This window comes from Herpailurus yagouaroundi, unplaced genomic scaffold, assembly GCF_014898765.1.
Source record: "Herpailurus yagouaroundi ecotype Mexico unplaced genomic scaffold, PumYag 184, whole genome shotgun sequence".
NCBI lineage: Eukaryota > Metazoa > Chordata > Mammalia > Carnivora > Felidae > Herpailurus > Herpailurus yagouaroundi.
Window position 1 is genome coordinate 7,463,470 of NW_024412415.1, and position 70,678 is coordinate 7,534,147.

The window sequence follows — 70,678 nt, forward strand, 5'->3', positions numbered from 1 at the left end:
ATATTGCAAGAATAGTACAATGAATTCCTATATACCCTTCACTCGGATTTACAAAGTACTAACATTCTGCCATATTTGGTTTATTGTTCTCTCTCTTTCTCTACACACACGGGCACACACACACCAACAGAGAGAGAGAGAGAGAGAGAGAAGTCTCTATACCAATAAATGTATTACCTAAACCATTTGAAAGTAAGTTGTAGATATGGGCCCTCTTAACCCTGAAATACCACAGTACTATTATCAAAATCAGGAAATTTAGCATCTTTGATACAATACCATTATCTAATCTATGTACCTTCTTCGAATTTTGCCAGATGTCCCAATAATGTCCCCCCCCCACCCCGCTGTTACAGCCCTCTCCTCCCTCCCACCTCCTCCTCCTCCTCTCCCTCTCCTCCCCCTCTTCCTCCTCCTCCTGCTTCCCCTCCTCCTCCTTCTAATAGCTATTGTTTTCTCTGGTTCAGGATCCCATCCAGAATCTCATATTGCATTTAGCTGTCATGTCTCTTTAGTCTCCTTCAATCTGAGCAGTTCCTCAGCCTTTCTTTGTCTTTCATGATACTGGCTTTTTTTTTTTTTTTTTTTTTTTTTTTTTTTGTACAGGCCGGTTACTATGTAGAATGTCCCTTAGTTGGACTTTGATGTTTCCTCATGATTATATTCCGGTAATGCGTTTTTGCCAAGAATACCACAGAAGTGATGTGTCCTTTCTCAGTATATCACATCAAGAGGCACATGACATTGGTTTGTCATACTTTGAGAAATGTTAATTTTGATCACTTGGTTAGAATGATGGCAACTGTGTTTCCCCACTGTTAAATTGCTATTTTTCCCTTTGGAATTTGGTAAGTAATTTGTCAGGTGAATTGAATTAGCAAGTCTTGTAAATGAAATAAAATTAGCTTTTTGGAAAACTCATTCCATAGCCCTGTTTTCCTCATTTCCTCATGTCTGTTGAAAATATCTTCAAGGGGCGCCTGGGTGGCTCAGTCGGTTAAGCGTCCGACTTCAGCCAGGTCACGATCTCGCGGTCCGTGAGTTCGAGCCCCGCGTCGGGCTCTGGGCTGATGGCTCAGAGCCTGGAGCCTGTTTCCGATTCTGTGTCTCCCTCTCTCTCTGCCCCTCCCCCGTTCATGCTCTGTGTCTCTCTGTCCCAAAAATAAATAAACGTTGAAAAAAAAATTAAAAAAGAAAAAAAAAAAAAGGAGAGAAAATATCTTCAAGATCACCAGTGATCCATATAGTGCCTCTTAAAAATCACTGCACAAGGATGCAAGCAAATTATTCATTTATCTAACAAATACTTGAGTACTATATAAGCCATGTACCTCAGAGGGAAGAACAGCGCACAATCAGGACACCATATAATTAAGTATGGCACACCTCTTTTATAGAAGGCCTCTGGACCTAACTTCCAATTTGCAGAAAACACAGGGGACAGAGGAACAAGTTGAACAACTCAATGAGGAAACAACCACTAAATCCAGAATGTGAACCATTCTGTAAGAAAGCTGGCCTACAAAAGGACACTGTCTCGGAAAAAAGAAAGGAGTGACTAATCTGGATTAAATGTTGCAACAATTCATGAGCTTTGATCGAATCCGATTTTCTTCAAAACGATAATTGGGGACAATAGGGGAAATTTTCATGTAAATTAACATTAGATGACATATGGAATTATTGTTAGTTTTCTTAGGTATGATAATGGTTCTGTAATTATATAAGGGAATGCCCTTATTTTAGGAGATGCATGCTAATGTATTTAGTTGGGAGGGGGCATGATGTTTGCAATTTACTTTCAAAATGTTCAGCAAGGAGTGCCTGGCTGGCTCAGTGGGAAGGCCATGCAACTCTTGATCTCTGGGAGTTCAAGTCCCACTTTGGGTACAGAGATTACTTAAATAAATAAAGCTCTAGGGGTGCCTGGGTGGCTTAGTTGGTTGAGCATCTGACTAGATTTCGGCTCAGGCCATGACCCCAGAGTCGTGGGATCAAGCCCTATGTGGCGCTCCGGGCTGAATGTGGAGCCTGTTTAAGATTCTCTCTCTCGCTCTGCCCCTCTCCCTTGCTTGTGTGTGCTCTCTCTCTCTCTAAAATAAAATAAAATAATTTAGTGAATAAAACTTAAAGAAAGGTTCCATGAAAATTCATTCATACATCTAGAGCGCGAAAGAGCAAAGTGGTAAAATGTTAAAAATTGTTGATGCTTGATAGAAGGTTTAGGGATGCTCATGGTACTATTCTTTCAACTTTTTGGTGGTTTTGGATTTTTGAAAATTAAAAATATGAAGGAAAAATATATAGGTGTAATTGTGATTAATAAGACTAAAACTCCCTTTAAAATGTTGCTGAATTTGTAGTATTTTTATTATTCTAAGTTTTCTCTGCTAGTTTCTCTTCACTGTTATATGTGGAGAAGGTCCTCAATTTTTTTTTTTTTATATATTTAAAAAGGCTCCTAGGGGCACCTGGGTGGCTCATTAGGTTGAGCAGCCGACTCTTGGTTTCAGCTCAGGTCATGATCTCATAGTTTGTGAGTTCAAGCCCCATACTGGGCTCTGCGCTGACAGTGAGGAGCCTGCTTGGGATCCTCTCTCACCCTCTCTCTCTCTCCCCTTCCCTTGCTCTCTCTCTCCCTCTCGCAAAATAAATAAATAAACTTAAAAAACAAGGCTCCTAATTCAGCTTTTCTGGAAAGTGTCTGGATAATATATGAGAAATCTTACAAACTTCATAACAACTTTAACTTGGGTATTTACCCAAGAAAATAACTATGGGCTCCTGTAAAGATTCAGCAACAGGGTTGTTCATGCCAGTATAATAATACATCAGTGAAGAAACTGTATAATTTAAATGCTCACCTCTTTATTGTTGATTAGATAAACTATGGCCCAGTCACCTAAAGAAAGGAATGTAGCACAGGCATCCAAAATGTTGTGAGATCAACCATGTGTTGACAATATTTGAGGCTGGATGACTTGTATATAGGAGCCCATTCTTTTTCCTTAATTAGAAAAAAAAAAAACAACATTGCAGAACCATGTTTAACAAGTCGAAAGATATTGGTACAATATATTTAGCTTATGAAAAAATGGTATGGGGGTGCCTGGGTAGCTGGGTCAGGTAAGCTATCAACACTTGATTTCAGCTCAGGTCATGATCTCCCAGTTCCTGAGTTCCAGCCCCAAAACCGGACTCCGAGCTGACATTGCAGAGCCTGCTTGGGATTCTCTCTCTCTTCCTCTCTCTCTCTGCCCCTCCCCTGCTCACTTGCGCACTCTCTGTCTCTCTTTCAAAATAAACACATAAAGTTAAAAAAAAAAAAAGAAGGAAAAATGGTATGTACTGTCTAATCCTATTTTTTTTAAAAAAAAAAAAAAAAAAAGACTGGAAAAATATACATCCAAGTGCTCAACCTTGATTCTCTCTCCAGGTTGGATTTACAGGTAGTTTTTATTTTTTCTTGTTTCAACTTTCTGGAATTTGTAAAGCGAGCATGAATTGTCTTTATGTTAAGAAGACACAAATCATGTTTGAAGAGATGTTACTGAATTACCCAATGTTTTCTTCTACCTAGTATGAAGCATCCCCACTGGGGGTTCCTGGAGCCTCACCCAGAGGTGGGACCATCCTAGGCCACAAGGTGGCAGTGCTGCTCGCTGAGGGCGGCTCTTTAGCACCCTCTATCGCACCCCTGAGTGTCCTCTGCCTCCCTTACCCCAGTACTCAGCCTCTTAGCCTGAAAAACACAAGAGCACTCCCTGAAAAAAGAAAGGCAATCTGGCGAATACAGGGTCTCCTCCCCACTCTGTACCTGGGTTAGGAGTGTAACTAGTGCCCGCAGTGGCGATGGCAAGTCAGGAAATGTTCCTTTCCTTGGGGATACCGGGAAGCCTCCCCACAGACAGTTGCCTGGTTGTTTCTAGATGTGACAGGGCCGCCAGAGTGTGTGTGTGTGTGTGTGTGTGTGTGTGTGTGAGAGAGAGAGACAGAGAGAGAATGTGTTAAGAATGTATTCTGCATGTTTTACTGATTATGTCATTTTTCTTGGTGTGTGTTAATATTTAGAATATGTTCTTTTATTTCAAAACAACAATTATGGATAGAATGTTGAAGAAAGCATAATATTTACTTCATACCCAATTCTATGCATGCTTTCTTCTGCTTTTCAGTCCACACATTGTTCATCATGCTGGAAATCCTTGCTATACCTTCCTTTGAAGCAGGATCAATGCACTATACAGATATAATTTCAGCAAATGACCTAACCAGTATGAAGTGCATTGAATAACGGTATCATTTTGTGTTATGCTCTGTGGACTTTTTTTAAAAAGTGCTTTATCTACAAAACAATAATGTAACTGTATTTATAAAATTGTTTCCCAATTAAGAACATATTTAATAATTTATAAAAGTGGACATTTGCACAATTTTTTATAGTTCGCCTAATTGTTTAAAGTGCAAAAATTAATGTTTTAATATATTCACAGAGTTCTGCAACCATCACCCCCATCCATTTTCACGGTCATTATACTACTGTATCAATTAGCAGTCATTCCCCACTTGCCCCCACATTCCCTCCCCAGACCGCAGCAAGCCCTGCTCTGCTGTCTCCATACATTTTCCTGTTCCAGAAATTTCATACACAGTAAATGGAATCATACAACATATGCTCTTTAGTGGCTGACTTAGCATTATGTTTTGAAGATTCATCCATGTTGTCACATATAGCAGTAGTAAGTCCTTTTTATTGCTGAATAATATTCCATTGTGTGGACTTTTACTTATCCATTCATCAACTGATGGATATTTAGGTTCTTTCCACTTTGGGGTTATTATGAATAATGCTACCATGAGCACTCGTGTACAAGTTTTTGTGTGTGGGTGGATACATGGTTTCATTTTTCCCCCGGGGTATGTACCTAGGTAACTCGATGTTCAACGTTTTGAGGAACTACCAGGCTATTTTCCAGGGGCAATATATGTTGATTCCAATTTCTCCATGTCCCAAACACTTGTTACCTGTCTTTTTGGTCACAGTCCTCCTACTAAGTGTGAAGTGGTATCTCATTGTGGTTTGAGTTGTATTTCCCTGATGGCTCGGGACCATTTGCATATCTTCTTTGGTGAAATGTCTGTTCAGACCCTTTGTTCATTTTTTGGTTGGATTATTTGCCGTTTTATTGTTGGGTTGGACGAGCTCTTTATACACCCTAAATATAAGCTCCTTATCAGACATCTGATTTGCAAATATTCTGTCTTATTCTGTAGGTTGTCTTCTTACTTTCGTGATAGTGTTCTTTTGAGGCACAAAAGTTTTTAATCTTTTATTAATTTTGATGAATTTTAATTTGGGGGTTCATCAAATCTTAGAAGCCACCCACTCACAATGTCTGGCCCACCCAAGACCCAGGCCGCTGGGGGTTCATACTCTAGTGTCCCTGCTTAGGTATAAATAAAACAGCGTCCCGAATAATTGCATTTGCCCTTAGCTTTTTTCCCCCTGACCCTGTAGTTACCTTGAGTAGTGGTTGGGAGTAGGTTGGGCTTTCCTGTTCTTTCCCACTGAGAGAGCAGAACTAGTGAGCTGCCTGGTGTCTACGTGGGTTGCCCACTGTAACCCCACCTTAAGGGGTGTGGGCTCTGGAGACCAGAGCCAGGCAAAGTTAAAGCTGCTTGTACCCAGGGATAAACACAGCTGACTGTGGCCGCTGTCCTTCCGGAACTTTATTTAGGCACATGAAAATATATGGACTTGTTTACGAGTGTGGGTTGGGGTGGTCAGTTTTTTTCTTTTCAGCAGACTGGGATCATTTTCTTTCAATGCAACAAGTATTCGCTGATTACCTCCTATATGCTAGGCATTTTTAGATCGCTGAAAATCTGCAACTTGCAGTTTTTGCTTAAAAGCATAAAATCTTTGTGTCAATACATAATGATCTGTCTTTTTTTTATCACTGTAAAACATTAGCACACTTAGCATTTTGATATATTTAATGCTCTGATAAATATAAATTGATCGAAGTACCTCTAGCTATCTCTATCACCATTATTGGGTGGGATGCAATGAACAGATTTCCTAAGGTTAGGGAATTAGACATAAGCAGGGTTATGAGTTTAAGTCATAGACTCTTTCTCCCTAATGGGTTAAAACATATTTTTCAGTTTTGCTTTACACTGTGGATCTGTAGAAAGAATTAGATTGGTACAACTATTTTTTTAAATTTTTTAAAATGTCTATTTTATTTTTGAGAGAGAGTGAAAGAGAGAGAACAAGTGAGGGAGGGGCAGAGAGAGAGGGAGACAAGAATCTGAAGCAGGCTCTAGGCTCTGAGCTCTTAGCACAGAGCCTGACACAGGGCTAGAATCCACAAGCCATGAGATTGTGACCTGAGCCGAAGTTGGATGCTTGACAGACTGAGCCACCCAGGCGCCCCATGATGAGAACTTTTAAGATCTACTCTCTCACCAACTTTCAAAATATACAACACGCTATTGTTAACTATACCCACCATGCTGTACGTTACATCCCCAGAACTTACTTATTTTATAACTGGACATTTGTACCTTTTGACTCCCTTTCCCCATTTCCCCCACTCTCTTTCCCACTGGCTCTGGCAACCACCAATCCCTTCTCTACTTCTGTGAGTTTGTTTTTTTAGATTTCAAATATAAGTGAGATAATACAATATTTGTCTTTCTCTTTCTCTCTTATTTCACTAAGCTTAATGCCCTCAAGATCCATTCATGTTGTTGCAAATGCCAGGAATTCCTTCCTTCTTTGTGGCTGAATAATATTCCATTGTGTATATATATATATATATCACAGTTTTTTATCCATTCATCTGTTGATGGACATTTAGTTTCCTTGTCTTGGCTGTTGTAAATAACATTGCAATGGAAATGGGGGTGCAGATATCCTTTTGAGATAGCGATTTTGTTTCCTTTGGATATATACCCAGAAATGGAATTTCTGGATCATATGGTAGTTCTATTTTTTAATTTTTTCAGGAACCTCCGTACTGTTTTCCTGGTACTGGTACAGTGGCTGGACCAATTTACATTCCTGTCAACAGTGCACAAGGGTTCCCTTTCTACGTCCCTCCCACACTTGTTGTCTCTTGTCTTTTGAATGACAGCCAGTCTAACAGGTGTAAGGTATCTTATTGTGGTTTTGATTTGCATTTTTCTGATGATTAGTGATAGTGAGCACCTGTGGGGTGCTCACTTTTCACGTACCTGTTGGACATTTGTATGTCTTCTTTGGAAAAATATCTATTTAGTTCCTCTGCCCATCTTATGATGTTTGTTTGTTATTTGCTATTAAATTGTATTTCTTTATATATTTTGGATGTTAATCCCTTGTCAGTTACATGACTTGCAAATATTTTCTCTCATCACCTGGGTTGCCCTTTCATTTTGTGGATGGTTTCCTTTGCTGTGCAGAAGCCTTTTAGTGTGATTTAGCCCCACGTGTTTATTTTTGCTTTTGTTGCTTCTGCTTTTGCTGTCATATTCAAAAAATCATGACCAAGACTGATGTCAAGGAGCTTACTGCCTATGTTTTATTCCAGGAGTTTTATGGCTTCAGGTCTTACATTCAAGTCTTTAGTCCATTTTGAGTTGATTTTTGTGTATGGTGTAAGATAGTGGTCCAATTTCATTCTTTTGCATGTCGCTGTCCAGTTTTCCCAGAACCATTTATTGAAGAGACTATCCTTTCCCCATTGTATATTCTTGGCTCCTTTGTCATAAATTAATTAACTGCGTGTGCATGGGTTTATTTGTGGACTCTCTATCCTGTTCCACTGATCTATGTCTGTTTTTATGTCAATATCATACTGTTTTGATCACTATGACTTTGTAATATAGTTTAAAATCAGAAGTGTGATGCTTCCAGCTTTTTATTCTTCTTTCTCAAGACTTCTTTGGCTATTTGGGGTCTTTTACGGCTCTACACAGATTTTAGGATTATTTTTTCTATTTCTGTGAAAAATGCCATTGGAATTTTGATACGGATTGCCTTGAATCTGTGGGTTGCTTTGGGATCTGTCATTATTTTCAACAGCTGCATGGTGCCTGATAGCGTGGCAGCATTACAACTCCATGATTTCTTTAACTAGTTTCCTAATTGGGGGCATGCACATGGTCTCCGTATACTTTTCTTTTACAAATAATGCTACAATGAGTGCCTTTGTCATGTGACCTTGTGCATATTTGTGAATCTTTCTGGTAGACTCCTATGGGGAGAATTGCTTAATTAAAGAGAATGTGCTGAATATTTCTAATTGTTTCCAGGTAACAATATTGTGTCCATTTATTCTCCTACTACTAGTATATGAGAGGATTCTGCTCCCTGTGGTCTAGAAGTTAATATTATCAAGTTGATAGGTGAAAATGGGCAATAACCTTTTCGATAGTTATCAGCCTCAGCCGTTTATCCTGACCGAGCAGCTTGCAACCCTCAGCACAGGGCACTTCGGGGATACAAATTAAGAAAGGTCAAGTTCTAGCTGTTCTCATGGGTGAGCTTCAGCTATTACCAACGCTTGCTCAGATTCGTTGTGTACTTTTATATCCACGGTCTGTTTTCTCCCTTACCACCACACCCTCTAAGGTAAATGCCATTATCTCATTTACAGGTGAGGAAACACACCCAGTGAGGCCAATTTCTCAAAATCACAAAGTTAACAAGTAACAGAGCCAGGGAGGAAGGGGCCCCTGAGGGTGAAGGAAAGAACAGCAAGGGTAAGGCCACTGTTAACCCAGGAGTTTGAGTACTGACCTGGGTGTCAAGGCCAGAACCAGACGAGTTGTGTGGTCTGGAATGGTCCTAAATTCCTTCCCATGGGCTGCGGCGTGTGCGATCTGTTCTGCCTGCCCTTGTCCTGACTGGGCATGAGGTGGAGGCTACAGATATGGAGAGAGGAACCCCCCTGAGTCTAGTAACTCAAAGGGATCAGGGGAAGAGACGAAAGGACTGTTACCCTGGTGCTGGCAGAGGCGTTTATGAACGGATGATATGTGTGCAGACCTTGTCCACGAGCTCATGAGAAATCTCTTCCACCCTCCCAGCTGGCCGCTGCGCTAGTCACTGCCCAGGGCCCTCAGCATAGACTTCATTCCTCCCAACAAAGCATCCACTTAAACAGTCCTTGTATTACCGTGGCTCTACGCCTAGGAATTCCAAGGGCAGATTTGTTTAACCGTTTCTGGCTCCAGTACTTGTAGACTGGTCCTCAGAACTCAATGGTTTGGAGAAATATTTTCAGCAGACTCCAAGTGGGGAGCCGGCAGGCAGCTCAGAGAGTGCATTTGTTCCCCCAGGGAAGCTCAGCTCAGTGGACACACTTCTGGGGTCATAAAAACCCCTGTGGCCTTACACCATCAGGATTTTAGTCCCCAAACATGAGGCTCCTCAGGGTGGTACTATCTCAGCCCCTCCCCGACATGACCTGAGGGTTGGGGGTGGGGGGCACAATGCACACTTGGTTTGCCAGCCATGTGAAGGGGGCTCTGCCACTGGGTAGCTGGCTGGTGTTTTCAGATGTGAGAGGCCCGAAGACTACGGAGAAGAGTCTTGTATCCTGAGCCTAGTGAGAATGTGGCCCAGGATCTCAGGAAGGTACAGTCTCTCTGCCCTTTTGTTTGTAAAAACAGTAAGAAATCTATCCTGTGGTCATGTGAGAGAATGTCTTTATTCTTAGGTAACGCGTATACACATGCAGAGAGAGAGAGAGCGCACGTGCGAATGGTGCATCTGGATAAAAGGTATTTGGAAATTACTTATACCATGCAACTTTTCTGTAAGTTTGAAACCGTATCAAAATTAAATGGTGACAAAAAAGTAGAATTATAAAACTCAAAGAAGCATACTTAGGTACATTAATTCTCATTCACACCTGACTAGCCCAAGAATGGACTTCATTTTTGTGTAAATTTTGAATTATTTGTACCCAGTTGTAATCACGGACAATTTTGTAGTCTGTTTTTTGTTTGTGTGTTTGTTTTTACTTGTCATCGGTCGCAAACTGTTGTCTCTGCTGTTACACGGTCCTGGTAACTATCATCTAAATGACTTACAAAATACCATTACAGGTCATAATTTATGCTTTCCCATTGGTGGACACTCCAGAGGAAGCAGGGGATTGATCTGAGTTCATCATGAACTTTGTATCAGGGGCCATCCACCACAGGCCTTATCTTATTTGCCCCTCACAATCATACTAAGATAAATATTTTTACCCCCAGCTTGTGGGTACGGAGCTTATAACAAGCCAACCCCACTCACGCAGGGCAGATTCAGCATTCAAATCCAGTCTCTCTGACTCCTCTGCTCATGCCTTCCCTTGGCTCTTCCACCACTGAAGCCTTCTCTTCTTCCTCCTCTAACTGCATGGCTCTTTTTCTGTACTGCAGTTTCTATCTTGGACTGTAGTTATTAATTCCGTGTCCCCAACACTGAGGCTAGCCTATGGGCCCTTTGAGGGTAGGGCTCACAGCAGTTTACCCTTGGAGGCCTCAACGTGTTTAGGCCCTGTGGAGGTCATTCATGGCAGGAGTTCATGTCATTTATTATTTCAACACATACTGTATTTATGGAAGGCCTACTATGCTCCAGGCACCGTTCTAGATTCTTGGGACACATTAGCAATTCAACAGACAAAATGGAGCTTATATCCTAGGGGAAGAAGATGTACGATAAAAAACAAAAACATACGTAGTAAATAAGAAAAGCATATGTTATGTTAGTCGGTGCTAAGTACTATGGGAAAAGAGAGCACAGTAAGGAGAATAAGGGATTACAGGAGGAGAGGGTGTTTTAATTTTCAATGGAGTAATTAGGGCAGGCCACATTGAGGGAGTAACATTTGAGCAAAGATTCGGAGAAGAGAGTGAATACCACATGAATGAACACATGAGGGAATAAAGTTACCTTTAGGATACATTCTAACTATACAATTAGAAAGTGGTCATTAGAAGAGCTAGGACCCAGGGGCGCCTGGGTGGCGCAGTCGGTTAAGCGTCCGACTTCAGCCAGGTCACGATCTCGCGGTCCGTGGGTTCGAGCCCCGCGTCGGGCTCTGGGCTGATGGCTCAGAGCCTGGAGCCTGTTTCCGATTCTGTGTCTCCCTCTCTCTCTGCACCTCCCCCGTTCATGCTCTGTGTCTCTCTGTCCCAAAAATAAATAAACGTTGAAAAAAAAAATTAAAAAAAAAAAGAAGAGCTAGGACCCATGGGGTGCCTGGGTGGCTCAGTCGGTTAAGCATCTGACTTTAGCTCAGGTCATGATCTCATACTCCATGAATTCGAGCCCCGCATCGGGCCCTGTGCTGACAGCTCAGAGCCTGGAACCTGCTTTGGGTTCTGTGTTTCCCTCTCTCTCTGCCCCTCCCCTGCTCATGGTCTGTCTCTCTCACTCTCCAAAATGAATAAGTGTTTAAAACATTTTTTTTTAAATAAAGAAAATTTTTTAAAAAAGAAAAGCTGGGACCCTAAGTCTGAAAAAGTCAATGCTAAGGAGACATAAGATCAAAGTTTAAAAGATCATACCAAGCACAGACAGGGTGGACAATGGCTCATTCCACAACAGTGCCAGTTTGGCTCCTCAAAGTAATGTCAGAGCGAACAAGAAAAGCTGCTTTACACACAGGTGGTAAACACCTGAGACTTAAACCCCTAAAGCTGGCATGGGCTGAAAACACAGGACAGTTTTCAGTAAATCCATAGACACCAGCCCTGTGGTTGGTGATTGGAAGAAGTTGGGGATATTGGTAGGGCATGCCCCAACCATCTGACGTGATCCAGGACAAAAGTCCAGTCTTGTGCCATGTTAGGACGGAGGACCTGGGTGAGCTGGATGCCACCGAGAGGTCCTGTTGATCCTGGACTGCACATCTCACATCAGCTAACACTGAAAGCCTTTTCTTTTACATGTCATACTGTTGATGTTTGTCAAACAAATTGCAAACTGGACAGGTGGAATTATTACACTTAGAATTATTGCATTTGTGAATTTTTTTAATACAAGACTTACGTAGAATCAACTTTTCAAACATATAATCGCACTTTCTGATGGGGCAGGAGATATCATTTTGACCAAAGTATAATCTTTAACAATTTATTTGCTTAGTAAATAATTTCCAAGTTAAATGGCCTTTGTTTTTCATAGACTGTGTCTGGGTAAATACATAAACATATTATCGATGAAATGAATCATAACTGAAATATGTGAGGTTGGCCTAACAGAGGATTTCTATGCAAATAGAAGCTTCTTTTGTGAAGTAAATACTTCCTGAAATTTTGCCTTACATATGTAGATTTTTGTTTATTGGGTTTTCTTAGAGTAGAGCACACTCACTTGACATTCCATTTTTAAAAATGTATTTAAACTTTCTATCTACTGATATGGAATGTTCTCAAAACAGTAAAACACAGATCAGCACATATTGTATGCTGTATCATATGTTATCATTTCTATTAAGAATATACACATACAGGCTCATATATGCATAGAATGTCCCTAAAGGATACACGAGGAGTTGGAAACAGCATCTATCCCCAGGGGAAGAAATGTGATGATTAGAAGGCAGGAGAAGAGGGAGATGTTGTTTTCACTCCATATCTTTTTATATCTTTTGACTTTTGTACCATGTGTATACATTACCTAGTCAGAAAATAAAGTAGTCTTTTTTTTTTTTAATGTTTATTTATTTTTGAGAGAGACAGGGAGAGACAAGTGTGTGAGTGGGGGGAGGGGCAGAGAGAGGGAGACAGAATCTGAAGCAGGATCCAGGCTCTGAGCTGTCAGCACAGAGCCCCACACGGGGCTCAAACCCTTGAATGGTGAGATCATGACCTGATCCAAAGTCAGGTGCTCAACCAACTGAGCCACCCAGGTGCCCCAGAAAATAAAGTACTCTTTAATACACCATAAAAAAATAAAGCATCGCTGTTTCAGGACAAATATGTAGTCACCAAAATGACTCGGACATTAAGTAGTGAATGTTGGTGTTAGGACACACTGGTAGGGTCAGGAAAAGTATTGACTGAGTCCAGGAAATGCCTTCTCCAAAATGTTCCCTTTAATTGCAGACTGTATTTTAAATCATTTGACCTCAATTTTGTTTTACAGACTTATTCAATGTACAGTTTATTTACCTGCCTTTATAGTTAGGGATCTCGGCTTTGTTGTCACAGAGTCCACCATATCTGCTCTTAAAGACTGCCTTTTCTTCTTCTTCTTCTTCTTCTTCTTCTTCTTCTTCTTCTTCTTAATTCTTTCCCCACCCCCACCCCCACCCCCACCCCCAGTTGCATTTTGGAAACACAAAGACTTTAATAATTATATGAGCCACAGATATGAACACACACTCTGCATAAGGTAAAGTACAAATAGGAAACAGAATCATTGGAAAATATTCTACCTCAATAGTCAAAGAAACTCAAACTAAAACAAAGAAATACCTTATTTAATATGCAAGTCATTCAAAGGTTACCCCCAGTGGCAAGTAGGGTCTGGTAAAAGCTGTATATGTTTATCATTGGCTAAAATATAAATCAGCTCAACCCTTTGGCCAGGCATATGTCAATTCATGCAGCCATAAAAATATTGATGTCTTTTTTTAAAGTATTGTTATCTCTAACATGTTTTTTATTTTTTTTATTTTTTTTTAATGTTTATTTATTTTTGAGACAGAGAGGGGCAGAGCATGAACAGGGGAGGGGCAGAGAGAGAGGGAGACACAGAATCCGAAACAGACACAGAATCCGACACAGAATCCGAGCTGTCAGCACATAGCCCGACACGGGGCTCGAACTCACGGACCGTGAGATCATGACCTGGGCTCGGAAGCTTAACCGACCGAGCCACCCAGGTGCCCCTATTTTATTTATTTTTTTAATGGTTATTTATTTTTGAGAGAGAGGGAGAAACAGAGAGAGAGGGAGACACAGAATCTGAAGCAGGCTCCAGGCTCTGAGCTGTCAGCACAGAGCCCCATGTGGGACTGGAACCCACGGACTCTGAGATCACGACCTGAGCTGAAGTCGGATGTTTAGCTGACTGAGCCATCCAGGAGCCCCAAAATATTAATGTCTTTTGACTTAGTAATCCCAACTCCTGGGAATTTGTCCTGAGGAAATTGTTTCCAAAGAAGAGAAAAAGCTATGTGTGGGAAGATCTTCATTCATCTGTATCCATCAAAGGGAAAAGGTGAGGGGCTAGAAAGAGCGATGGTTTGCAGTCAAGTGTCTGGGGTTTGATGGCTTGATCTTGGGATCTGCCGCTTAGTGTCTGTGTGGTGTTGGATAAGTGACTTGATCTCCCTAAGTCTGTATCTGCCAGGATGGAAGGAGGGAAATCAGGCTGGGAGAGTCGTGTGGGACCAGAGTCTGGAGGATCTTGACTGCTAAGACAAGGTCCCCAGGCTCTATGAAGTGGGCAAGAGGAGCATTGCAAGTATTTGACCTGAGCTCCACCTCAGGAAAGTTAAGCTGGTGGTGGCATGTAAGATATATGCAACTAGTGAGAAGGTGGAGGTAGGGAGGCCCTTTAGAAGGCTTCCGCAGTAGTGTATATGAGAGGCAATGACTAATTAAATGATGCAGCCTAAATTGTGCGAGTACTTTGTGGGTGATGAGTCATTATCATAAATCTCCAGCCTCCCCGAAGCATCTATTTTATAGCCTGCACTGAGCAGAAATATCACCTAATAATGCCTTATATTTCTAAAGCCTTTTACGGTTCAAAAAGTGCTTTCATGCGTATTATCTCATACGATCTTCTAGGGTGCTTACAAGTTGGTATTGTGAGGGACTTGTCCCAGATATTGTAGCAGGCCTATTCATTTATAATTTCCAGGGTCCACCCCTCCTCTCCTTCCCTCAGTTCCCTTTTGTTCAGTATTCAGCACTTTCCAGTTCTTTTTTCCATTTCACTGCAGAAAAAGAAGAAAAAGAAAAGAAAAGAAAAACAGAGTGGCTGAACAATGCCCCCTGCTTAAGTCCCCCAGAAGGTGGGTAAGTCATCAATGTGCTGAATTTGAGCACATTTGGTTTATTTAATCATGTGTTCATTTTTCTCTGATTGCACTGGAGTTTCACACATTCCACCATATGTTGTCTCCATGATGCTGTGCACACACGAGCGAGAACCCACTCGGGGGGCCTAGCTTTCCCTCTCTTCTCTCCATCTCCAGCCCATTTCCCATCCCAGAGAGGGGTGTCTCCCTCTGGAGGCCCAAAAAGGGATCCCCAGTTACACAGACCCAATCCCTGAGAAATGGGACTTGTGATCACCCGGGAAATCTGAGGTCCTGGCCTCCACTGTGATCACAACGTCCTAACTCGGGGCTTCTCTGGCTTCCAGAGGCACTAATGAGCAGGGCTGAGCGGTAATTAAGACTGTGCTCAGCTCCCCATCACACAGCACAGCTGCAGCCAGCCAGGAGGAGGGAGAGGGAGGAGGACACGAAGGATGCCTCCAGCCTTCTCTTCCCACTCTGAGCCCACTCTCCAGGGCTCTGTTTAGTGCAGCAAGGGGGAGTCAGTAAAGCCAAATAATGAGGGAATAACTGTAGGATTCAGCTGCCCAAAGCTGGGGAGGAAGCATCCAGATGCCGGCCAGGTGTTGCTTCTCTAGCCAATGAGGCGCCAGTGGGCCAAAGCTGTGCTTTTGTCAGGGGTGAGAAGTATCCTGTTTTGCAACCAGCCTGGCACAACAGGACCTGCATCAGGATGGGACTGTGGCCTCTCAAGGTAGGGGCAGCATGACACGCGCCACCCACTATTCATTGCCATGCATCTGCCCATTGCTTCTGGGGAGGCTTCTGAGACCTTCTCTGGCTCATACCCTAGACCAAGGCTCCACTCTGGGTGAGGACCAACAGCAATAACAAATACTGAGTGAGCAACACTGAGCCAAGTTCTGGAGACCCACAGATCCATATGACCCAGTCTCTTCCAGACAGCATACCCTCCAGGGAGGGGGCAGGTGTGGAGACATGTGACTGCTATGATAGTGGTAAGAACAAATTCTAAGGGAAACAGAGTAGCCTGGGTAGATTGAGGATAGCTCTGCTTGTATAGTGGCAATCGAGTCATGTCTTGAAGCAGAACACAGATTCACCAGAAAAGAGCTTTTTGGCAAAGGGAACAGAGCCAGCGAAGGCATGGGCATGAAATAGCAGATGGCCTGTCCTAGCGCAGTGAGCATTCAGATCCAGACGGTGAGGCAGACCTGATGCATAGCTTGAGTGGAGAGAGGAGGGATGGATTCTAGGGGTCACTGGCCTGGTGGGAGCAATTGCCAGTCTGACCCACATTCCCCAGCTTACACCACTTTCAGGTGCACAGATGCTCCCACACTATCAGAATCCATGGGGAGCTGTCCCAGCCCCAGGTGCTGAGCAGGAGAGGGATCCGGGGTGAGTTGAGGGGCTGATGGAGAAAAGCCAGAGCTAGAGGGAAGGGGATTAGGCAGAAGGAAAAGGCCCCATGCTCACACAGGGACGCAACTGCAGCCAGGGGAGAGGGGTGACTGTTGCTAGGCTGGAGCCTGGGCCTCATGTGGGGCGGCGGTCACCCTTTTCCTTCCTGTCCTCTGCCAACTGCTCCAAGAGTCACAGGTACCTGAAGGTCCCCAAAACCTACTCTGTCCCCAGGTAAGGGATAGAAGTATTCAGTGATGATTCTGTAGGGGCAGAACTGAGAGGTTATGTCAACCACTTCCCAAACATGTAAACCTATGAGTCAGAGAAAGAAAGGTTAGCCTCAAAAATGCTGAATCTTCAGTAACATTGTGACCACTTTCAAATATATACAATCAGGACTCATTTCAAATAGCCTTTTGGAAGCATGCTAACTTTTTTTTAAGTAGGCTTCATGCCCAGCACAGAGCTCAATGAAGGGCTTGAACTCACAACTCTGAGATCAAGACCTGAGCTGAGATCAAGAGTCAGACGCTCAATCGACTGAGCCACTCAGGCACCCCAAAGCATGGTAGCTTATGACCACTGGGTTGTGGCCGTCCCCTCTCCTCCCAAGAATCAAAAGACTTCCCCTTTCCTTATCTGAGTGACATGATGAAGTTCTCCAAGGGTATTTTGGGCTGACTGGTGAATAAAAGGAGCCTGGAATGCTGCTGTGTTAAGTCAGCCACCTCTTGGCTGGTGAGTGCCCACTTCATGACTTTCCTGCATGTAGATTTTTCAGTTCACGACAAGCTTCGTTTTCATTCTGAGCTGGTGGTCTTGTTTTCCAAGGCAGTGTTTCCCAAAAGGCTTGAGATCTCTTGCATGGCCACGGCTCAAAAGTTTGGAAATGAGATCCACAGGTAAGCTGTGTTCTCTACGGAGCTAACCTGAGGCTGCCCTGTACCCCTTGCCTCTCCCTTAAGGGGTCGCAGGGTCAACAGGACACCTGTGGACACCTCTTCCCGGTGCCTGTATGTCTGCCCTGTAGGAGAAAGGTGTAAGGAGTGGAACGGGTATATCTGGACGGGGAGGAGGGCTGTGAGTCCAAGCCTCCTTCACACATGGGAAACAAAATATCTGGCTTCCCTTCTTGTGCCCTTGTCAGAGAAGTGGATCTGGGACCCAGCCTCGTCTCTCCCCCCTGACTTGACAGGCATGGGAAGCGACGGTGGAGGGAACTTCAGAGCTGGGGGAAGTAGAGGGAGGATTGCCTTTTATTTTGAGTATCTTTCTTTGGACTTTTGCATTTATAATATTTCTATTTTTGAAAGAATCATTTGGTTCCTTTTTCTTTTAGCATATTTTCTTTAGAGCAACAGAGGCTTTTGCAATATGGAAAAAGTGACATTTGATCTGAAGGAGTGTGGAGGGGAGCTCTGAGTGTGGGGGACTGACCTTTACTAACCACCTACCCAGAGCGGAGGCTGGAGAAGCGCGAGCTGAGCCTGCAGCAGTGATGTCTGGTGCCCTCCACAGGTCAGTTCACAATGGGAGTCTCGGTGACGACCCGGAGCTGTGTGTGCGTGCCTGTGCTCGCCCCGCTCTCCAGCGGATTCTCTGGATGGCTCTGGCTAACGCGTCTGTCCACGCGCTCTGTTGCCAGCTGTCCCCGTTCTCTCTTCCTCTCTCCCTCTCTCCTTTCAGCCCAGCCTGGAAGCCCCAGGGCTGGGCCAGAGGGAAGCAGTTGTTGCTGCTTTTCCCCAGCTCCCGCTCAAACGTGACACCACAGAAAGGTCAAGCCCACGTGGTTCTGCACGTCCCCTGCCTGGCCCGCCCTGGCTGTTACCATGACGACTCCTGGGCTGGAAATGTCCTTAGCCACCTCTGCTCAGCATGTTGGGTGGCTGTCCCAGGCTCCGTTCTCAGAAAAGCCACTCCAGCCAGCTGTTCTGGAGTTATAGGTCTTCTGGAAATATGGACAGACAGATATAGAAAAACAGATCAAGTCACAGGCACACACACACCGACAGAGACAAAGAGAAATAAGGCACATTTAGGGACCCAGAGAATGTGAAGAGGCAAAAAAGTGAGATGGTGACAGGGTCTCAGTGATGCAGGACTGAGGGATGATGAACAAAGCACAGCAGAGTCTGAGACAGAAACAAGAAAAGAGACAAAGAGAGGCACAGGGGACTCATGACAACAAGGATGAGAGAAGCCCCCACTGAAGAGTAATGGAGATGGCCTGAGGGAGGCAGAGAGAGGAAAGGGGACAGTTGTGACAGGAGTTGGCCCACACTGTCTTGCTCCCATCCCAGTAAAGTGCCTTGTCCTGAGCCGGGCTCAGATCCAGTATTTGTCTCACCTCCCCAAGGTCTCAGGTGGGATCTCAGGTGATTTGCTGGCCGGGCTCTTTCTCTGGCTGGGTCACATTTGCCATCCATTTGCCTTGCCCTAAAGCTAACAATGGTGAAGTTGAACCCCACCCCAGCACACACCCACACCCAGCCCCTCCTTGCCTTAGGGAGGCCCTTGGTTCCATTTCACCCCAAACTCACCACAAATACCTACAGCTCAGCCTCCTTTCTCCCAGGTGGTGGAATGGGTATTAGAGCACTGAGTAGGATGGTAAGAAATGAGGCAAAATTAGGGAGTTTGAGTATGACCATCAGAGGTGACGTAGCCCCTGGGCGGGGGGCAGTTAACTAATATGAAGGAGGAGAGAAGGGGTGACCGGAAAGACTGAGTACCAGTCGGGAATGCAGGGGTAAGAGGGTGAGAGGAATAGGGGAGGGGAGTGTTTGGAGTGCTCACCCAGGAGGCCAGAGGAGCACTAACTAGAGTCACAGACCAACTAGGATTGGTCCTCCAGGGCTGGCCAGGAATTTTGCCTCCAACATTAGGTCATTAATTTCCTATCTTAGAAGTGTCTCTAAGGCTTTGAGTGAGGTCTCTCAGGGTCTGTGAATTCTCAGTCATTCTTAGCCTTTTCTTCTTAAGAAATAATAGCCCATAAGCAGAGGAAACTTGGAGCCCATCCAGCCTCCAACCAGTTCTGTCCTTGACCATTGTAGAATGAACAGTACAACCAGTATCCCTAATGTCACCATGTTCCAGGCTCACATGTGGGTGTAGAATAGAACAGGTGGCAGCCTAGAGAGCCTAGTGCCTTGGTAGCCTCAGAGCAGACAGCCCAGTGAGGAAACTTGGCCCAGAAGGGAGACTTCAGCTCAACATAGCTGTGGGTGGACATCAGATAAGGCTATGCTGAATTAGCCAACTTGGAGAACTCCTTGGGCCACAGAAGCTAGAATGTGAAAATCAAAGGTCCCATGCTGTCCCTGGAAGATAGGTCCCGGACTGAATGGGAAAGGGACTGTGGCAGATGTTGTTGATGCCCTACCCCACATCCCTTCAGCCCACCTCTATGTCCAACTGAGGCTGTGATGGACAGTTCCAGGACATGTTCACAGTTTCCCATTTATGATATAATGACTTGTAAGAAATGTATATTTAGTCATTCAGATGACCAAAGTATCTTTCTCAGATATATTTGGTCTTCATCCACAGTTCCTGAAAATACTTCACAGCCATAAAGGTGAAAAGGGTGTCTTGTAATTACTGAAGTTGACTTATAGACTCCACCCAAAGGCAGCGGCTGGTTTCCAGGAGGAACAACTTTGTGATTAGAGTGTTGGAACTTTCAGTCCTACTCCCACCTCCACCCCAACCTCTGGGGAGGGGAGACTCTAGACTGAATCAGCCAATGGCCAACGACTCAGTCAATCATGACTATGCAATGAAACCTCCATAATAACCCAAAAGGACTGAGTTGGGAGAGCTTTGGAATTGGTGAACACATGAAGATTATGGAGAATGGTGTGCTTGGAGAGGGCATGGAAGCTTTGTGCCCTTTCCTCATACCTCACCTTATGTATCTCTTCATCTGACTGTTGACTATCACATCCTTTAATAAACTGATAAATAAATGTTGTTTCCCTGAGTTCTGTGAGCCCCCCTAGTAAATTAATTGAACCTAAGGAAGAGGTAGTTGAAACCTCCAATCTGTAGCCAGTTGGTCAGAAGAACAAATAACAGCCTGAGGACTGGCATCTGAAATAGGGGGTGGGAGGCAATTTTGTGGGACTGAACCCTTAACTTGTGAATCTGATGCCATCTCCAGGAAGATAGTGTCCGAAATGAGTTGAATTCTTGGACACCCTGCTGATGTATGAGAATTGCTTGGTGCTGTGTGTGTGAGAACCCGACCCACCCCCATTGGAATTGGGTCCAGGAATCCTAATAGACCATCCTTCTCCTTCTCTGTGGGAGGCTTTTCTCAGCCTCTGCAGGGCAGCCTAGAAGTAGTAGGAGATTAACACTCCCAAAAGACAAACCTCAACCACTGAGGGATGGGGACTGATGGAATTATAGCCATATTTCCCCATCGCTCAGTGGGGGATATTCTGAGCCGTGATCTTTTATGCGCCTCAGAGTGATCCCAGAGGGACTGAGCCCTAACTACCCACAAGGAACCACTCACTAGACCCTTCACCATCTCATTCTCTTTGCTCCATTATTCTTGCCTACCCCCTAAAATAACCTGTCTACATCCAAGACCTTGTCTGATAGTATGTGTTCAGAAGACATAAAATAGCACAAGGGCTGTCTTTCTGTGATCTTCCCTGCCAAAACGTCTGTCCCACATGGCTGGGCTAAGATAAGAATTGTTGGAGAGCTCTGCCTCTGACTGATTGTTGGTAAGTGATCAGATGTTTGTTGGAAGAGGTCATTATCATCTAAGGAGGTCATTTCATCTAAAGAGCTCAACATCTCCTCCTCCAAGATTTTGCGGAGTCCAGGGCTGACTTATGAGCAGCAAGCACCTGTAGATCTCTGATGGACAACCATAGACTTTCATAACTGGAAAGGACCTTAGGGGTCACCTGATCCAACTTTCTATGAAATAAAGGAATCCCTTTACAATATCTCTGATGCCTGATTGAACATATATTATTGGACAGCTATTAGAAAGTTTACCTTACACTGAATTGTGATTGCTCTCCCTGAAACTTACCCCCAGTGGTCCTAGTTTGTCCTTTGTGTGTCAGTGTTTCATTTTTCTGCTCAAGACTCCTCCAAATATTTTAAGGCTAACCATGTTTATCATATCTTTTCTTTCCAGGCCAAATTTTATTGCCTTGACCTTTCTTCAAATGAGATGATCTTCTGGGCCTCCTTACTCTGGACCCCTACTCCAGGCAGCACTGTGAGTTTGTCAGTGTTCCTCTTTCATAGTGCCCAAATGATACTTCAGAGTCGTATGGCCGGTGCAGAATTTATTTTTATACTATTATAGCCCTAAGTACATTTCCACTATTGATTCCTAGAATTATAAACTTTGGCAGGTACACAACACTACTGACTCAACTGAACTGTAAAGACATTGAACATCTGTTGTTTTGGTTTCTCAGCATCCCTTTTGCTTTTCTTCAGGTAACAGCAACTCTCTCTCTTGCTTCCCATTTTCAAATGGTTCTGGTGGGATTGCCAACCACGGTACCCTGTGCCTCTAGCCATAGGTTTTGGCTCATGACCTAGGCTCAGCCAATGAAAGCCAGTCCTTTCCCTGCTCACAGCAATTGGTTTGATGATTAGCATGTGACTCAGGCCAGGCCAATCAGAATCCTTCCCTGGGATTTATTATATGGAGTTGGAAGGGCTGGATTTGCTAAGCTGGGATGATGTAAAGAACTCCCAGGTCTATATCTGCTATACCTACAAACAAAGAAATAGAGAAGTTAAGAGTGAAAGAAAGAAGAGATTGAAGATATTACTTGAGTATTTGGATCCAGATGACCTTGAGGCCAGCCCTACTTCTGTCCTTATTAATCAATGTCCCTTTATAGTTTAATCTAGATTGAGTCTGTCTTCTGTTACTAGAACAAACTAATACACAGTTCTTTTTGTGTCCTCTAATTGTGTAGTTACTTTTTAAGTCCTAAACGAAGGGCTTCATATTTATCCTTATTAGATTTCATGCTTTGTCCCATCATTTCAGTCTACAAAAATTTAGAGTCTGATTCTGTTGGTCAGTCAATTACCTATCCTCTCACTTTTGGTAAGGGTGTCTTCTATGCACTTATCCAAATCATTAATAAAAATGTTCAGCTCAGCAGAGTGAGGAGGAAGAAGAAGAAGGAGGAGGAGGAGGGGAGGAGGGGGAGGAGGAGGTAAGGGAGAAGGGGGAGAAGAAGAAGAAAAGGAAACAAACAAGATATGAGCATCATGTCAGTTTATTAGTCAATGAGTACAATTTTTAGATGGTTTTTCAAACAACTAAGAATTTACACTACTGTACTCTAATCCAACCTACACCTTCCATCCTGTCTCCCAGATCTCATGATTTAGTTGACCAGATGCTCTGCTGAAGGCTATGCTGCACCTTGGCATTCTGCAGAGATACCAGGGGCACCTGGGTAGCTCAGTTGGTTAAGTGGCCGACTTTGGCTCAGGTTGTGATCTCGCGGTTCATGAGTTCAAGCCCCACATCCAGCTCTGTGCTGACAGCTCAGAGCCTGGAGCCTGCTTTGGATTCTGTGTCTCCCTCTCTCTCTTCCCCTCTCCCACTCATTCTCTCTCTCTCTCTCTCTCTCTCTCTCTCTCTCTCTCTCTCTCTCAAAATAATAGATAATCTCATCCAAAAAGGACATAAGATAAAAAACCAAAAGTGGTCTTTATTTATTTATTTATTTATTTTAGAGAGAGAAAGGGCATGTGAGAGGGGGAGAGAGAGAGGAAGAGAATCGCAAGCAGGCTCTACGCTCAGTGTGGAGCCCAATGTGGGGCTTGATCCCACAACCCTGGGATCACAACCTGAGCCAAAATCAAGAGTCAGATGCTCAACTGATGGAGCCACCCAGGCTCCCTGGTTCTATTCTTTAAAATACTCAAAACTCAGGGTGCCTGTCTGGCTCAGTAGATAGAGCCTGCAACTCTTGATCTCAGGGTCATGAGTTCAAGCCTCATGTTGGGCATGGAGCCTATTTAAAAAATAATACTAATAAATACAATACAATAAAGGAAAAAATAAAATGATGATACACTCTCAGTAACCCATCTCCTTACCTGTGCACACATGCATGCCCACATAGGTACCATCCCTCTTACCTATCTCCGCCTCCTCCCTCCCTGCTTATCTGCAAAATAACTGATTTTTTTTAAAGTGGATCAGCATGAAGGGAGCAAAGAGTCTGTCTGTTTGGGAAGAGAAAAACTTTACTTCCGAACAATCTGTGACCTGTAGCACCTGGGAAAAGGAGGTGGGGAGAATGCCAGGAGATGAGTATATCTCAGCCACACATTGACTCACGGTGGGAAGTACCACCGCTTAAGATGGCCTCCAGCTGGAGGGTGGGGCCTCAAGGAGCAGAGACCCACCCACCTGTCGCTCCAGTGGAGCCTATAGGAGGCAGTGTGGTGCATCCAAGGAGCACAGGCTTCGGAGAGCTAAGCCAGGCTAGAAATTCCACACCCAGCAACACCACTTGCTAGCCACCCCACACTCCCTCGTGCCAAACCCAGGTGTCAGGCTCCACTCCTACTCTCTCACACTTCATTCCACTAGGATACTGAGTTCCAGTGGTTCTTCCCCTCCAAATGCTTCCTTTATCCACTTCTCTCTAGGCTCAGAGCCACATCCTCGTTTGCGTTACTATCATCTCGTCAAATATTTCTTCTGCACCATTTGCTCTTTCTGGGACTCAGATTACACGTATATCAGACTGATTGATATTTTCCCACAGATCTTAGAAGCTTGGTTTTCTTTTTTTACTCCCACTCCTTTTTGCCCCTCTTTGTGTTTCAGCTTGGATGGTTTCTACTGACCTCTCTCAAGTTCATTGGTTTGTTTGTTTGTTTGTTTGTTTGTTTTTCCTCAGCTGTACCTACTATGGAAAAACTTGTTGAAGGAATTCATCTCTGGTATCATGTTTTTTATTTCTAGCATTTTTTTTTAAGTAGGCTCCGTGCCCAACATGGAACTTGAACTCACGACCCTAGGATCAAGAGTAGGATGCTATACTGACTGAGCCATCCAGGAGTGCCTATTTCTAGCATTTGCATTGGACTTTCTCATAGTTTCTGTGTCTCTGCCAAGACTCCCTAAATGTTCGTGCAAGTTGTCCACCCTTTCCCACTAGACCTTTTCACATATTAGTTATTATTATTTTAAAGTCCCTATCTGGTAACTCCAAAATCTGTGTCATCTGTGAATCTGGTTCTGTTGATTTCTGTAACTTTTTTTTTTTTTTTGAGAGAGAGAAAGAGAAAGAGCAAGCAGGGGAGGGGCAGAGACAGAGGGAGAGAGAGAGAATCCCAAGCAGGGAGGCTCTGCACAGCCAGCGCAGAGCCCCACGTGGGGCTCAAATTCATGAACCATGAGATCATGGCCTGAGCCAAAATCAAGAGTCGGGCGCTTAACAGACTGAGCCACCCAGGTGCCCTGATTTCTGTAACTTTTGACGATGGATTTTTATTTTTCTTCTTTTTCATATGCGTCATAAATTTTTATTGAATGCCCATCGCATGTAAACAGTAGAGACTGAGGTAAATGGTATTTATGTCTGGAAGTGGCCATGCCTCTTCTGTTGGTCTGAGGGTTGAGTCTGTTTAGTTCGGGGTCAGGCAGGGTTTGGGCTATGTTGTTCCCACCATTACCTTAGTGCATCACAGACTTTGAATCCCTCTAGTAGTGGGCTGCTTAGAGTGTGGACTGGTGTGTCAGAGGATTTTTCTGGGTTCCTGCTCCACGGACCTCAACCATCCCTGCATGCCTGCCCTACACCAGCAGTGGAGTGCTCTTGCTTGTCGTGTGGAGCCAGGCTCCTGGAGGGGTAAGACACGCAGTGGGGGTGGGTTGAGGGGGTGCGTCTCTGTTATCCTGGTTCAGCTTTAGTCTCAGGCACATCCCAAGGTCAGGAGTGAGGCTTTCTCATTATTTCTGCCCCTGTTCCCTCAGAAAGCCAAATTCTGCCTTACTATCTGCAGTTGGTTTTTGTGGCCAGTTTCTTGCCCGCTCCCCCAACAGAGCAGACCCTTGCTTGAATCCTCAGCCCTATAGTTGCCCGCTTCTCCCTTTGGGATAGAGGGATTTTGCTTCCATTCTTCCTCACCAGAGCAGTGGATTTTTTGCCTGTGGCAAAGAAGGACAGAAATGTTTTTACTCCTCACCCCAAAGCAGGTGAGTTTTGCTTTCATTACTCCCCCTAAAGCAAGAATCTGTTGCCCCTTCCTTAGCAGCTTAAGGCTTTTGCTTAAGAGAGGGATTCTGGAAGCAGCTGAGGCTTTTTGCCTTTGCCAAGCAGCTGCCTTAATCAACTTCTTCATGCTTGCGCCACCAGGGAGGAAAGCCCTCTCCCATTTCCTGCCCAGCTCCCAGTTTTTCTCTGAACCTCCGGGGAGGCCTCTGGAAAAACACTGTGAGTACAAACTCTCCTGTGTCTGGAATAGTCTCCAGCTATTCTAAACTGACACACTAGCCCATGTGTAGCCTTTTAGCTTTTGTTAAAGTTTTTGTTGATTTCTTCTTACCCACTTGTATGATGGCCACCTCTTTCTTCCGTGCTCTGCTAAAGTTGAGACTGTTCACGTGTGTCTCTCTCTCCTTGAAGAGGCTTTATTTCACTGTCTTGTGACCTCAGCTTCCTGCAGACTCAAGAAAAGCTACGGTTTTGTAGATAATTTGGCTATTTCTCATCCCCGGGCAGGGGAGTGGCATTTTCTTGCAGGATTCTCTACCCTAAGTGGAGATGAAAGTCCTCAGGTCAGTCATCTTTTTCTTAGACAACCGCAGTCACCTCACAGCTGGCCCCTGCATCCAATTTTGCTCCTCTCCATACTGCATCCAGAATTAAGTATTAAAATTCTGTAACCATTAGAAACTAAAAGGGACTGAAAAATAAAATACCTGAAATTAGCTACATAAAACCCGAAACGTAGGTCATGGTGTGCCAGTTACCTATTGTCGTGTAACAAACCAGCTCCAAACCCAATGGCTTAAACCACGGCATTTATTTTGTTCATAAGTCTGCAGGGCTTCTCAGGGACAGCTTGTCTCTGTTCCACCTGGTGTCAACTGGGGTAGCTTGAAGGCTGGGGTCTGAAATCATCTTAATCTCTCACATGTCTGATGCCTGGGTGGGAAGATTCATGCTGGGGGCTAAACTGCTGAGAGCCAGCCCCTCTGTCTCTCCATGGCGTTTCTATAGTATGGTGTCCTCAAGGTTGCCAGACATCTTCTATGTTGGCTCAGAACTACCAAGGAACATGTTGAGAGAGAGAGAGGAGTGCTTTCATGACCTAGCCTCAGAAGTCACATTCTTTGTGCTGTACTCGATTAGCAAGGCACTTACATAGTCATACCCAGGTTCAAGGGGAGGGAGTGCTGACCCAACATCCCAAGAGAGCCATGTCCCCATCATACTTTAAGATGAAAGGGTGGGACGTGCTATGTTGATATGGCCACCTCTGAGGTCTGCCAACCATGATTCTATTTGTTCTGTAATCGTGAAACAATAGCTTCAAAGAAATCAAGCTAGAAAATAAAAATAAGACCACAAGCCATCAATTGCATTATTTCATATAGACATATCATTGCCAAGTGTGAATCTGTGCTCCCCTAATCAGTATAATCATGTCATACCCATGGCAACCATAGCTTGCATCTTTCTAGATGCAAATCTGATCCTGTCACTACCCCTCTTAAAATGACCCATTATCTCCTTGTCCCCACAATAAAACCCAAGCTCCTTAACATGGCTTAGGAAGCCCTTCATACCTGGCCTTGTTTATTAATTTCCCAACCTCACCTTTGGATGTTTCTTCCTTTGTCCTTCATGCTCCAGCTACACTGAACTACTTTCTGGTCTCCAAACTTTCTTTGGCCTTTAGGCCAATGTACATGCTGTTTTCCTCTTCTGGGACTTTTCTCTGTCCCCACGTTCTTCTCCCTCTATTTTCATGGTCTGACTGCTACTCAGTTTTCTGGACTCGGCTTCCCTAACACAGCCTCTCTCCTACTTCCCACCCTGACCGGCCTAGGGTTCTCCTATCTTCTTCCCCATGCTCTAAAGCTCCCTGTGCTTATGTCTTGACTCCGCAGCACCAGTGATGACAGCACTAATTAGCTAGGCCATCTCTCTCCTTGCATCATTGTGTGGGAAGATGTGGTTTCGCTTTATTCACCACCATGCACAGTGCAGGGTCTCAACAAATATTGGCTAGGTGAATGAATCCGTGCCTGAAATAACCCACTTCTGGGTTCAAGTAAACAACTCTCCCACAGACCTAAGATTGCTATGGCAGTGTCCTGTCTTGAATCTTATAACTCAAGTAGGGACAAAGCTGGCTGGGATGGTTTGGAATTTTCAGGAAAATATTGCCTGTTTCATGTGGCTGGAGCTTTTCTTAATCTCGGGGAGCCACTCCAAGGCAGGGCCAGGGAGTGGCCCCAGGGCGTTTTCCCTTTTCCAGCAACAGTCCTGGTGGGCAGGCCTGCCTGGGAGAGGCACACCTCAGCAACAGCTGGCGGGATGTTTGTTTACTTGCTGTCCCTACATCCAGAGCCTATTTCTGGAACAGGTACTGGATGCAAGCCTGTGCCATTCCAGCCCTGATCCTACCAAAGCCCTGGGTGATGAGCGTGCCATGTGGCAGGAGAGAACAGTGTGGCAGTCACTTACCTTTCCTCCCTGGCTGTAACCCAACCTTCTTTGGGTATGCCACATCATTTCTGCTTTGCCCTATTGGCAAAAGTTGTCCTCCCTTGGCTCTGTGGTTTAGCATTAAATATTGCTCCATTTGCTCTGTTTCACTTAGGGAGCCCTCTCAACTCAAATCTGATTTGAGGAAGTGCTAACTGGAGTTCCTTGGAAATTTCCAGGGTCAAAGAAAAAAGATCAGCGTTTCTGGCCAGTAGAATTTTTCCTACACTTAGTCCAATTTCTGAAAGAGAATTGGAATATAAAGAGATCATTTGACTTGTGATCACACAGTAAGCCACAAGGCAGATAAAGATAGCACCCGAGACTCTTAGATTCAAATTTAGTACCATTTTAATAGTCTAAGTTAAGTCTATATTAAAAAACTAGCTTCGGAAGCTAGTATCAAATTTGGTTTCGCTATGGGGTGCCTGGCTGGCTCAGTTGGAGGAGCGTCCTCAGTTGGAGGATGAACTTGGGTTTGTGGGTTTGAGCCCCACATAGGCTGTAGAGATTACAAATAAATAAAAACTTAAATTTTTTGGTAAATTGTGCTTCACTTGTTTTAAGAGCCATCACTCAAGTTGTCACCTCTAAACCATAGTTGTGGGGCACCTGGGTGGCTCAGCTGGTTGAGAGCCCAACTTTGGCTCAGGTTGTAATCTCATGGCTCCTGAGTTTAAGCCCTGCATTGGGCTCACTGCTGTCAGCGAGGAGCCCACCTTGGATCCTTGGCCCCTCCCCCGCTTGTGCTTTCATTCTTTCAAAAATAAAATTAAAAAAAAACAAAAAAGAAGAAGAAAAGAAACCATAGTTGCAACTCGCTGAACTCCCTTCTGTGGAAATCTGCCTCTATTAAAGAGTTAAGTGAGGGGCGCCTGGGTGGCTCAGCTGGTTAAGTGACTGACTTCAGCTCAGGTCATGATCTCATGGTTCGTGGGTTTGAGCCCCTTGTCAGGCTCTGTGCTAAATGCTTGCTCGGAGCCTGGAGCCTGCTTCAGATTCTGTGTCTCCTTCTCTCTCTGCCCCTTCCCCGCTTGTGCTCTGTCTCTCAAAAATAAATAAATGTAAAAAAAATTTTTAAAGAGTAAAGTGAGCAGGTAGCTGAAGATCTAGGACTTTCATCCCATACCTCACCCAGATTTTCACGTGAGGCTAAAAGCCTTCCAGTCCTGCAGTTCCTCTAACTCCACTTCAGTTCCTCTAACTCAATTTCCCACCTTCTCATACTAAAATTTCTGTTTCTTAGGAAATGGGAGGTAGGGAAAAGGCAAAGCTAGAATCTTCACTGAACTATAAAAACACTATTTTCTGGTGCAGATACATTCTCTGTCTGATTGACTGCTCTTTAGGAGGGTGTTTTGGGACCTTATTGCTTTTTTCTTAAATTGTTGTTACTTGAGAAAGAGTCATTTTTGTTTATCATGAAGGGAAAAGAAAACTCAGTCTTTAAAAAAAAAAAAAAAAATCTATCCAATGAGAGCCATCAGATGGCCCCGTAGGAAGTGTGGTCCAGCACCTGAACCCCAGGCAGAGACAGAAACTTGCAAGCTCAGTCCAGGGCCAGATGACTGTTAAGTGTCTGCCTTCCCCAAAGTGTTTGGGGACCACAGACAGTCGCTCTCTATGTCAAAGGTATCCTACTATTAAAAAGCAGTAGAGGAAAAAATAAAAAAAAATTAAAAAAAAAATAAAAGTAAAAAGCAGTAGAGGGCACCTGGGTGGCTTAGTCGGTTAAGCGTCCAACTTTGGCTCAGGTCATGAGCTCACAGTTCTTGAGTTCTAGCCCCACATCGGGCTCTGCGCTGACAGCTCTGAGCCTGCTTCAGATTCTCTGTCTCCCTCTCTCTCTGCCCCTCCCCTGCTCACGCTCTCTCTCTCTCAAAAATAAGTAAACATTTTTTAAAAAGCAGTAGGAATAAAGCTAATACCATTAGTCAAATTTTTCTTTTTATTTTTAGGGGGGGGGAGTGGGGCAGAGAGACACCTAGGGCTTGATCCCACCACCCTGGGATCACAGCCTGAGCCCAAATTAAGAGACAGACACTCAACCAACTGGGCCACCCAGGTGCCCCCATTATCAATTTTAAAGAAGGAAAATATATCTGGAAATTGCCACCTCCCCCTAAATTCATATAATTCAGCAAATACATGGAATTATCTGGTTGATTCCCATCCTTTGACAGTGCAAATACTTGATTTAGATATGACCACATGTTCTCTGAAGATTTTTATGGTCACTCTGTTCCATCATTAGGGATTTGAAACCTGTTACCCGGGAAGAAGCTCCATGGAGTCAGAGCTGCAGAAATCTGGCCACAGAATCCCACCCTAAGAGCACCGAGGTGAGGTTTGGCTTGTCAGAGGGCTCATGTCAAAAATAGAAGGCTGCAAAGTTTCTCAGGTCTCCTGCATTGTCAAATACTTGTCTTTACCTCCCCACTAACTGGGAGCATCTCTCTGGGGGAGAAGCAGTTCAAGAGCACCACACACACAGCTATTCTCATCAGAAAAGCTTTATGTAGACAACACGGACTGAACATGAACACTATAAACAGGGAAGCACAGGCTCAGCCAGGAAAGCTGCCGCAAGAAGCTTGGAACTATTCAGAAGGGGTGTCAAATACCAACACCAAATTTACAAGTCTAATTTGAAGCTTGGCCCTTTTTAAGTGCAAGAGGAAGTTAGGGGAGAAACCATGCATGAAATAAAAAAATATACATATACACACAAACACTCAAGTTGTCACACTGTTGTCCCTTTTCTCCACAAGGAACAAATCAGACAAAGGAAAAGTGCGGCCTCTTTTCCTAAAGTCTCTGTATTTATTACAAACTTAGAGGAGCCCCACATGGGGTGTGGATCCAAGGAGGCAGATTTGATTCTCCTTGGCCTCACTTACCACTGACAATTAACCAAAGAAATACTTGGGATACAGGCAGGAACATCCAGAAGAGGCAAGCAAAAATATGGCTCACTGAGCTTATATATTCTACACAAGGATATCAGTTTCTCCAAATACTTTCATACTTGCTCCTTCACTAGATTCTTAGCAGACTTCTCACCTGTAGCAACAGGGCTCAGGCAAGGTGTGAGACACAGAGGAAAGCGGTATTTTGATCCAGCATGTGCTGGGTCAGTCACTTTATCCAGGACAGTCACACATGCCAGCCCCAAGCCAGTCCTCAGGGGCCCACAGCTGTTTGCTTTGTTGAGTGGGAGCGTGGGCTACCCTCCCTCCTTAGATTTCTCCTTGCTGCTCCGCTGTTCCCTCTGGACCCAAGACAGCTGCTTGGGCATGCTTGTGTGCAATTTACTGTTCCGCGGCTGCTGGCTGGTCCCCGGCCACTGGCTTCTCAACCTGGGACTCTGGAGGAATCAGATACTGGACCTCCTCTGTACTGATGGCTACTTTATCTGGCTGGAGCCACCTCTTGAAATGTTCCAAGGTGCTAGGAGAAAGCAGGAGAAAAGGGTGGCCGCATCAGACCTGGCTGATTAATCACTTAATGATTATCTCAGTTACTCAAATGCTGCCTTCCCGCCCACCACCAATTTCTTCCTACAATTGTTTTTCACTGCTAACGGGGAGAACGCCCCGATCTTCCTCTGACAGCTGTGCATCCTGGCAGCTCGGCGGCATAATTTACCCCCTAGTGGGCACTTTGGCTATAAGCAGCACCAGGCCCCTTCAAATGCAGAGCCTCAGAAGGCTTGACGAGAATAGCTGAAGAGCTTATGTCTCAGTCCTGTCTTTTCTTCCTCAAAACTGGAGTGGAGAGAAACTGTCAGAGGGAGGAAACGTTCAAATAAATACCAAACTATTAGTGGAGCATCTTGAAATCTCCTATACCTGAGGCAGTCTGAGACTCGATTATACTTACAGCACTTAGTTGCACTAAGCACCATTTTTGTGGGTTTTTTGTTTGTTTATTTCATCCTATAGCAAGTCCTCAAGATGGAAACATCTGCACAGCAATTTCTCCCACAAAGAAATAGCCACTATGCCAGAGGGCTCTTTTTTCCTTTGCATCTGTGCAGAGAGGGGAAGTGCCCCCTCCCACCTTCCTTAATTACCCAAGATCCTCCACTCTAAAGCTTATTAGATACTCATGGTAAACTACAAATGACCACAAATAATATAAACCTTATTCTATGCTCTTAAATAGCCCAAAGTCTCGAGCCCAGAAGTAAAGCCATCACCAGCAGATTTGAGACACCTAAAATGGGGGAATCCTGGTGTAGACAATAGGATTTCTCAGCCCATTACTCCTGCGCCAAAAGCATGCCATGATGAGGGTCACCTACCTGGCCTTCACGTACATGAAGAACCACACAATTCCACTACAAAATGGCCTCTGTTTAAATCATAAATGTTGAAGTCTGCAAATAAATGCAAATCTATTTCTGGTGTGCTTGTTCTAACACTGATAGAAAGATGTGTTCCCACAGATGGAGCTTGGGAACAAGTGCCCACAGCTCAGGGGACTAAGGTACTCCAGGGGCCTTTAATCTTCATCTACAACACTTTTCATAGAATTGTTTCAACTGCTTCTATAGAAAAGGGAACATCAGGGGCGCCTGGGTGGTGCAGTCGGTCGAGCGTCCGACTTCAGCCAGGTCACGATCTCGCGATCCGTGAGTTCGAGCCCCGCGTCAGGCTCCGGGCTGATGGCTCAGAGCCTGGAGCCTGTTTCCGATTCTGTGTCTCCCTCTCTCTCTGCTCCTCCCCCGTTCATGCTCTGTCTCTCTCTGTCCCAAAAATAAATAAACGTTGAAAAAAAAAATTAAAAAAAAAAAAAAAAGGGAACATCATATCATTTTAGGTATTGATAAACACACAGAAACATGACCTTGAGCCTTGGTGCTGATCTGATTTCAGAGAAAAAGAATTCCTACTTGAGAATCACATAGAAAATTTTGTCTTTTCTTCTCAGAATTGGAGAGGAGGCAAACATTCAAGGGGAGCAAGAATCAAATACCAAGTTATTAGTGTGTTGGGAATGTGTACATCTTCAAGTCTTTTGTGTTTGGGGCAGTTGAAGGCTCAACGGGATTGAGTCTTTAGAGACAGAAAAATGCAACATGTGTTTTATTTTCTGAACCCTCAGAGGGTAGGTAGTTGGCCTGACTTTAGATGCCACATGATTTCTGAACAATCTAAGGGCACGCTAATGCAATATTTAAGATAATGTAAGTAAAAGCACTTTGCAAATTAAAAAGCAAAATGTAGGGGCGCCTGGGTGGCTCAGCTGGTTAAGCATCTGATTTCAGATCAAGTCATGATCTTACAGCTCATGAGTTTATCGGGCTACTCGTTAACAGTGAGGAGCCTGCTTGGGATTCTCTCTCTCTCTCTGTCTCTGTCACTCTGTCTCTCTGCCCTTTCCATGCTCTCCCTCTCTCTCTCTCTCTCTCTCTCAAAAATAAATAAACAAACTTAGAACAAAAAGTAAAATGTAACTATCAAGTTTTATTTCCCTACTGTCCATGATTTCAGCAGCCATAGCTTCATCTGACATCATGGGGCTTTTTAAAATCAATGTTAATGGTATGTTGCAAACTTAGGTCATGTTTCCCTAAAACCTTTTGTTTCAAATTTGGGTTTTTACTTCCCTCACCAATTTTTTTGAATAATTTCTTACTGAACTTTAAAATTCCATCAAGACCAATGATAATAGCTAACACTTATATAGTACTTACCAGGGGCCAGGTGTGTTCTAAGCACTTTATACACAGTAACTCATTTAACCCTCATAACAACCCAAGAGGTAAGAGTTACTATTCCTGGAAAGCATATTACTATTACATATTCCTGTTACTATTCCTGCTCTGTAAAGCAGGAAACTGAGGCACACACAGGTTACTTCCTTAAGGACACAGAGCCAGTAAGTGGCAGAGCGACTCTCCCGGGTGTTGGGCACCATGCAGCTCTTTGTGGCAGGATGCCGTCTCCTCCTCTCTGCATCCATCACCCCCTGAAGATACTGTTCAAGTCCTGCCTTCTTCTCTGGCACAAACACCAGAGCCCACAGGGAGCTCAGTGGTCTCTCAACTCCCAAAGCATGCTCTGTCACTTCCACTCACCCGGCTCTTTTCTTATGCTGCCTTATTTTGTTAGGTTCATCTTTATGTGTATTTGTCATCTCTCTCCAAATAGTTGTGGGGACCAAAGGAAAAAAAAGGGATCTCTAAAATTTCTTTACATCTCCCCTCTGCCCCAGCACCCCCAGCCCCATAGCATCAAGCACAGTGCCTTCACACAGTAGATGCTTAGGAAATTCATGCTATATAAATTCAGTCTATACAAATTTGAATGCCTACAAGGTGATAGAAACTCTGTAAGGCAATAGGGAGTTACAGGTAAGATACTGTTCCAGTTGATAATTGGTTACTACTTTCTCAAGTACATTGTATACTTGGAAAAGAAGACAATGCTTTATCCTCAATTCTGTCCAATCTGTGATCAAGATGTAGGTGGGGTATTTGCTTTTTTGCAAAAATACTATCAAAAATCTGCTACTGGACCAAGAGCAAAGAGAGCAACCTTAAAAAAGGATGAGTTTTGAGCTCAGAAAAGCTGATGTTGATATTAACCAATATCTCGACTCAAATGTCACTCTCCCTGAATTCTTTAGAGAAAGAGAAATGCCCTCAGTGAAATACTGTCACCTGGAACTGGACTGAGAACCAATTACCTCTCATCAGAATCAAATCCATCCACAAAGAACTCTGATGCTAGCTTCTCCTGGAGGAATCGATCCCAGCATTCCTTCTTGGCTTGGGCCAAGGTTCGAAGCATGTCCTTAGAAGTTACTTCCTGATTTAAACCTTTGATTCTTCTCAGTTTCTTCTCTAAAAACAGATGAGGAGAAGTTAACAAGGAAAGTGAGTATAAAATGAAACGAAATCTAAAATGCAACATGACAACTTAAAAATTCTCTCACTGATGAGTATATTCACACTCCCTGCAAAAGAGCTCATTTTTTCTGAGGACATGTACAGGGAAATGTACATTTTTCTTTTTCCTTCACAATGTCTTAACTCTGGATTGTATCAAAGAAACATTTAACCCCAGAAAGGGAAAAAGCCATAGGCTCTCATAAATAAATCAGTGGCATGTCTTCTTTGAAATCACAGAAGCCAGCAGGTATCTCTCTAAGGAATTACTTGTTTTCCCTGGCTTGACATGTGTCAACTCCTTGAATACAGTCTCTCTGAGGAGTAAGTGGTTTTTCTTTTTGTTTCAATGACATGAAGTAGTTTCCAAACCTCAGGAGAAAGAATTAGAGAAAATAATGAAAGATCCAATGGTTCATTAGACACTAAAATTGGCTTGATGGGAACTCAATAATCAGAGACCTTGAAGATCTCTATGTGTGATTAAATTCTTCATAAAAGAAAATCTCCCAACGTTTTTTACAGTTACTCAACTTGTGGCCTGGATGTTGGGACCTTATAAAAACAAACATCTTCTAATTCCAATGAATGGTCTACATGGCTTCCTGATGATAGATGTTTACTTATTCTTCTGTGCATTTTAAGTGTAATTGTTGAACAACTGAAGAACAGAAGGAACAGTATCACCATTTGCCTTCTGCCTTAATTCAGTCTTGCCTTCAACTATAATAAATGTGTCAATGATGGCCTTTTGGAGGGGGGAGTGGGGAATAATATCAAGCCCAGACCCAAACAGAAACTTTATGATTTGCAATCCTGTTTTCATTTCTTCTTTTTAAAATTTTATTTATTTATTTTAAATAATCTCTACACCCAATGTGGGGCTTGAAATTATAACCCCGAGATCAAGAGTTACATATTCCTCCGACTAAGCTAGTCTGGAGCCCCCTGTTTTCACTTTTTTTTTTAATGTTTACTTATTTATTTTGAAAGAGAGAGAGAGAGAGAGAGAGAGAGAGAGCAGGGCAGGGGCAGGGAGAGAGAGGGAGACAGAATCCCAGGCAGGCTCAGCTCAGAGCCTGATGCAGGGCTCTATCTCACAAACTGTGAGATCGTGACCTGAGCTGAAATCAAGAGTTGGTCACTTAACCAACTGAACCACCCAGGCACCTCTGTTTTCATTTCTAAACAGGCCACATCATCTGCCATCCACAGATCAAAGCAATAACCACCTTTTGTTGCTGAAAGTTGCCACCAAGAGCTCGCCCATGTAAAAAACCCGCAATTGATAAAAGTTAAATATTTGAGGAGTTTTTGCCTCCTTGAGGATGTGAAAAGAATTATGTAGATCTCACACTGAGCTGGCTAAGTTTTTTTTTTAATACTTTTAAAAAAAATATTTATTTTTGAGAGAGAGAGAGACAGACAGACAGACAGGGTGTGAGTGGGGGAGGGGCACAGAGAGAGGGAGACACAGATTCCGAAGCAGGCTCCAGGTTCTGAGCTGTCTGTACAGAGCCCGACGTGGGGCTCAAAGTCACAAACCATGAGATCATGAACTGAGCTGTAGTCAGTCGCTTAACTGACTGAGCCACCCAGGCGCCCCATGAGCTGGCTAAGGTTTTATAATTGGTGCTCTTAGTGGATTCTTTTTGATATAGGTTTATTTGGCAATAAAAACAATGTATTATCTGGCCTTGGTTCTCAAGGTGGAAGGTACTCTTTTGAGGTGGCAAAGTCTTCCCCTCTCTGAGTGTGCTGAGTCCCTAATCGGTTGTGATCTAAGTTGGGCAGGTAGAAATAGATACCACTGCATACTCCAAGTCTGCCTGCCAATGTCTCCCAGACTGTGCCATAGGCACAGAAATGGCTCCTGTCTTCCTCAGAGAATGAAATTTTAATCATCTTTTTTTTTTTTCAAGATTTTATTTTTAAGTATTCTCTACACTCAACATGGGGCCCAAACTTACAATCCCCCAGATCAAAAGTCCTATGCTCTACCGACTGAGCCAGCCAGGAACCCTTTAATCATCTTCTTAACTGATTTTAGAAAAGATCAGTGGAGTTTTAACTTCCAAAACCAGTCTTGACCAATCAAATCATCACCAAATCCATTAAAGTTTCTTACATCTCCTGGGCACAGAGTACCAACAAGCTGCAGGATGTGGTTCTCCAGCTTTCTCAGATGATTGCTTCTTCTCCTTATCATCGTTCTGACTACCACTGAACAGAATTGTGTGGGACACCTAGGTGGCTCAGTTAAGCATCTGACTCTTGATTTCAGCTCAGGCCACGATAGTTCGTGAGTTTGAGTCCAACATCAGGTGAGCTCGAGTCTGGCTTTGGGTAAAACATGAGCCCGGGTGAGCCCCTTTCTCTCTCCCTCTCTCTTTGCCCCTGATAGGATTCTCCCTCTCCTTCTCTCTCTCTGCCCTCACTCACTTGTGCCCTCTATCTCAAAAAAAAAAAAAAAAAAAAAAGAACACAATTGTCAACAACGTTGGCCAGGGCTGCAGGCTGCAAGTATTACTATCCTAACGTTGGTGGCTTCCCGATAAATTTCACATTACACCCTTATATTTCTCATTATCCATCATTCCTCTTGTGTTTCTCTCATATCTTTTTCTTACAGATCCTGTAAACTCTATTCTGACTCTTCTTTCTGTCCTTCCTCAAAAGCTTCTTCCTGAATTGCCTTTCCTTTCTTAAATAATTATTCCTAGGTTTGGTTTTGTGACACAAAGATGAATCTCATGGGTGTTTAATAATAAAAGGATACCACAATTCTAAAGCAGTCACTGCCCTAGACTGATATTTTTCTTTCCCCTTGCATGGGACAATCTGAATCTCTTTCCTGTATTTGGAGTCTCTCTAAATATTAATACTTAAGGCCACAGGACACAAGATGTATTCAGGAAATATTTTCAAAATTAAACAACTAACAAGAGGTAGACTGAATTTTATGTCAACATGGTCCCATTCCAACAATCAACCTATTTAATACAACAGTTTTTTAGTACAACAATTTTTCAATATAATAGTTTCATCAGAAATCCAAATGCAGCTCTGGGGCCATGCCCTTTTCTTTCAGGATGGCATAATGTTTGACACTTTTGAGTTATCTGAACATATGGGCCACCAATAGTAGGCAAGAGGATTGTACAGAATGGCAAGAAATGAAGCAGAATTCAGATGATACAGTCAGAGGCAGGAGGTAACAAAGACAGTTTTAAGGGATATACAAGGAAAAGGGTGCTCCTTCCCAACAACCAACCTGAAACCCCCTAGGATTATACCTGACAAATACATGTGGCGAGGACTAAAAATAATACTAATTAAGGGGGCCACTGGGTGACAACACGGAGCCTGCTTGGGATTCTCTCTCTCCTCTTTCTCTGTCCCTCCTCCTACTCACACTGTCTCTCTCTCTCAAAAATAAATAAACATTAAAAAATTATGATAATGGGCACCTGGGTGGGTCAGTTGGTTAAGCGACTTCGGCTCAGGTCACGATCTCACGGTTTGTGAGTTTGAGTTCCAGATAGGGCTGTGTGCTGATGGCTCAGAGCCTGGAGCTTGCTTCAGATTCTCTCTCTCTCTCTCTCTCTCTCTCTCTCTGCCCCTCCCCTACTCACACTCTGTGTGTCTCTCTCTCTCAAAAGTAAACATAAAAATAAATAAAAATAAATAAAATAATAATACAAAATGATAATAATAATAATTAAGATTAGAAACCAGGTTTGAGGGGCGCCTGGGTGGCTCACTCAGTTAAAACATCTGACTTCGGTTCATGTCAGGATCTCACAGTCTGTGAGTTCAAGCCCGAGCCCCATGTCGGGATCTGTGCTGACAGCCCAGAGTCAGGAGTCTGGTTCAGATTCTGTGTCTCCCTCTCTCTCTCTGCCCCTCCCCCGCTCTCGCTCTGTCTCCCTCTCTTTCTCAAAAATAAATACGCATTAAAAAAATACATGTTAAAAAAACAGGTTTGATGTAACTTTAACATGCTTCCTTAAAACCACCAGCTTATGATTAAAAACATAAAAGAAAGTAATTTAACTCACCTAGAGATGCTAAATACACTTCTGAATCCTGCAAGGGAGCCCAAGGCTTTGTAGCTGGCTGATCAGCAAAATCTGGGGCCTCCCTCTGGCCTGTGCCTGCAGGGTAAGAATCCATAAAGGAGTCTGAAAAGGCATTGTTGGCACCATCTTCTTGATCAGGATTTGGCAGACAGGAACAGATTTCAGCCCAAAGATCAGGGCCAGATTTTGTAGCTGTAGACTCAACGCTCTCAAACATTTTCATTTGGAATCTGAGCTGGAAAAACAGAACTGTAAGGACTGGCTCTAAGGATACAGCGTTAAGTATGCAGTACTGAGATATTTGTTTACCTACTGAAGGAAGGTAATAGGCTTTTAAGAAGTTTCTCTAAACTTAAAATGTCTTTTATTAAATTCCTATGTTATAGATATAAAGATGACAAAAGGGCAGTTGGGTTCCTCTTCTGGCTCGGCATTCCAGTTGTTTTCATAATAAAGTTTGTTTTTAAAAATGAAATTTCTCAAGCCAGACACAAAAGGACAAATATCAAATGATTCCACTTGTAAGAAGTACCTAGTGCAGTCAAATCCATAGAGACAGAAAATAGAATGGTGGTGGCCAGGGGGTTGGGGGAGGGGGAAATGGGAGTTACGTTTAATGGGTACAGAGTTTCAGTGGGAAGTTCTAGAGACGGATAATCATGATGGTTGCACACCCATGTGAGTGCCACTGAATTGTACATCTAAAAATGGTTAAAATGAGGGGCGCCTGGGTGGCTCAGTCAGTGGAGTGTCTGGCTCTTCGTTTCGGCTCAAATCCCTGATCCCAGAGTCATGGGATCAAGCCCCCCATTGGGCTCAGAGCTGACAGCACAAAGCCTGCTTGGAATTCTCTCTCCCTCTGCCCCTCTCCCCCACTCACACTCTCTAAAAATAAAAATTCACAAATTTTAGAGGCACTGGGTGGCTCACTCAGTTAAGGGTCCAACTCTTGATTTCAGCTCAGGTCACCGTCTCACAGTCGTGGGATTGAGCCCCAAGTCGGGCTCCACTCTGAGCATGGAGACTATTTGGTCTCTCTCCCTCCTCCCCTCTCACTCTCCCTCTCCCTAAATAAGTAAATAAATAATTTTTTTTAATTAATTTTTTTAAACAGTTAAAATGGGCCCTTTTACATTATGTGTGTTTTAACACACACATACGCACACACACAAAGAAATGTCTAGGACATTTCCAGTGGAGACAAATATTCTGCACTTTGCTCCAAAGATCTCCAAACTGCAACCACTCTGTCCTCAGCCAATTAAATTCTGTTTTCAATAGGACATGAACCAAAGGCCTTGCACAGTTCCATAGACATGAGGATAATAAAAATGCTGTTTGGAAAATACTGTCAGAGAGTAATGTCATATGCAAAGCCCCATGTGCTCATTACAGGTAGAAGCTGGACTATATACCTTATTTTATAAGTTCTTATTTTAATAGAAACACTGGAAGAGGCATTTCCATCACTTCACAGATGAAGAAACTGAGGATCAGAAGGGTAACAAAAGTCTAGGGTACCTTACTGACATCTATGGTGATTCCTTGATTGGAAACCACACCTCTGCCGCTCCAAAATCCATGTTCTTACCCAATACCTCGCTGCTGGGGCTTTCATAACTATCTAGTCTTACAGCCTGGGCTGACACCCTCCTTCAGGAAGGACCTTTGAGATTAGGAAGGTTGCCTGGGGTAAGGTCTGAATAATTCCAGGATAGAGCCCAGCCAGCGCAAGGGCCCAGAAGTAAAAGGGGCAGAAATGTCACAGAGGCTCTGGATGAATTGATGCCGGGGTCCCAGTGAACCTCCACTCCCATCCCGAAGTCGCTTGAACCCACCCAAACCAAAACTTTGCTCGCACCGGAGCCCCAGTCCTACCCCCTTCTCTCTAGGAAGTCCAGAACAGAGCCGGCAATGCCAGTGTCCAGACCCGGGCCTCCGTCACTCTGACCTCAAGAACTGGCTGGGCAATACGAGTCAGGCCCCGAAGCTCCTCTGTGGTATCCCGGGATAGGACCCGGACCGAGGATCTAAAACTGTAGGTACCCCTGCCCCTCTTCACCTACCGCAACCGCCTGCCCAGCAGCCCACAAACGCTCGGCTCAGTTCCGTCGCTGAAGGCTGTGAAGAAATGGGGGGGGTGGAGTCTCCGAGTGATGGATCCCGGGAGTCCTCCAACCACCGCCCAAACTGACGATGTTCTGTGCGTCGATTGGTTGAGGGGAGCTCGGCTAAGTGAGGAAGTGAGGGGCCGAGTGAGAGAAAGAGGTAGGCGGGACTTGTTGCCGGGATATAGGGCAGTCGCTTGGCCTTGGCTCCAACTTGCCTGGGGCAGGTAGATTCCACGCGCATCTGAGCATTCCTGGCGCGCGGACAGCGCCTTCCGCCATCACCTTCTCGGATAGGGGAAGCCCAGTTGCCGAGGCCTTTTGAGTTTTCTTGGTTCCTTGAGGAAATTCACCTCCTCAGCAATTCTCTGGGTTGGTGTTTTGTCTGTGAAAATTTCAGCCCTTTGCTACCCAAATTAGAGTACTTCAGCAGCTCAGATGGGAATGGAGGCGACTACTTTTCTTATTCTCACAGGAGACCCAGGCCCTATTAGCCAAGTTATGAAGCTTTTTCTTTTTTTTTTTTCCTTTAAAAAAATTTTTTTAACGTTTTATTTATTTTTTTTCACATTTTAACTTTATTTTTTATGTTTTAAAATCTACATCCAAATTAGTTAGTATATAGTGAAGCACTGATTTCAGTAGATTCCTTAATGCCTCTTCCCCATTTAGCCCATCTCCCCTCCCACAAACCCTCCAGCAACCCCCAGTTTGTTCTCCATATTTATGAGTCTCTTTTGTTTTGTCCCCCTCCCTGTTTTTATATTATTTTTGTTTCTCTTCCCTTATGTTCATCTGTTTTGTCTCTTAAAGCCCTCATATGAATGAAGTCATATGATTTTTGTCTTTCTCTGACTAATTTCACTTAGCATAGTACCCTCCAGTTCCATCCACGTAGTTGCAAATGGCAAGATTTCATTCTTTTTGATTGCTGAGTAATACTCCATTGTATATATATACCACATCTGCTTTATCCATTCATCCATCAATGGACATTTGGGCTCTTTCCATACTTTGGCTATTGTTGATAGTACTGCTATAAACATGGGGGTGCATGTGTCCCTTCGAGACAGCACACCTGTATCCCGTGGATAAATGCCTAGTAGTGCCATTGCTGGGTGATAGGGTAGTTCTATTTTTAGTTTTTTGAGGAACCTCCATACTGTTTTCCAGAGTAGCTGCACCAGCTTGCATTCCCACCAACAACGCAAAAGAGGTCCTCTTTCTCCACATCCTCGCCAACATCTGTTGTTGCCTGAGTTCTTAATGTTAGCCATTCTGATAGGTGTAAGGTGGTATCTTATTGTGGTTTTGATTTGTATTTCCCTGATGATGAGTGATGTTGAGCATTTTTTCATGTGTCGTTTGGCCATCTGGATGTCTTCTTTGGAGAAGTGTCTATTCATGTCTTTTGCCCATTTCTTCACTGGATTGTTTTTCAGGTGTTGAGTTTGATAAGTTCTTTGTAGATTTTGGATACTAACCCTTTATCTGATATGTCATTTGCAAATATCTTCTCCCATTCTGTCGGTTGCCTTTTAGTCTTGCTGATTGTTTCCTTTGCTGTGCAGAAGCTTTTTATTTTGATGAGGTCCCAGTAGTTCATTTTTGCTTTTGTTTCCCTTGCCTCCACAGACGTGTTGAGTAAGAAATTGCTGCGGGCAAGATCAAAGAGATTTTTGCCTGCTTTCTCCTAGAGGATTTTGATGGCTTCCTGTCTTACATTGAGGTTTTTCATCCACTTTGAGTTTATTTTTGTGTATGGTGTAAGAAAGTGGCCCAGGTTCATTTATCTGCATGTCACTGTCCAGTTTTCCCAGCAGCACTTGTTGAAGAGACTGTCTTTGTTCCGTTGGATATTCTTTCCTGCTTTGTCAAAGATTAGTTGCCCATACATTTGTGGGTCCATTTCTGGGTTCTCTATTCTATTCCCTTGATCTGAGTGTCTGTTCTTCTGCCAGTACTATACTGTCTTGATGATTACAGCTTTGTAGTATAGCTTGAAGTCTGGGATTGTGATGCCTCCTGCTTGGGTTTTCTTTTTCAAGATTGCTTTGGCTATTCGGGGTCTTTTCTGGTTCCATACAAATTTTAGGATTATTTGTTCTAGCTCTGTGAAGAATGCTGGTGTTACTTTGATAGGGATCGCGTTGAATATGTAGATTGCTTTGGGTAGTATCGACATTTTAACAATATTTGTTCTTCCTATCCAGGAGCATGGAATCTCTTACCATTTCTTTGTGTCTTCTTCAATTTCTTTCATCAGCTTTCTATAGTTTTCAGTGTATAGATTTTTCACCTCTTTGGTTAGATTTATTCCTAGGTATTTTATGGTTTTTGGTGCAACTGTAAATGGGATCGAATCCTTGATTTCTCTTTCTGTCACTTCATTGTTGGTGTATAGGAATGCAACCGATTTCTGTGCATTGATTTTATATCTTGAAACTTTGCTGAATTCATGAATCAGTTCTAGCAGTTTTTGTGTGGAATCTTTTGGGTTTTCCATATAGAGTATCATGTCATCTGCAAAGAGTGAAAGTTTGACCTCCTCCTGGCCGATTTGAATGCCTTTTATTTCTTTGTGTTATCTGATTGCAGAGGCTAAGAATGAAGCTTTTTCTTATTCAATTTGTCAATAGACATCAAGCCCCTGTTGTGTTCCAGGCATTGTGTTAAGCGGGAATTCAAAATAAGTAAGAGTTGGTAGGGGTCCAACAGGTCTTTATAGCTAAGTATAGGAGGGTGTGCCATGGGGGCAGACAACTTTACAAATAACAGCAAAGAGTTACAGAAGATATGACAGAAGTGTGGCCGGTGTACATAAAGGAGAGAGTGCCATGGGAGTGTGTCAGGAAGGCTTTTTATTTTTTTATTTTTTTATTTTTTTTATTTATATATGAAATTTATTGTCAAATTGGTTTCCATACAACACCCAGTGCTCATCCCAAAAGGTGCCCTCCTCAATACCCATCACCCACCCTCTCCTCCCTCCCACCCCCCATCAACCCTCAGTTTGCTCTCAGTTCTCAACAGTCTCTTATGCTTTGGCTCTCTCCCATTCTAACCTCTTTTTTTTTTTTTTTCCTTCCCCTCCCCCATGGGTTCCTGTTAAGTTTCTCAGGATCCACATAAGAGTGAAACCATATGATATCTGTCTTTCTCTGTATGGCTTATTTCACTTAGCATCACACTCTCCAGTTCCATCCACGTTGCTACAAAAGGCCATATTTCATTTTTTCTCATTGCCACGTAGTATTCCATAGTGTATATAAACCACAATTTCTTTATCCATTCATCAGTTGATGGACATCTAGGCTCTTTCCATAATTTGGCTATTGTTGAGAGTGCTGCTATGAACATTGGGGTACAAGTGCCCCTATGCATCAGTACTCCTGTGTCCCTTGGATAAATTCCTAGCAGTGCTATTGCTGGGTCATAGGGTAGGTCTATTTTTAATTTTCTGAGGAACCTCCACACTGCTTTCCAGAGCAGCTGCACCAATTTGCATTCCCACCAACAGTGCAAGAGGGTTCCCATTTCTCCACATCCTCTCCAGCATCTATAGTCTCCTGATTTGTTCATTTTGGCCACTCTGACTGGCGTGAGGTGATACCTGAGTGTGGTTTTGATTTGTATTTCCCTGATAAGGAGCGACGCTGAACATCTTTTCATGTGCCTGTTGGCCATCCGGATGTCTTCTTCAGAGAAGTGTCTATTCATGTTTTCTGCCCATTTCTTCACTGGGTTATTTGCTTTTCGGGTGTGGAGTCTGGTGAGCTCTTTATAGATTTTGGAGACTAGCCCTTTGTCCGATATGTCATTTGCAAATATCTTTTCCCATTCTGTTGGTTGCCTTTTAGTTTTGTTGGTTGTTTCCTTTGCTGTGCAGAAGCTTTTTATCTTCATAAGGTCCCAGTAATTCACTTTTGCTTTTAATTCCCTTGCCTTTGGGGATGTGTCGAGTAAGAGATTGCTACGGCTGAGGACAGAGAGGTCTTTTCCTGCTTTCTCCTCTAAGGTTTTGATGGTTTCCTGTCTCACATTCAGGTCCTTGATCCATTTTGAGTTTATTTTTGTGAATGGTGTGAGAAAGTGGTCTAGTTTCAACCTTCTGCATGTTGCTGTCCAGTTCTCCCAGCACCATTTGTTAAAGAGACTGTCTTTTTTCCATTGGATGTTCTTTCCTGCTTTGTCAAAGATTAGTTGGCCATACGTTTGTGGGTCTAGTTCTGGGGTTTCTATTCTATTCCATTGGTCTATGTGTCTGTTTTTGTGCCAAGGAAGGCTTTTTAAAAGAAGATGAGGGGCTCCTGGGTGGCGCAGTCGGTTAAGCCTCCGACTTCAGCCAGGTCACGATCTCGCGGTCCGTGAGTTCGAGCCCCGCGTCAGGCTCTGGGCTGATGGCTCAGAGCCTGGAGCCTGTTTCCGATTCTGTGTCTCCCTCTCTCTCTGCCCCTCCCCCGTTCATGCTTTGTCTCTCTCTGTCCCCCCAAAAAATAAATAAACGTTGGAAAAAAAATTTAAAAGAAGATGACTTTCGATATCTTTCAGGGATTATCAATTCGCTGAGATGCAACCCTTCCTCCCCCCACCTATCCACCCCCAATTCCCAGGGCCCGTTACTCTCTCTCAAAGAATCAAGTGAGAAAAGACATCAGCCAACCATCGGTAGACATAACTTGGCTGAGGATAAAGTCTCTAGATGTGTCCAAAGCCAAAGTGGCTACGGTGGTAATAACTAACATCATGTAAAAGGGAACTATGAGGAACTCTGTTGCTCATATTTATAACCATCCTTAGAGAGCATATGCAAACAGAGGGAAGTGGAAAGCAAGAAGATTAGGAAGCAAAGGAGCAAATAATAGGCAAGATTTTTTTCAGTGTTTATTTATAAGGAATAAGTAGGGGGCCCAGAGCCAAGTCTACCAGTGAGGGATCCCCGGAGTCCTTCAACTGCCACCAGAACTGAAGACCTAATCTGGAAGCATCTTGATTCATAGAAAAGGTCACTGTCGTAGGTTTACGGGTACTTCATCAAGCTACTCCATAACCTTTCGACTCACTTATGCCCTTTTCTCTGGTTTTCTGCTCACAAACAAATTTTTTTATTTCAAATGTGGCCTCTCAGATATCTCAAACAAGCATAAGAGTGCCTTTAACAGTAGGTATAAATAGTCACTGGTATGAAATAGAATACATTTTCTAAGTTAAAGTTACAGTTGTAAATTAACATATTGGTACCCTTACAGATTCACTGATGTCCCCTGAGTTCAATTAGTGTGTGTGATGAATAAATCAAAACCAGATCCTGGACTTGCAAAAGCCATGGTGATCTGCCACTTCCCAAGGACTCTTCATACTGGGAAGCCACATGAGGGCAGTCGCATCCCTCTATCTCAGACCCTGCATTAACTGCAACGTAACCTAGCACAAATATGTTTTTTTATTTGTATGATGCTTGACCAGCATAGGCCGTCATTAAGATCAGAAACCATGTTGGGGCGCCTGGGTGGCGCAGTCGGTTAAGCGTCCGACTTCAACCAGGTCATGATCTTGCGGTCCGGGAGTTCGAGCCCCGCATCAGGCTCTGGGCTGATGGCTCAGAGCCTGGAGCCTGTTTCTGATTCTGTGTCTCCCTCTCTCTCTCTGCCCCTCCCCCATTCATGCTCTGTCTCTGTCCCAAAAATAAGTAAACGTTGAAAAAAAAAATTTTTTTTTTAAAGATCAGGAACCATGTCTTTTTTACCTCTGTATCTCCAGAACCAAATGATGCCTAGGAAATGTTCAAAATTTATTTGGTATGGGAGTGTTTGAATTAGAACTCTCATAGTCCAAGACCACACAGAACTGCAGCTAGAGCTGTGATTCCCTCTTGAGTTCCTTCTTCCCTGTGCTACCAAGGTGATCTGAAAATGGAGATCAGATCATGTTACACACGCGCGCGCGCGCGCGTGCACACGACAGACTCTTTGATGATTTCCCATTGCTCTTAAAGACTTAAATCCTTATCATGGCAAGTTAGTTGGAGTTCTTAGTTCAAACAATAGAATTCATTCAACCAGTATAAGCAGTAAAAAAAAAAAAAAAAAAAAAAGATTAAAGCTGCTCTGTCCAATGGAACTCTCTGTGGTGATACAAATTTTCTGTATCTGAGTTGTCCAATAAGGTAACCACTAGTTTGGGGCACCTGGATGGCTCAGGTGGTGAAGCATCCAACTCTCGATTTTGGCTCAGGTCCTCACCTCATACTTCGTGAGATTGAGCCCTGCGCCGGGCTCTGTGCTCACAGTATGGAGCCTGCTTGTGATTCCCTCTCTCTCTCTCTCTCTCTCTCTCTCTCTCTGTCTATGCCCCTTTCCCGCTTGCATGCATTATGTGCTCTCTTGCTCTCTCTCTCAAAATAAATAAATAATTTTTTTTCTTTTTTTTTTATTCAACATTTATTTATTTTTTGGGACAGAGAGAGACAAAGCATGAACGGGGGAGGGGCAGAGAGAGAGGGGGACACAGAATCGGAAACAGGCTCCAGGCTCTGAGCCATCAGCCCAGAGCCCGACGCGGGGCTCGAACTCATGGACCGCAAGATCGTGACCTGGCTGAAGTCGGACGCTCAACCGACTGCGCCACCCAGGCGCCCCTAAATAAATTTTTTTTTAAAAGGTAGCCAGTAGTTTCATGTGGCTCTTGAGCACTTGAAATGCAGTTTGTGCAACTGAAGAACTGAATTTTAAATTTTCTTTCATTTTACTTAATGTAAATTTAAATAGCCACATGTGGCTAATTATTACTCTATTGTAGAGTACAGAATTAAAGGATATTAAGTAGTGCACAGAAAATCAAGATGGACCACAGTGTGAGGCGTGGGGTCTATACAGCAAGGAACAGTGTCTAAACTTCACTGAGGGACTGCTCACGGAATACCCCAATGCCTTTGAACATAGACACTGCAGCTGTCATTGCTGACGAGCACTGGACACAATAATCCCTTGCTGTTAGCCCTCCAAAGCAGATGTTTCCAGGGGCGCCTGGGTGGCTCAGTCAGTTAAGTGTCTCACTTCAGCTCAGGTCATGACCTTGCGGTTCACAGGTTCAAGCCCCATGTCAGGCTCTGTGCTGATAGCTCAGAATCTGGAACCTGCTTCAGATTCTGTGTCCACCTCTCTCCCTGCTCCTTCCCTATTCTCTCTCTCTCTCTCTCAAAAATAAACACGGAAAAAAATGTTTTAAAAAGAAACAAATCAGATGTTCCCAATGCTATCTTGTCACACATGGGTTCTACACTGTGCCTGCTTCCTCTGCTGTGTGCCTCTGAACCAAAGGCTCTGCCTGATCAGTGGAGCCCAGGTGATGAATGCCCAAGCTGCAAGGGAATTGGGAAGGCCAGTTTCTGGCTTCCACCTCTTGGAGGCTGTACTTTTTTTTTTTTAATTTTATTTAAATCTTAGTTAAACATACCATCCAATATTGGTTTCAGGAGTAGAGTTCAGTGATTCATCATTTACATACCATACCCTGTGCTCATCACAAGTGTCCTCCTTAGTACCCATCCTCCATCTAGCCCATCTCCCACCTACCGCCCTCCATCGACCCATAGTTTATTCTCTATCATTAAGAGTCTGTTGTGGTTTGTTTCCCTCTCATCTCTCCCCCCACCCCTTCCCATATGTTCTGTTTCTTAAATTCCACATGTAAGTGAAATCATATGGTATTTGTCTTTTCTCTGATTGACTTATTTAGCTTAGTATAATACATTCTAGCTCCAACCACATCATTGGAGATAGTACTTATGATGTGGGAAATTCCTCACATAAAAGAAGAGTGTTAAGAAGATGCTGGATATCCAAAGAATATGACAAATGTCTACTCTTCATGGTCTATACCAGTGCTTCTCAAACGTTAATATGCAGAAAAATCATCTGAGAGTCTTGTTAAAATACAGATTTTGGGGGTTCCTGGGTGGCTCAGTCAGTGGTTAAGCATCCAACTCTTCATTTTGGCTCAGGTCATGATCTCACAGTTCGTGAATTTGAGCCCCACATCAGGCTTTGCGCTGACAATGTGGAGCCTGCTTGGGATTCTCTCTGTATCTCTGCCCCTCCCCTGCTTGCACTCTCTTTCTCTCTCTCTAAAAATAAAAAATAATAATTTAAAAAATTTTAGGGGCATCTGGGTGGCTCAGACAGTTAAGCGTCCAACTCTTGATTTCAGCTCAGGTCATGATCTCATAGTAATGGGATCAAGTCCCACATCAGGCTCTGTGCTGGGTATGGAACCTGCTTATGATTCTCTTTCACCCTCTCCCTCTGCCACCCTCCTTAAAAAAAATACAGATTCTCAGGGCCCCTGGGTGGCTCAGTTGGTTAAGTGACCCACTTCAGCTCAGGTCATGATCTTGCAGTCTGTGACTTCAAGCCCTGCATCAGATTCTGTGCTGACAGCTCAGAGCCTGGAGCCTGCTTCCAACTCTCTCTCTGCCCCTCCTGCTACCCCCCACTCTCAAAAATAAATAAACATTAAAAATATACAGATTCTCATTCAGTAGGTGGGGGGGGGGGGGAGGAACAAGATTCTGCAGTTCCAACAAGTTGCCAGGTGTTTCCCATGTTGCTCATTCAAACACCACATTTTGAGAAGCAAGGTTTTATACGATCCCACAAGGACTTCCTCTCTATAACATTCTAGTATCTCATTCCTTTCCTGTGCTTCAGACACATTCTGAAAAAGTCTTTAAAAAAAAAACTACTTTATTGAAATATAGTTCACATTCCATACTATTCACCCTTATGTCGTGTGGCTGGTTTTCAGAGGACTTGTGTTCTCTTGATTTGGCTGTTTCTGAGCCTGTTCTCCAGCTCTCTTATGTACTCTATGAAGTACTAATATCCTTTCACTAATTCCCTCTCTGATGAAGTTAACCAGAGTTGGTTTCATATCTTGCATTTAAGAACTCTGACAAAGGCATCTACTGATCCACTTGCCGTTTCAATCTCAGGACAGGAGCATATGGAAGGCAAATGGGAGCTCTTTAATTCTACTGTTAGGGGGAAGGATAGATGTGAAGACATTGCTTCTGGAGTGTGTGTGTGTGTGTGTGTGTGTGTACGCCCATGTGCGTTTAAATACATACATAACAGCTTTATTGAGTAATAAGTCACATACTATAACATGCTTTGAAGTATACAGCACGGCGCTTCTTAGGAGAGTAAGAGTATAGCAATCCTCATTCTCATTTGAGTAAAGCTCCTTTCGTTTTTCCAGATCCAAGGGACTTTGAGCATATCTACGAGAATCTACACTTCTGGTGAGTCATTCTCACTGCCTCTCAATTCAATTCACTCCCTTAGTCCCACCCACTGACTCTCAACTCACATTTCCACTCCTTCAACTCTCTCCCTCTCACGCCTTCTCTTCTCAGTCCCCGCCTCGGCACTTGGGCCTCGCTGATTGGCTGATGCCCGGTGACGTCCTCAGACCGCGACGCAGAACGTGGAGGCCGCGGGTCATGTGGCTGAGCGGCCAGCCGTGGCTGCCAGTTCTCGTACAAGGGTGCTTCAACCTCCGGCGTCTCATTGCTGTCAGTACTTGGGGTGGTTGTAGGGGTCCGATGGCGGAAACATCCTCAACTGGGGCCGAGGCAGCGGCCGGGCTGAAGACTCCAGCTCAACAAAACGGAGACGTTAGTGGCGACGCGAGTGGTGAGCTGCTCTCCGGGAGCCCGGAGCCTGAGGGCCCGGGAGTGGAGCCGGCCCGGGAGGACGGGAAGCCGACCCAATCGAGCGAGGAGCAGGCCCCAGTTGCAGCTTCAGGCTCAGGCAAGCGTAAGAAGCGACGGGACGCCACCAGAGAGCGCGTCGTGCCACCCCCGAAGAAGCGGCGGGCAGGGGTGAGCTTCGGCGATGAGCACTTTGCAGAGACCAGCTACTACTTCGAGGGCGGCCTGCGCAAAGTGCGGCCCTATTACTTTGACTTCCGGACCTACTGCAAAGGCCGCTGGGTGGGCCACAGCTTGTTGCACGTCTTCAGCACCGAATTCCGAGCTCAGCCCTTGGCCTACTACGAGGCCGCAGTCCGGGCGGGGCGCCTGCACCTCAACGAGGAGCCGGTACAGAACCTCAACATCGTGCTCAAGGTGGAGTCCTGATGGGGCCAGCTGGAAGCGGGCGAGGAAAGGGGGCAGGGGTCTTTTCAGAGTAAATAGGGCTTAGTTACTGGAGTAAAATCGAGGTAATTCTGAAGCATCTTCACTTTCACCTGGAACACTCTTTTAAGAGGCCCCTCCTCTCATCCCATCTCCGCAGAAGTAGCCTCTGTGCTTCAAAACTCAGCCCATTTATCCTTTCCATCCAGGCGGCTACCTTGTTTCCAAGGGACAGAAGTTGGAATTTTCAAAGCTCCCTTTGTGCACTGCCTTGTGGCACTGGCACTGATCTCTATCTTGCATTATAGATCTCTGTACAAATAGTAATAACAGAGCCTCTCTGTTCTTACTCTCAGTGTTCTTACTGTGTGCTGGCACAGAGGTAAGCATTTTATGTACTTAACATTAAATTCTAATGACAGCCTTGTGGGATAGGTATTGCCACCTCATTTTACCTGTGAGGAAACAGAACTAAAGCGAACTTCAAAGAGGTAAGACAACAGTGTCACCTCCAAACCCTGTGTTCTTATAACTACTACTTAAATTATTTATCGTAGAAGGGCGCCTGGCTGGCTCAGTGGTTAAGGCTCTGACTCTTTTTTTTTTTTTTTAATGTTTTTTTAACGTTTATTTATTGTTGAGAGACGGTGTGATCAGAGGAGATGGAGAGAGAGAGGGAGACCCAGAATCTGAAGCAGGCTCCATGCTCTGAGCTGTCAGCACAGAGCCTGATGCTTGGCCTTGAACCCATGAACTGCAATATAGTGACCTGAGCCGAAGTCAGATGCTTAACCAACTGAGCCACCCAGGCATCCCAAGCCTCTGGCTATTGATTTTGGCTCAGGTCATGATCTCACAGTTCCTGAGTTGGAGCCCCAGTCAGGCTTTGCGTGACAGCGTGGAGCCTGTCTGGGATTCTCTCTCTCTCACTCTTCCTCTGCCTCTCCCCGCACTTCAAAATAAATAAACTTAAAAAAAATTTTTTTTTAATACTTATCATAGAGCCTGTTACGGTACAGTTGTGAAATGTCAGGGATAGAGTCTAGAATTGTCTAGCGCAGTGCTTTGACCATTTAAAAGTCCATCACAGCTAAGAGCTACCAGACAGCCCTGTCAGTAACACTGACTCACCAGGTTGTAAGGGGAGACAAGACAATGTAAGCATTTGGAGATCGAGTGGTTTGAATCCCCTCTCCTATTCCTATTTGGAGAAGTACAGGTCTGGCCTAACCCTCACATTTTACAGATCATGAAACTGAGGCCCAGAGAAGTTAAATGACATGCAGTGGGCCTGTGGCAGTTCAAGTCTAAAGGCCAAATGTCTGAACTTAGATCTTGGTGTTGTTTGTTCACGGTCACAGTAAGTGATGATTTTATGGAGGTTTTTCCCCTCCATTTTAGAAAACTTTATCTTTTTTTAAAACTTTATTTTTTAAATATAACTTTATTGTAGAGAAAATACAAATGAGCAAAACCAAAAAAAAAAAAAATCCATAATACCACCACCCAGAAATACCAAAACATTTTTGTGTATATCTTTCTAGTACTTCTTCAGTGCCTACTATCTGCCTGCGTGTCTATCTGTACTTTTGCAAAATAAGAATACACAATGCACACTGCATTTTCTGGTTAAGGATGTGCTGTGTCCATTGTGTGTCAGTAAGGAACAGGAAGCGGTGTGTGAAGTTGATTACAGGTTGCTGGCCTCTGGGCTGATGAGTTGCCTTTGTCATTGGCAGGACAATGACTTCTTGCGGAACAGAGTGCACAGGCATGAGCCACCGGTCACAGCGGAACCTGTCCGCCTGCTGGCTGAGAATGAGGATGTGGTGGTTGTAGACAAGCCTTCTTCCATTCCTGTCCACCCTTGTGGCCGCTTCCGACACAACACTGTCATCTTCATCCTGGGCAAGGAGCACCAACTCAAGGAGCTACATCCACTGCATCGGCTGGACCGCCTTACCTCAGGTGTCCTCATGTTTGCCAAAACGGCTGCTGTCTCAGAGAGAATTCATGAGCAGGTTCGGGATCGGCAGGTGAGCTGGGCTTCTGTCTCCTGCATGCCACTTTCTGGGCTCATGAATGCTTTGTATCAGAATTGTGTCACTGAGTTCTGTTGAAGTGGCCCTTCATGTTATCTGGCCAATCTTCCTATCTTCAGGAAGGTCAACACTGAAAATGTCAAAGACAGGTTATTATCTCTTATGTTTCAAAAGATCTTTTGAGATGGCATATATACTGCCTTTCTTGGTAGCTTGCCATTTTGAAGTTTTAAAGTGCTGACAGGCTGACCAAGGTGTTTTCCGCTTTTGTTTGTTTTTTGATGATTAAGATTTTTAAGGTTGTGGGGAGAGTCTACTTGGTAGAAAAATTCTGGATGAAGTTGGAAGAAACTTAAGAAGAGTTCAATGGTAGTGACTATAGTCTTGAGGCTTGTACTTTTGATTCTGATTGCAATACATTTATTGAGTGTTTACTGTGTACCAGGCTCAGTACCAAGTACATTAGAGTCTAACTCACTGAATCCTTGTTAACAGTCCTGTGAGATAAATGCTTTTTTTTAAAATAACTTATTTTAAGTATATTTATTTATTTTGAGAGAGAGAAAGAGAGAGAAAGGAGGGGGAAGGGGCAGAGAGAGAGGGAGAGAGAGAGAGAGAGAGAGAGAGAGAGAGAGAGAGAGAATCCCAAGCGGGCCCCCTGTCATCATCACGGAGCCTGACACAGGGTTCAAACTCATACCTTGAAATCATGACCTGAGACAATACCAAGAGGCAGACACTTAATTGACTGAGCCACCTAGGCACCCCAATAATCATAGGTTTTCTAGATAAGTTAATTGGATTTAAAGAGGTTAAGTAATGTGCCTAGAATCCTGCAGCTGGCACATGGTGGAGCTGGGGTTTGAATCCTCTTCTGTCTGACACTGATGCATTTCTTGTCACTGTATTGGGTCTGAACTTCATGAATTTGGGCTTTGTGCTGACTTTCTTCTTCTTCCTTCCAATGTAGCTGGAGAAGGAGTACGTGTGCCGGGTGGAAGGGGAGTTCCCCACTGAGGAAGTGACCTGCAAGGAACCCATCTTGGTGGTATCTTACAAGGTAGGGGTGTGCCGTGTAGATACTCGGGGCAAGCCCTGTGAGACAGTATTCCAGAGACTGAGCTACAATGGTCACTCCAGTGTGGTGCGGTGCCGGCCACTCACAGGCCGCACTCACCAGATCCGAGTCCACCTCCAGTTCCTGGGACACCCCATTCTCAATGACCCCATCTACAACTCAGTTGCCTGGGGTCCATCCCGCGGCCGGGGCGGCCACATTCCCAAAACGGATGAGGAACTGCTTCGGGATCTTGTGGCAGAGCACCAGGCCAAACAGAGCCTGGATGTGCTAGATCTCTGTGAGGGCGACCTGTCCCCAGGACTAATAGACTCTACAGCTCCCTCCTCAGAGTTGGGTAAGGACCACCTAGAAGAGTTGGCTGCATCTGCCCAGAAGATGGATGGAGTGGTTGATGCAGCCCCTCAGGATCTGGACACCATGGCCTTGGCACCAGGGAAGGCAGCCGAAACTGATTTTGTGAATCAAGAGATAGACCCTCTGTGTGCAGAGTGCCGGCTGGTGCGACAGGACCCCTTGCCCCAGGACCTTGTGATGTTCCTGCATGCTCTCCGTTATAAAGGGCCTGGGTTTGAGTACTTTTCACCCATGCCTGCCTGGGCACAGGATGACTGGCAAGAAGACTGAAGGCTGTGGTTGAGGGACTGCTTCTTGAACTAGAAGACAAATGGGCCATGGAATAGGAGCTGATCTCATGGGCTGGTACTCAGGTTTTCTACACAAGTGAGGTTGGGTTCATAAAGGATCTGCTTATACTTGCTACCTCCTTTCCTCTCCCTCTAGCTGGAGTTTGGGAGCTTGTTGGTTTGTAAATATATCCCTTTTTCTAAAACCTTGTATGTCTTGGTTTTCCTTTTTTTTAATGTAAAAATAACATATTGTACAATTAACTATCTTAAGATAGGCAGTTCAGTGACATTTGGTACATTCACAAGGTTGTGCAACCATCACCTCTCACTTAGTTTCCAAACATTTCCCCTACCCAAAAGGAAACCCATGACTATTAAACAGTCACTCCCCATTTCCCATTCCTCCCACAGCTCTGGTAACCATTAATCTCCTTTCTGTCTGGATTCGCCAATTCTGGACTTTTCATAGAAATTGAATCATACAATATGTGACCTTTTAGGTCTGTGTTCTTTTACTTAGCATAGTGTTTTTAAGATTTGTCCAGGGGCGCCTGGGTGGCTCAGTCGGTTGAGCGTCTGACTTCAGCTCAGGTCACAATCTCACAGTCCGTGAGTTCGAGCCCCGTGTCCGGCTCTGGGCTGACGGCTCAGAGCCTGGAGCCTGCTTCCGATTCTGTGTCTCCCTCTCTCTCTCTCTGCCCCTCCCCCATTCATGCTCTGTCTCTCTCTGTCTCAAAAATAAACATTAAAAAAAAAAAAAAAAGATTTGTCCAATTTATAGCATGTATCAGTACATCATTCCTTTTTTATGGCCAAATAATATTTTTCTCTTATATGGTTATACCACATTTGTGTATCCATTCATCAGTTGATGGACATTTGGGTTGTGTCCACCTTTTGGCTATTGTGAATAGTGCTGTTATGAACGTTCATATTTATTTAAGTAATCACTACACCCAACGTGGGGCTTGAACTCAGAGCCCTGAGATCCAGCCAGGCGCCCTTATTTGTTTAACTTTTTGAGGAATCACCAACTTTTTACCCCAACAGCTGAGCCATCTTACATTCCCACTGGCAGTGCACAAGGGTTTCAGTTTCTCCCCATCTTCACCAATATTTGTTGCTTTCTCTTGTTTTGATTATGGTCTGTTAGTGGGAGTGAAGTGTTCATGCATTGTGGTTTTGATTTTCATTTCCCTATTGAGCATCTCCAAGCATCTTTCCATGTGTTTCCTGGCCATTTATGTATCTTTGGAGAAATGTCTATTCAAGTCTTCTGCCATTTTTGAATTGGGTTGTTTGTCTTTTGTTGTTGAGTTATAAGAGTTATTCATATATTCTGGATACAAGACCCTTATCAGATAAATGATTTGCAAATATTTTCTCCCATTCTGTAGGTTGTCTATACTTAGGCACAATTTATTAAGTCATTGGCCATTGGGTTTGATTTTTTTAAAGTTTATTTATTTAGAGAGGGAGTGCATGCACATGAACAAGGGAGGGGCAGAGAGAGGGGGAGAGACAATCCCAAGCAGGCTCTGTGTTGCCAGTGCAGAGCCCAACTCGGGGCTCAATCTCACGAACCGCGAGATCAGGACCTGAGTCGAAGTCAGCCTCTCAGATGATTGAGCCACCCAGATGCCCTTTGTAATAAGTTTTGAAATCAGGAACAGTGAGTCTTCCAACTTTTTCAAGACTGTTTTGGCTCTTCAAGTCTCTTGATTTCTTATGAATTTTAAGATAAACTTTTCCATTCCTGCAAAAAGGCTAGTGGGATTTTAAAAATCAAATTTTGGGGGCGCCTGGGTGGCTCAGTCTGTTAAGTGTCCAATTTTGGCTCAGGTCATGATCTCATGGTTCATGAGTTCGAGCCCCACATCCAGCTCTGTGCTGTCAGCATGGAGCCTGATTAGGATCCTCTGTCTTCCTTCACTCTCTGCCCCTCCCACACTGATGTCTCTGTCTTTCTCTCTCTCTCAAAAATAAATATTTGAAAAAATTAAATCTTTATTTTGGTAAAAATTACATGACATAAAATTTACCATCCTAGCTATTTTTTAAGTGTACATTTCAATAATGTTAATTATATTTACATTATTGTGAAACAGATCTCCAGGACTTTTTCATCTTGTATGACTGAAACTCTATACCCTTTAAACTACAACTCTCCTCTCTTCCCTTCCTTCCAGGCTCTGGCAACCACCATTCTACTTTCTGTTTCTATGAACTTGACCATTTTAGATACCTCATATAAATGGAATCATGCAGTATTTGTCTTTTTGTGATTGGCTCATTTCATTAGCTTAATGTCCTCAAGGTTCATCCATGTCGTAGCTTGTGACGGGATCTCTTCCTTTTTAAGACTGTACGTATGTACCACATTTTGTTTATCCATTCATCTGCTGATGGACGCTTGGGCTGCTTCCACCTGTTAGCCTTCATAAATAATGCTGCTGTGAACAAATATCTCTTTAAGACTCTGCTTCTCGGCGCCTGAGTGTCTCAGTTAAATGTCCGACATTTGATTTCAGCTCAGGTCATGATTTCATGGGTTTTGGGGATCAAGCCCTGCATCAGGTTCTGGGCTGATAGTACAGAGGCTTCTTGGGATTCTCTTTCTCCCTCTCTCTGCCCCTCTCCCCCAAAATAAATGAATAAACTTTTAAAAAAGAAGACCCTGCATTCAATTCTTTTGAGTATATATCAAGAAATAGGATTGTTAGATTGTATGGTATTTCTATTTTTAATTTCTTGAGGAGCCACTATACTGTTTTCCATACTAGTTTCATCTTTTTTACAATGCTGTTAACAATGTACAAGTGTTCTAATTTCTCCACATCCTTGTCAATACTTGTTATTTTTTGTTGTTTGGGTTTTCTTTATGTGGGTGTGAGGTATCATTTAATTGTAGTTTTGGTTTGCATTTCCCTGATGATTAGTGACATTGAACATCTTTTCATTTTCTTGTTGGCCTTTTGTACCTCATTTAGAAAAATGTCTATTCAAATCCTTTGTGCATTTTTCAATCAGGTTGTTTGATTTTTTGTTGTCCCTAAATTGTAGGAGTTTTACGTATTCTGGATATTAACCCCTTATCAGATACATGGCTTATGAATATTTTCTCCCATTCCATAGGCTGCCTTTTATTTTATTGATTATGTCCTTTGATCCACAAAAGTGTCTTAAGTTTGATGTAGTCCCTTTTGTCTGTTTTTTCTTTTGTTGACTGTGAGGCTGATAGGAATTTGATAGGGAATGAATTGAATCTACTAATTATTTTTAATATTTTTATTTGTTTTTGAGAGAGACAGAGCACGAGCAGGGGAGGGACAGATAGACACACAGAATCTGAAGCAGACTCCAGGCTCCAAGCTGTCAGCACGGTGCCTGACATGGGGCTTGAACTCCTGAACTGCGAGATCATGACCTGAGCCAAAGTCAGATGCTTAACTGACTGAGCCACCCAGGTAATATTTTAGGTAATATTACCATCTTAACATTATTAAGTCTTCCAATCCATGAAAATGGAATATCTTTCCAATTTTTTGATCTTTAATTTCTTCTGGCAATGTTTTGTCATTTCTAGTGTACAAGTCTTATACCTCCTTGGTTAAATTTACTCTCAAGCATCTTATTCTTTTTTTTTAAGTTTTATTTATTTAAGTAATCTCTACATTCCATGCGGGACTCGAACTCATGACCCCAAGGTCAAGAGTCACATGCTCCTCTGACTGAACCAGCCAGGCACCTGCACTCTTTTTGATACTATTTAAAATGAACTAAAAGGGCGCCTGGGTGGCGCAGTCGGTTAAGCGTCCGACTTCAGCCAGGTCACGATCTCGCGGTCCGTGAGTTCGAGCCCCGCGTCAGGCTCTGGGCTGATGGCTCAGAGCCTGGAGCCTGTTTCCCATTCTGTGTCTCCCTCTCTCTCTGCCCCTCCCCCGTTCATGCTCTGTCTCTCTCTGTCCCCAAAAAAATAAATAAACGTTGAAAAAAAAAATTAAAAAAATAAAAAATAAATAAATAAAATGAACTAAAAATAATAAAATGAATAATTTTCTTAATTTTGTATTTGGATAGTTCATTGCAAGAGTATAGAATTACAACTGACTTTTGTGTTGGTTTTTTATCCTGCAACTTTGCTGAATTTATTAGCTTAATAGTTTTGTGTGTGTGGATTCTTTTTTTTTTTTAATTTTTCATGTTTATTTATTTGACAGAGGGAGAGACAGAGACAGAGTGTGAGAGGGGGAGGGCATAGAGAGAGGGAGACACAGGATCTGAAACAGGCTCCAGGCTCTGACCTGTTAGCACAGAGCCCAACGCAGGGCTTGAACCCACGAACCGTGAGATCATGACCAGAGTCAAAGTCAGAGCTTAACTGACTGAGCCACCCAGGTGCCCAGCCCACCCCCCCGCTTTTTTTTAATGTTTATTTATTTTTGAGAAATAGAGTGTACGAGCAGGGGAGGGGCAGAGAGAGAAGGAGACGGAATCTGAAGCAGGCTCCAGGCTCTGAGCTGTCAGCACAGAGCCCAACACGGGGCTTGAATTTAGGGACCACGAGATCATGACCTGAGCCGAAGTCGGACATTTAACCAACAGAGCCACCCAGGTGCTCCTGTGTGTGGATTCTTAATGTGTGTGTGTGTGGGGGGGGGGGGGGTGTATTTTTTTCATGTCATCTGGGACTAGAGATAATTTTACTTCTTCCTTTTCCAATTGGATGCCTTTTATTTCTTTTTATGTCTAATTGCTCTGGATATCTCATTGTGATTCCAGTACAATGTTGAATACAAGTAGCAGAGCGAAAGTGGGCATTTTTGTCTTCTCCGTGGCTTAGGGGGAAAGTTTTCAGTCTTTCACCATTGTATGATGTTAGCTCTGGGCTTTTCTTAAAGTCCCTTTACCATATTCAGGATGTTCTTACTGCTTATTTCTTGCCCTGCATTTCTACCTGGTCAGCCTTTTGACTTGTCTTCTGTTCAGGTGCATGTTTTCTGCTTTCTGTTCCTTTTATTATTTCTCTGTCGTGTATTTCCTATTTCTTTGGAGTACCCCTGAATTTTTGTTTTCAGGCTTCTTCAGTGTGAATGAGACAGACTCATTAACTAATCTGTAGACTTTGATCAGCACACACTAAGCAGTCACGGCGTGATGGGGAAAAACAAATGAGTTTATATTCTTTTTGTGATCCATACTGGTTGGCCACCTGTTATATGCCAAACATTATTTAATGCTGGGATACAAAATGAATAACTAGCCCTGCCCTGGCAGAGCACACATGATGAGATGTGCAAAATACAAAGGGAACCAGTGGAGATGTGGTATAATTCTGCCTGGAAGTGCCAGCACAGGTTTCCCAGAGAGAGAAAGCATCAAATAATTGCCCAGTAGAGACATAAGAGAAAGAGTGCAGGTGGAGGGGCCATCTGAGAGAAGGCAGGCAAATTCCAGAGGGAGAGAAATAGAGGAGACATCCAAGGAGAAGGGCTTTGGGGACTTTTGGCTCTCTGGCCCCAGTGTATGTGTGGTTCACTGTCACTAACTATTGAAGTCTTTCCATAGCTTGTATATCAACAACTCCAAACGATAAGGCACAGGGACAGCCTGGGTGAGACAAGATTTTCATGGATCTGAGTATCTGCTCAATTTTGTGAAAACCCTGTATCTCTTATGAGCCATCCAATTCGTTTTATCACTAAGACCCTCCTTAACTCAGGAGCTCTGGTTTCCTAAGACTGGCAAGAATCAGATGCCTGGGAAAACTCATTAATTCAGCAGATATTTGAGTGCTAACTGTATGCTAGGTTTATACTGGGCTTTCTGTATATAATGATAAGTAAGATAGATGTTGTCCCTGCTCTTAGGGAGTATATAGTCTGCAGTGTATGCTCCACTGTGGGGAAGACAAACAAACAGTTAATAAACAGTGAGGCAAATGTTCTTTGTGGTGGGAGGAGGAAAGAGGCAGAAACTATCTTCATATCTTGTCTTTTGCCGTCTGGGGTTCTGAATGGTAGCATTTTCCATCTCAGCTCTTTAGTTCTGTACTCTTTCCCTCTCTAGTCCTATTTATCTTATTCTCATTCTTTTAGTCAGCCTCAAAGGTTTTTGATGACAGGACACATGGATGGTCTTGAGAAGGTCCCTGAATCTCTTGAAATGGTATGCAAAATTTTGTGTATGTGTATATTTTCCTGTTTATTTCAGCCGATCCTTCAAGTCTTCATTGTCTACTCCTAGGCATATGTGCTATTTAATTTAAATTAATTAAAATGAAATAAAATTTAATATGCAGTTATTCCATTGTACTAGCCACATACTGGGCTTTAAAGCCATTTGGTCTAGTGGCTACCATATCAGACAGCACAGATATAGAACATTTCCATCATTACACAAGGTTCTATTGAATAGCGTTGCTTCAAAGAGCCTTTATTGCAAACAAGAGTTCCTAACGACAACGGTTCCGCTGCAAATGCTTTAAAAACAGGTTGGGGCACCTGGGTGGCTCAGTCAGTTGAGGGTCCGACTTCGGCTCAGGTCATGATCTCGTAGTTTGTGAGTTCGAGCCCTGTGTGGGGCTCTGTGCTGACAGCTCAGAGCCTGGAGCCTGCTTCAGATTCTGTGTCTCCCTCTCCCTCTGCCCCTCCCCTGCTCATGCTCTGTCTCTCTCTGTCTCAAAAATAAATAAAACATTTAAAAAAAAAGATTTTTAAAAACAGAGGTGTCCATGCACATGCATGTGTTCTGCCATCTTGCACATAGTAGTAATTGGTCTCTTTGTCAAGTCAAATGCTGGGCTAAGTGCTAGAATATATAGAACCTGTGAAAAGGGTATTGCCCTAAGGAAGCTCAGGTTGAATCCAGTTGATCTTTCCTATAGTTTTTCCCCCTTGTAAAACGATATTCTTTTAGGTGCAACTCTTCCTGACCATGGCTCCTGTCCTCGTGCTTTAATAAAATCACCTTTTTGCATCAAAAAATATATATCCTTTTAATTTTTTTAACATTTTTAAAAGTTTATTTATTTTTGAGAGAGAGAGAAAGAGCTGCAGAGGGGCAGAGACACTGGAAGATAGAAGATCCAAAGCGGGCTCTGCTCTGACAGCAGAGAGCCCCATGCAGGGCTCAAACTCATGAACCATGAGATCATGACATAAGCCAAAGTCGGATGCTTAACCGACTGAGCTACCCAGGTGCCTCCTTTTAATTTTTAAAATTTTTTCATTTATGTTTTTTACTTTAGAGAGAGAGTGTGTGAACTGGGGAGAGGGGCAGAGGGAGAGAGAGGGAATCTGAAGCAGGCTCCATGATCAGTGCAGAGCCCAATGCAGGGCTCCATCTCACGACCCTGGGATCATGACCTGAACTGAAATCAGGAGTCCACAGTTCAACTGAATAAGCCACGCAGGCACCCCATAATACCCTTTTTAGAAATTTAATTCTTAGTATAGCCCCCCTCTCTTCACCCCTACTCTCGAGGTTACCACTCTTAATAATTAAGTGGTCTCTTCCTGTTTTCTATTTATAGATGCATAAATGTTTATGTATTTTTTTAATAAAAATAGGATCATGCCATACAAATTGTTCTGCAACATGCTTTTCTGGAACATCTTTTTTAATGGCTTCATTGCATCACATTGTGTGACTACACTATAATTTCAACCATCCCCTATTGGTGGAATTTTAGGTGTTTGAAATTTTTCATTATTATAAACTGTAGTGAACATCCTTACATCTGTTTGTAGTTGTACCAGTGTTTCTGTAGAATACATCTTTAGTGTAATATGAGGTTGATAGCTTTAAATATTCATTGATAGGTAATATCAAACTGCCTCCAGAAAAGATTATACCAGTTTGCATTCCTTCCAGTAAGCAGTGTGAGAGGCAGAAGCAGGTGAATGCAGTGACTAAAACAGCTGGTCTGGCAGCTGCCTTTTCAAGGTTGGCTTTAGTTCCAACTGTGGATTGGAACCAAGGGTTTCCTGGAATGTCTGAATCTCTCAATGAATGACCTAGATTTGCTTGGGTCAGCCTTTTCTCCCAAAGAGAAAATGGGCTCATTTTATAGCCTCTTTGGCCTTTGGATCACTGGTACCCAAGACTGAGGATTTTGTAGAACATAGAATTCTTGAAAACCAAAAGCAGAGCAGCCTAAGGAATATGACCAGGTTTTAAATGGACAAGTTTACAGTCAGAGATATCATCACCAAAGCACTCATTCTGCTTAGAACACTTGCTTTGTGGGACACCTGGGTGGCTCAGTTTGTTGAGGGTCTGACTTTGGCTCAGGTCATGATCTCCCAGTTTGTGAATTTGAGCCCCACATTGGGTTCATTGCTGTCAGTGCAGAGCCCGCTTCAGAGCCTCTTCTGCCCCTCCCCCACTTGTGCGTGCTCTTTCACTCTCTCTCCCAAAAATAAACATTAAAAAAAGAACACTTACACTGAAAAATATAGAAAGCTTATGAAAGAAATTGAAGATACAAAAAAATAGAAAAATATTCCATGCTCATGGATTGAAAGAACAAATATTGTTAAAATGTTGATACTACCCAAAGCAATCTACGTATTCAATGCCATCCCTATCAAAATAACACCAGCATTCTTCACAGAGCTAGAACAAACAATCCTAAAATTTGTATGGAACCAGAAAAGACCCTGAATAGCCAAAGCAATCCTGAAAAAGAAAATCAAAGCTGGAGGCATCACAATTCCAGACTTCAAGATGTATTGCAAAGCTGTAATCATCAAGACACAAAGACAGTGGCACAAAAACAGACTAGTTTTTTGGAACAATGGAACAGAATAGAGAACCCAGAAATGGACCCACAAACATATGGCCAACTAATCTTTGACAGAGCAGGAAAGAATATCCAATGGAATAAAGACAGTCTCTTCAGGAAATGGCGTTGGGAAAACTGGATGGCAACATATGGAATATTGAACCTGGACCACTTTTTTACACCATACACAAAGATAAACTCAAAATGGATGAAAGACCTAAATGTAAGACAGGAAGTCCTCAAAATCCTAGAGGAGAAAGCAGGCAAAAACCTCTTTGACCTTGCCTGCAGTAACTTCTTACTCGACATGTCTCCAGAGGCAAAGGAAACAAAAGCAAAAATGAACACATCAAGAGAAAAAGTTTCTGCATGGCTAAGGAAACAATCAGCAAAACTAAAAGGCAACCAACAGAATGGGAGAAGATATTTGCAAATGACATTATCAGATAAAGGATTAGTATCCAAAATCTATAAAGAACTTATCAAACTCAACACCCAAGAAAACAAATAATCCAGTGAAGAAATGGGCAAAACACAAATAGACACTTTTCCAAAGAAGACATCCAGATGGCTAACAGACACATGAAAAATTCTCAACATCACTCATCATCAAGGAAATACAAATGATACCACAATGATACCACCTCACACCAGTCAGAATGGCTAAGATTAACAACTCAGGTGAGAATGTGAAGAAAGAGGAACCCTTTTGCACTTCTGGTGGGAATGCAAACTGGTGCAGCCAATCTGGAAAACAGTATGGAGGTTCCTCAGAATATTAAAAATAGAACTACCCTATGACCCAGCAATTGCACTACTAGGTATTTATCCAAGGGATACAGGTGTGCTGTTTCAAAGGGGCACATGCACTATTGACAATAGTATACAGTAGCACTATCGACAATAGCCGAAGTATGGAAAGAGCCCAAATACCCATTGACAGATGAATGGGTAAAGAAGATGTGGTATAAATATTCAATGGAGTGTTATTCAGCAATCAAAAAGAGTGAAATCTTGGGGCGCCTGGGTGGCTCGGTTGGGTGTCTGACTTCGGCCCAGGTCGTGATCTCACGTCTGTGAGTTCGAGCCCCGCGTCGTGCTCTGTGTTGACAGCTCAGAGCCTGGAGCCTGTTTCAGATTCTGTGTCTCCCTCTCTCTCTGACCCTCCCGCATTCATGCTCTGTCTTTCTCTGTCTCAAAAATAAATAAACGTTAAGAAAAAAAAAATTAAAAAAAAAATGAAATCTTGCCATTTGCAACTGTGTGGATGGAACTAGAGGGTATTACACTAAGTGAAATTAGAGAAAGACAAATATCGTATGACTTCACTCGTGGAATTTAAGGTACAAAACAGATGAACATAAGGGAAGGGAAGCAAAGATAAGATAAAACAAGGAGGAGAACAAAACATAAGAGACTCTTAAATACAGAGAACAAACTGAGGGTTGCTGGAGGGATTGTGGGAGGGGGGATGGGCTCAATGGGTTAGTGGCATTAAGGAAGACCCATGTTGGGATGAGCCCTCGGTGTTACATGTAGGGGATGAATCACTGGATTCTACTCCTGAAATCATTATTGCACTGTATGCTAACTAACTTGGATGTTTAAAAATTAAAAAGAACACTTGCTTTGTACATAGTAAACAATATTCTCTATGCTTATGATTATTGTTTTCTTCCCCTCCCAATCCTCTGGGTACTCTCTTCCTTTCATTTGAAGCTTGTCCAAATTTACAAAACTGCAACATTTTTATCAGCTATTAACCACACCAAACTGTTAAGAATTGCCTAGTAAAGTTGAACATGCACATAATTAATGATTCCACTTCTAGTTATGTAACCAGAGAAACATTTGTACACGTACCCCAGGAGACACGTGTGGGAATATTCACAGCAGCATTCTTGTAATAGCAAAACCTGGAGACAACCAAAATACCTATCCATAAGAGAATGGATATCTCATTGTATATTCAGACAATTGTATATTTAGGAACAGTGAAAGTGAATGAACTATATGGATAAAATAATGTTGAATGGAAGAAGTCACAGATAAATGAATATAATATGATTCCATTTATATAAAATTCAAAAACAAGTAAGACAAATTTTTAGGGATATATACATGTATATTTGCTTAAGAAAAGCAAGAGCATGATTAACACTAAATTTAGTAGTTATCTCTGGTGGGAGGATTCCAGCAGGGAGGGGCACATAGGAAGCTTCAAAGGCGCTGTTAATGTTCTGCTTCTTAAGCTGGGTCATGTTAACATGGCATTGGTTTTATTATTGTTCCTTTAAATTGAATACACAGTATATTACGTATATACGTATTGCGTCACTGTATAATATCTTTCAAAATAAAAAATATAAAAAATGTTAGTAAAATACTTCTTTTTGTCTCTTTGTTTAACCTTTGGTTATCTCTGAAATAGTGACCCTCCTCTTTTAGTCCCCCACCACTTAACTCCTAAGGTCTATTTGACCTCTGTGTAGCTGGTGGTACCACTCCCACATGCCTAGGCCATCGGGCACTTTCACCAGGGGTAGAAAGCGAACTCTATATGTCTGGTATTTGAGAGAATATGAGAAGGAATATATAATAATTTGTGAAAGTGACCACTTTAATATGCCTTAGCAGATTCAAACACTGCTCTTTATCATAAAAGAACAGGGATCTAAAAGCAGTTTATGGCTTTTGTGTTCTAGATCTGGCATACTTTCAGACATAAAGAGAGCTCTGTGCCTTGCATTTCCTAACATTTCATATCATGGCATCTAGACACAGATTCTTGAAAATACTTCACTAATTCAAGAAAATAATAAATGATACAATTTTTCTGGTTCTTTTTTCCTATAAACTTTCTAACATTCTAAATGTTGAAGTTAAGGTAGGTTGAGAATTTAAAGAGAATAGCTTTGTATCTGATCCTAAGTGCTAAGTTTTCCAGAATCAAAATTAAGGCAAAATTGTAAGGATTAAGAATTTTACAAGCCAACGAATGCCAAGAATTGCCAGCAAACCACCAGAAGCTAGGAAAATATTGTGGAACAGATTCACCCTCACAGCCCTGTTGGCACCTTGATTTCAGACTTCTAGTCTCCAGAACTACAAGACAATTCTGTTTAGCCCATGATGCTGAAATAACGGCTGCCTCTGTTACTTGTTAGGTTACACGAAAAATGACTGCTGACAGTCATTGAAGGGAGACTTTATTGGCAATGATCCTTTCAGTAGGTACACAGAAACCATTGCCAAGGATCCATTTCAACTTTTTAAAAAAGATTTTCTTGGGGCGCCTGGGTGGCGCAGTCGGTTAAGCGTCCGACTTCAGCCAGGTCACGATCTCGCGGTCCGTGAGTTCGAGCCCCGCGTCGGGCTCTGGGCTGATGGCTCGGAGCCTGGAGCCTGTTTCCGATTCTGTGTCTCCCTCTCTCTCTGCCCCTCCCCCGTTCATGCTCTGTCTCTCTCTGTCCCAAAAATAAATAAACGTTGAAAAAAAAAATTAAAAAAAAAAAAAAGATTTTCTTATTCATTCATTCATTCATTCATTCATATTGAGAGAGACAGGGCACGAGTGTGTGAAGAGCAGACAGAGAGAGAGAGAGAGAGAGAGAAGCAGGGCTCATGCTCACCCAATGCAGGGTTCAAACTCACCAACAGTGAGATCATAACCTGAGCTGAAGTTAGATGCTTAACCAACTGAACTACCCAGGTGCCAAGATTTTATTTTTAGTCTCTACATACATTGTGGGGCTCAAAAACTCACAGCCCTGAGATCAAGAGTCTCATGCTCCACCAACTGAGCCAGTCAGGCACCCCTCAACTTTTTAAAAGTTAGAAAAAAAGTTTTTTTTTTTTTTTACTTTATTTATTTTTGAGACAAAGAGAGACAGAACATGAACGGGGGAGGGTCAGAGAGAGGGAAACACAGAATCTGAAACAGGCTCCAGGCTCTGAGCTGTCAGCACAGAGCCCAATGCGGGGCTCGAACTCATGGACCGGGAGATCATGACCTGAGCCAAAGTCGGTTGCTTAACTGACTGAGCCACCCAGGTGTCCCAAAAAACTTCTTTTTTCACATTCATATGTAGTTTCTCTGCCATTCAAGAATTTAAAAATCAGAATTCTAAATCCATAGCTATATTAGTTATCAACAGAAAGTTGATAATTGAGATGACTTTGTCTCTCTTAATAGTCCATTTTAATCACTCAGTATGCTGTCATAATTCAGAACAAGTGCAGCCTTCATTTGTCCATCAGTAACACTTCTAAATATTTACTAAAGGAACTGATAAAGATAAATCAAAACATTTAGATAAGAATTTCAAGAAAATCAGGGCGCCTGGGTGTCTTAGTTGGTTGATAGTCTGACTGTTGGTTTCAGCTCAGGTCTTAATCTCAGAGTCGTGAGTTCAAGCCCCACATCAGGCTCTGCGCTGGGCCTGAAGCCTACTGAAAAAAAAAAAAGAATTTCAAGAAAATCAGAATCTTTGGGGCGCCTGGGTGGCTCAGTCGGTTAAGAGTCCAACTTTGGCTCAGGTCCAATCTCACTGTGAGTTTGAGCCCCGCATCCGGGTCTGTGCTGCTAGCTCAGAGCCTGGAGCCTGCTTCATTCAGATTCTGTCTCCCTCTCTCTCTCTGTGATCCTCTCTTGCTCACACTCTGTCTCTTTCTCTTTCTCTCTCTCTCAATAAATAAATTAATTAATTAAAAAATTAAAATAAAAAAAAGAAAAGAAAATCAGAATCTTTGAAAAAGCTAAAGGGAAAAAAATGCTCAAAATCAATGACCCAAAGAGAAACAAAAAACGTAATGCCCCGGGGGCATGTGCCTGGGTGATTAAGTTGGTTAAGCATCTGACTCTTGATTTGGGCTCAGATCATGATCTCTGCACTGACAGTGTGGAGCCTGCTTTGGATTCTCTCTCTTTCTTTTTCTCTCTCTCTCAAATAAATAAACTTTTAAAAATCTTAACAAAAAAACAAAAAGTAACTTACTGCCCTATAGTATCACAATTAAAAAAACAATGATTGCAAAAACAAAAAAAACAAAAAAAAACAAAAAAACCAAAAAAACAATGATTGCTCCTGTTGCTAACTCCATAGAGTCATTGGTCACATTCCCAGGTCTTGCTTTCGTCCATTAACTTGCACTTTTAGAGTTGGATTTGATCCAGTTTTACTACTTTCTGGAAGATTTCGTATGGAAATTTAGAAATTTAGAAATCTGGAGGTGCCCGGGTAGCGCAGTCAATTAGGCTTCCACCTTTGGCTCAGGTCATGATCTCATGGTTCCTGAGCTTGAGATCTCATGGTTCCTGAGGTCGAGCACCAGGTTGGGCTCTCTGTTGTCAGCACAGAACCCACTTTGGATCCTCTGTCCTCCCTCTGCATCCCCCTCCCCACCCCTCCCCGGCTTACATATGCACACTCTCCCTCTCTCCCTTTCTCTCTCAAAAATAAGTAAACACTAAGAAATTTTTTAGAAATCTGGGTCATTGTTCCTCCTCAATGTGATGGGAAGGAAAGGTGTAACTGGTTGTTGTTTGCTAATTATCCATAGCTACCTCAGCAGAAGACACAAAGCAAGGGGATCTAGCAAGTGTTGTTCCCCAGTCTATTGGCATTTATTCATGTTGTCCTTCCTAAGCAAGGTTACTATAAACTGAGTTTTATCATAAGGTTACTAAAAACTTTCAGTTTTTGCTCTATTAATCTTCAATATGAAAACATTATTTAGTTTTCAACTCAGGAGGCATTCGCAGAAGCTGTTATAGCAAGAGGGATGCTTTCACATAATAGCATGCAGCTCAGGGAATTATTTGAGCAAATAAAAATGTTTCTGGTTGGTGTTGCAGGCACAGAGAACACCTAGATTCACTCTCGAACTTCTTCAGGCCTTGTCATGACTGTTTTCCTATAACTGGTTCTCCAGTGAGACCATACTTCCTAATGGTGAGGAACAGACTAAACTCACTTCTGTCATTGCCTGGCTCTCCAAACCAATCTTTGTGAGCCCTGCAGCTCAAGGTCTGGGTTTTCCTTGCAAGAGTTAATAAAGTGGAGGCACACCAAAAAAAAAATTTTTTTTTCATTTGGTTTCAGTTCTTCCTTCAAAGCTCTGCCCTGTCACCAACTAAACACCGGACAGTTCTTCCCAGAGCACCTCATTCTTGAGAGTGGGTTTTCCTGAAACTGGATTTGGAGAATGAAGACCCACTCCCTGGCACTGAAAAGTAAAAGAGCTGAAATATCTTGGCAGTGCTTTTGACTGTGCAATGATTTTTTCTCTTGTGTTCTTCCAGCGGTTGAGGAGTCCTGCAATAGTTCAGGATAGGCCTTGTGAAGAAGAACCCCGGTGTTGATAGAGAATCGTCTCCCTGACCTGTGGTGTATTGACAAATTTCTGGGAGTGATGGGGGGGATCTTTCTAAAGGTAGGAGGCATTGCTGTAGAAGTCCCTTGTCCAAGTCTTGCAGTTGCAGTTGCGCCAGTAGATGGCGCCTCTCTTTTACTGATGTACTACAAATTTATTTCTCCGTTGCTAACCCCAGGTCCACCCGCCCCCTTCCCCGCCCTTCTCAGCGCCCATCGTGGCCCTTTAAATAATCTGGGACGTTTTTGATTCTTTTGATTCTCTTAGAAAAAGTTAAAATAGGCACAGTTATTACAGGTCAAGAGATTATAGAAAATGCAAAAACTGGGATTGTCATGGCGAGTATCGCTGCAATTTCAT

The 70,678-nt window shown here is 43.3% G+C and overlaps 2 protein-coding genes and 2 long non-coding RNA genes across 7 annotated transcripts; 3 read left to right on the plus strand and 1 right to left on the minus strand.

The window, feature by feature from the left end:
- The first annotated feature begins 8,645 nt into the window (after positions 1-8,645).
- On the plus strand, positions 8,646-9,774 carry LOC121042117 (uncharacterized). The gene is made up of 2 exons (XR_005795983.1): positions 8,646-8,751; positions 9,711-9,774. It is a non-coding gene; the product is annotated as an uncharacterized LOC121042117 (long non-coding RNA).
- Positions 9,775-17,779: 8,005 nt separating this feature from the next.
- Positions 17,780-34,894, plus strand: LOC121041513 (uncharacterized). Of its 2 annotated transcripts, none has more exons than XR_005795771.1 (4): positions 17,780-17,954; positions 21,604-21,687; positions 30,435-30,522; positions 34,817-34,894. It is a non-coding gene; the product is annotated as an uncharacterized LOC121041513 (long non-coding RNA). The 2 variants fall into 2 exon arrangements; XR_005795772.1 differs by lacking the exon at positions 34,817-34,894 and adding an exon at positions 32,348-32,455.
- CCDC32 (coiled-coil domain containing 32) lies at positions 30,678-41,319 on the minus strand. 3 transcript variants are annotated; one of them, XM_040492293.1, is made up of 4 exons: positions 41,227-41,319; positions 39,140-39,390; positions 34,877-35,033; positions 30,678-31,630 (listed from the first exon to the last, which is right to left on the minus strand). In XM_040492293.1, the coding sequence occupies exons 2-4, from the start codon at positions 39,381-39,383 to the stop codon at positions 31,492-31,494; spliced, it is 540 nt and encodes a 179-aa protein (XP_040348227.1). In that variant the 5' UTR covers positions 39,384-39,390; positions 41,227-41,319; the 3' UTR covers positions 30,678-31,491. The 3 variants fall into 3 exon arrangements, with proteins under 3 accessions (XP_040348227.1, XP_040348228.1, XP_040348229.1); XM_040492294.1 differs by having other exon boundaries at positions 39,140-39,395; positions 41,227-41,306; XM_040492295.1 differs by lacking the exon at positions 41,227-41,319 and adding an exon at positions 40,682-40,799 and having other exon boundaries at positions 39,140-39,395.
- Positions 41,320-50,704: 9,385 nt separating this feature from the next.
- Positions 50,705-55,358, plus strand: RPUSD2 (RNA pseudouridine synthase domain containing 2). Its single transcript, XM_040492296.1, has 3 exons — positions 50,705-51,397; positions 53,146-53,442; positions 54,419-55,358. The coding sequence occupies exons 1-3, from the start codon at positions 50,720-50,722 to the stop codon at positions 55,151-55,153; spliced, it is 1,710 nt and encodes a 569-aa protein (XP_040348230.1). The 5' UTR covers positions 50,705-50,719; the 3' UTR covers positions 55,154-55,358.
- The last annotated feature ends 15,320 nt before the right edge of the window (positions 55,359-70,678 follow it).

Bases quoted from the DNA above. Each gene is read 5' to 3' on its own strand.
- CCDC32 (XM_040492293.1), bottom strand. From the start codon at position 39,383: ATGAAAATGTTTGAGAGCGTTGAGTCTACAGCTACAAAATCTGGCCCT. The intron at 35,034-39,139 runs GTGAGTTAAATT...ATCTGTTTTTAG, and splicing joins AGTGTATTTAGCATCTCTAG to AGAAGAAACTGAGAAGAATC. The intron at 31,631-34,876 runs GTAATTGGTTCT...GCTTTCTCCTAG, and splicing joins GGATTTGATTCTGATGAGAG to CACCTTGGAACATTTCAAGA.
- RPUSD2 (XM_040492296.1), top strand. From the start codon at position 50,720: ATGCCCGGTGACGTCCTCAGACCGCGACGCAGAACGTGGAGGCCGCGG. The intron at 51,398-53,145 runs GTGGAGTCCTGA...TGTCATTGGCAG, and splicing joins ACCTCAACATCGTGCTCAAG to GACAATGACTTCTTGCGGAA. The intron at 53,443-54,418 runs GTGAGCTGGGCT...CTTCCAATGTAG, and splicing joins AGCAGGTTCGGGATCGGCAG to CTGGAGAAGGAGTACGTGTG.